At 41.3% G+C, this 72,089-nt stretch overlaps 3 protein-coding genes across 7 annotated transcripts in view; 1 reads left to right on the forward strand and 2 right to left on the reverse strand.

Moving 5' to 3' along the window:
• Positions 1-7,144: 7,144 nt before the first annotated feature.
• Positions 7,145-25,626, forward strand: LOC137287141 (baculoviral IAP repeat-containing protein 7-like). Of its 5 annotated transcripts, none has more exons than XM_067819305.1 (7): positions 7,145-7,223; positions 13,676-14,183; positions 14,903-15,084; positions 19,067-19,106; positions 21,131-21,241; positions 21,817-21,930; positions 22,508-25,626. In XM_067819305.1, exons 2-7 carry the CDS (start codon positions 13,757-13,759, stop codon positions 22,684-22,686), a joined length of 1,053 nt encoding a protein of 350 aa, XP_067675406.1. In that variant the 5' UTR covers positions 7,145-7,223; positions 13,676-13,756; the 3' UTR covers positions 22,687-25,626. The 5 variants fall into 5 exon arrangements, with proteins under 5 accessions (XP_067675406.1, XP_067675404.1, XP_067675403.1 ...); XM_067819303.1 differs by having other exon boundaries at positions 7,149-7,281; XM_067819302.1 differs by lacking the exon at positions 7,145-7,223 and adding an exon at positions 7,761-8,072.
• Positions 25,627-26,337: 711 nt separating this feature from the next.
• On the reverse strand, positions 26,338-48,308 carry LOC137287293 (protein mono-ADP-ribosyltransferase PARP14-like). The gene is made up of 21 exons (XM_067819531.1): positions 48,188-48,308; positions 44,277-45,761; positions 43,745-43,924; positions 43,054-43,290; positions 40,053-41,894; positions 39,149-39,694; positions 38,615-38,697; positions 38,147-38,380; positions 35,567-35,788; positions 33,980-34,196; positions 33,502-33,639; positions 33,076-33,141; positions 32,243-32,422; positions 31,798-31,986; positions 31,331-31,584; positions 30,678-31,067; positions 29,727-29,902; positions 29,524-29,580; positions 29,255-29,376; positions 28,949-29,082; positions 26,338-28,467 (listed from the first exon to the last, which is right to left on the reverse strand). Exons 2-21 carry the CDS (start codon positions 45,601-45,603, stop codon positions 28,333-28,335), a joined length of 6,729 nt encoding a protein of 2,242 aa, XP_067675632.1. The 5' UTR covers positions 45,604-45,761; positions 48,188-48,308; the 3' UTR covers positions 26,338-28,332.
• A 19,344-nt stretch (positions 48,309-67,652) lies between these two features.
• The window catches only part of LOC137287294 (ankyrin repeat domain-containing protein 50-like), a 4,993-nt gene continuing 556 nt past the window's right edge, over positions 67,653-72,089 (reverse strand). The window contains exon 2 of the mRNA XM_067819532.1: positions 67,653-70,535. Coding sequence (XP_067675633.1) covers positions 68,262-70,520 — 2,259 coding nt within the window. The 5' untranslated portion in view covers positions 70,521-70,535 and the 3' untranslated portion in view covers positions 67,653-68,261. The remainder of the gene's footprint in view (positions 70,536-72,089) is intronic.

A 72,089-nucleotide genomic window follows, 5' to 3' on the forward strand; every position in this document is an offset into this window, starting at 1 on the left:
CCGTGTCTGTCTCTCTAGGTGGCTACTTTTCCCTCTGTGTGTGTCTGTCTGTCTTTGTTCTTCTGTGTGTGTCTGAGTGTATCTGGCAGTCTGTGTGTCTGTGAGTGTCTGTCTCTGCGTGCGTTTTCTGTATGTCTGTTTGTGAGTGTTTGTCTTTGTGTGTGTCTATCTCTTTCCGTGTCTGTCCCTGTGTGCCTGTGTCAGTCTCTGTGTCTGCCTCTACGAGTCTGCGTGTGTGTCTGTCTGTGCCTGTCTTTGTATGTCTGTGTATGTGTCTGTCTCTGTGAGTCTGTCACTTTACGTTCGTCTGTCTGCCTGTGTGTCTATGTGTGCTTGTCTCGCCGTGTCTGTGTGTGTGTGTATGTCTCTGTGTTTGTGTGCGTGTCTCTCTGTATTTCTCTGTGTCTGTCTGTGTGAATGTCTTAGTCTCTCTGTCTATGTGAGTGTATGTATGTCTGTGTTGGTGTGTGTCAGTGTCTGTGTGTGTGTCAGTGTCTGTGTGTGTCAGCGCATGTCTGTCTCTCTGTTTGTCTTTGTCTATGTGTATGTTTGTATTCGTGTGTCTACGTCCGTGTCAGTCTCTGTGTGTGTCAATATGTGTGTGTCCATGTCTATCCGTGTGTCTCTGTGTGACTGTTTGCCATTCTCTGTATGTGTCTGTGTCGGTGTGTCTGTCTGAGTGTGTCCCTGTCTGTGTGTGGTGTTGTGTGAGTGTATGACTCTAAATGCGTCTGTCTCTTACTCTCTGTATCTGTCTAGGTATGTGTCCGTATGTTTGTCTGTCTGCGTGTATCTTTGTGTCTGTCTGAGTGTTTCTCTCTTTGTGTATGTTTGTCTATATCTCTGTGTCTGTCTCTGTATGTACATATATGTGCCTGCCTCTCTGTGTGTGTCATTGTATGTCTGTTTATGAGTGTGTCTATGTATGTGTTACCTTGTGTGTGCGTGTGTGTTCTCTCTGTGTGCCTGTATAAGTTTGTGTCCCTCTGTATGTCTGTCTCTGTGTGTGCCTGTCTGTACGCGTGTGCCTGTATAGGTCTGTCTGTGCCCGTCTGTCTATTTGTGTATGTCTGTGCCTTTCTCTGTACGTGTAGGCAACGACGTGTTTGATTCTGTTTGTGTCTGTATGTTTGTGTCTGTTTGTGTCTGTATGTATGTTTCTGTCTATGTATGGGTCTGCCTGTGGGAGTCTCTGTGTTTGTCTGTCTGTGTCTATTTCTTTACGACTGTCTGCCTGTCTTTGTGTCTGTCTCGCTGTGTCTGTATGTGTTCTTCTGTGTGTGTCTCTCTCTGTACTTATCTGTGTTTCTGTCTGTATATGTGTCTATCTTTGTGTGTCTATCTCTCTGTGTCTCGGTGTGTAACGTGTGTCTGTCTGCGTCTGCCTGTCCGTGTGTCTGTCACTGTCTGCGCCTGTCTCTGTGTAAGTCTATGTATGTCTCTGTCTGTGCGTATCTATGTGCGTCTATGTACGTGTGTCTGTTTCTGTGGGTATCGTGTCTTTGTGAGTCTGTCTCTGTATGTGTCAGTTTGTGTGGCTGCCTGTGTCCGTTCCTGTATATGTTTCCGTCTGTGTATGTGTGTGTCTGTTTTTGTGCCTAATTGTTGGTTTGACTGCATGTCAGTGTATGTCTGTGTGTCGGTGCATGTCTGTCTCTGTGTACCTCTCCTTGTGTCTGTCTCTGTGTGTTTGTCTATGTTAGCGTCTCTTCGTGTGTGTCTGTCTCTGTGTGTGTTCTGTATGTGTCTGCATCTCTCTCTCTGTTTTTGTGTCTGTATTTGTCTGTCTCTGTGTGTCCGTCTTTGTGTGTGTCATTCTCTTTATGTGTCTGGCTGTGTGTGTTCTTCTGTTTTCTGTGTGTCCCTCTCCCCGTATGTTTCTCTCTTCGTGTGTCTGTGCGTGTGTTTCCGTGTGTCCTGTGTGTGTCTGTTTCTGTGTGTCTCTGGGTCCCTGTGTGTGTCTGTCCGAGTCTGTATATCTGTGCCTATCTGTGTGTTATGTGCGAGTCTGTGTTTTAACTGTGTGTCTGTTTGTGTCTCTGCGTGTGTCTCTGTGTGTGCATGTCAGTTTGCCTCTGTGTGTCTGCCTTAGTGTGCGTCTGTGTATGTGTCTGTCTCTGTGTGTGTCCGTCTCTGCATGTATGTGGGATTGTCTCTGTGTCCGCTCGTCTTTTTCTGTATATGCCTGTGTGCGGATGTCAGTGTGCATCTGTCTGTGTGTCTGTGTGTGTTTGTCATGAGTGTTGTTCTGTGTATATCTATGTGTCTCGTCCTTTTCTCTGTGTGTTTCGGACTCTTTGTCTGTGTCTGTCTTTGTGTGTACGTGTCCGTCTGTGTGTGGCTTTCTGCGTGTGTCTATGTTTGTGTCTGTGTGTCTGTACATCTGTGTCTCTGTGTGTTGTTCTGTGAGAATCTTTGTTTCTGTCTCTGTGCATCTGCCTGTTTGTTTTTGTCTCTACGCATGCATCTGTTTCTGTCTCTCTGTGTCTGTCTCACACCAACTGCTCCACTCGGCTCCACTCACACCATGCCGTTCAGCTCTGCTCCACTCATACCACCCACTTCTCTCTACTCCACCACCCACTCCTCTCTGCTCCATCACCCACTCCTCTCTACTCCACCACCCACTCCTCTCTGCTCCACCACCCACTCTGCTTTCCTCCACCCACTGATTCTCCAACCAACAAACTCATACACTCATTCACTCCACTCGCACCACCCCCACCTCTCCACTCCACTCTTGTCCACTCCACTCCGCTCTTGTCCACTCTACTCCGCTCTTGTCCACTCCACTCCGCTCTTGTCCACTCCACTCCGCTCTTGTCCACTCCACTCCGCTCTTGTCCAATCCACTCATTTTGCAAACACCATTCCAATTTATTCACAATACATTCCATGGTTTTCATACATGTTGTTGGGCATTTATTGTGAACGGTTTGGGTGAAGTTACTTACTGCAAAGATGGTACATTCATTATGTTTTTCTGTTTGCCTCACAGTGTTTGCCTCACCACCCCACACTTAGTACAAAACAGTGAAAGAAGCATGCTATTTTCTGATTCAGAAATTCAAGAACCTGAATTACATGCATCCCAACAAAGGAAGTTTAGACATGGAGTCCATCCCAAGTGTTTGTGACTGTATTGAGTTTTGATAGAAGAGCAATGGGGCATGAAGGCTTATGTTAATTTCCAACTGTGTGAATGGAGGAAATATTGACAAAAAGACTCTTAAAGTTTCACATATGCCATATCTTATATTTCAAAGTTACCATGTGCGAGATTTCATGTGAAAAACGGACATACACTCAGAATTTCTTTCTATTCTCTGTATATGTGACAATTATATTGTAATTTCAAGATTTCCTCTGGGCTGATAATGCTAATTAACATTTCAAACTATTGTTACTAGTCACATGCCTACACCAGGAGTGGGATAAAGCCTTTAAAACCTACAGTTAATAAATTTTCAAGATTCCCTTTCAACTGATAAAAGTACATAAAAACATTTCATTTTTTAAAGCAAATTCTGAATGTACTGGGTGAATAGTTTTCAGAGACTATTTAACTATTAATATTAATCACTTGCCTTTGACCAGAAGTGGGATAGATCTTATACCATTAAAACATACAGTTTATGGTATTTTAAGATGCTGATGATAGTAAATTGCACTTCAAACATGCAAATGGTAAATGTAACAGATCAACAGATCTAATTTTCTGAGAATTGTAACTATTATTATAAATCACATGTTTTTGGCCTAAAGAGGAATAATGCCTTTAAAATCTACAGTTTATGAAATTTGAAGATATCCTTTCGACTGATGATAGTAAATAACAATTCAGACTATTGAGCAAATTTTGAATGAAATGAGTTAACAGGACCAGTTTATTTTACAATATTCACATTCCCTAAACCACAAGTCTTATTATGGCTTAAAATTCTACATTTGGATGCATAGAATGAGGTAGATTATTAGTATACCATCCATATATCAGTGACTTGCATGAAATAACCTTAAGTAATTTCAGGGAAACAGTGATTGTGCAAAGAGTGATCTGTGTGCAGCGTGTGATGCTCTTGGGAGTTTGAGGACTCCTGCCGAACATGTGCGAGAGTGTAAACTGTTAAGGAATCTCTTGTTATATTTATCTGATAAATTTATTCTTAATCAGTACTTGTGTTGGTCTTACTATAACCAAGACATTTAGAGTTAAAAAGTTTATAAAACATTGATAAATACATAAGGAAAAATTGAAGTCAAGTTAGGTAGGGTCAGTGTACTGGTAAAGTGCATTGACCAAGTAATCAAATTTTATGGATTCACTTTTCTTGGGGGAAATGGTAATTTCTCTGAAGTAACATAAACTAGGACTTTGTAATTCTACATGATTAGGTGGATGGACATTCGGATCCTGGTGGTCAGTTTGTCAATAAAAGGGACACGTAGGATCGGAAATAATTTGTTTAAGTATCTTCTGGCGCCTACCAGTCGGAAATATTATTTGATATTCTGTCAGATATGTCAGTGTTTGGTAGATGGATTCCTAAAAGTTGATTAACGAAGATATTTTATACTGGAAGAATTTGATGGTACCAATAAAGTCTCGGAAAGGGACAAATGAAAGTAACTAATTATTAAGAGTGAGTATGAGTCATTTTTGTATGATGTAGGACATTATTTCGGGGGAGGAGCCTAAATTGTCATGACTTCTATTTTGTTAGTTGTCTTGTGAGTGGTGCGCGATTCTGGGCCCCGCCATTGACTTGAGAGGTTCTCTCTGTATATTGAGAGAATGGCTCAGATGAACTTATAGTATCAGAAGTTGTGCCAGAAACCAACAAGTTCTTCCAGGACATTGTAAACTAATGTTGTGCTTAGACCAGCAATTAGGAAATATTTGAGGACCTTTGGTTGTGAAAAACTATACCAAAAATAAAAGGACTTGAACGCCAAACTGGACTTATCCTTGAGTATATCGTCTAGCTACATCATCCCCAGACAAAGAGTGGAGGAAATACAGATTGCCTAGGGAGAAGGGTATAACACCCCGACACCCTCAGGTAACATTACTCCATGTTGTCACAATACCTGCTTCACTAAAGCTGACTCAAAAATACAATAATGGAATCCTCACTGCTGTTGACAGTAAGTCACATGAGAAACTTCAGAAACTTGCAGAATCTATATGAAACAGGTCAGCATTGCCAATGTGTACAGACTTTTAACTGTGCTACTCTCCAAATTGCCCTTGACTATCCATGGGAAAACAACTTTAAAATCTGATGACAGTGAAATCATACTTCAGATTTGTAGAGAGCAGACTCTGAAAGCAAATATGCAATCAATACTAACTTTAATAGAGTTAACTATACACAATACAGCATGTCTGTGACCAGGAGAGGGTTAAATTCTCTTTAAGTCTAATTCTAACAGAATAATCATTAATTTAAAAATTGTGGGCTGAATCTGAAATGGGACAATGTCGCATATTTTCAGTGTCTTTTTACAATGGTCAACCAGAAGAGGGACTATACCACTATGGTCAATGGATTCTTCATATTTCATTATGGCTGCTCATCGCAAACCACACTTCATATTTAGAGCAGACTGGGCTGATCTATACATTATTAGTCAACACTACTAACCCACCTAGCCCTGTAGTGATTACTGGTACACAGGAATGTCTCTGTCACTTGAAAAAATAAACTTTAACATACTTTCTTGCTTACATATTGTATTACAAACCTTTATACCTGCACATGCTCTGCTCCTATATTTCCATGTAGTTATTTTTAACTCCAAGAAAAATGTATCATGGGCCAAAGGCTCCTTTACTTCAAACAAAATCTGTCTGTCTGATCTTCAGGCCTCCAAGATTAGGCACAAAGTCCCAAACCCTTTTTTTCATTCTGAAGTATATATGCCTTGTATGTCTAGTGTTTGTTTACAAATACTTGCCACATTTACATATCTCATTGTTTATTTCATCATTTGCACAATAATCAGATGGAAAGCAATAAATGGCCTTTACTAGCAACACTTATATGACAATGGCAATAATATTAAGCTAAAATATTGAAAAAATGAAACCACTAAATGCTTAAGTGAAAATGATCTTTAAGGGTGGAGAACGTAAAATGGACCTTTTAACTGTGACAGCATCAGCATGGTATTGTTAGTGACGGTATGTTACTGAAAATACCTTACCATGATTTACAGATCATCACTCTTTTCACAATGTCTGATGAGTGTGTACATTAACCTGTATCTTTTCTTGCCTTTCTGAAGATATATTCTTTGAAAAGTATAAGCAATTAACTCACCAACCTATTTTAAAGAAATTATTTACTGTATTATTACAAAAAGCACTGTGCAGATGTGGCCAGAATTTGGAAACAAGTCACCACTGTGTATATCAGAAGTGGCCAGAATTTGGGAACAAGTCACTACTGTGTACACCAAAATCACACAATTGCATAACTATTAAACTCCACAAAATCCAGTACAATTCACATCAAATATGTTACGGTTCTTTTTGTATACATGCACATATCATGTTAAAAGGAATAATGGTAAATATCATGAGCTATTGTAAGTTGATGAGCAACCATTTCTGAGAACCAATCAATCTGTCAGTCAGTCAGTCTATCATTATGGTTTAAAAAGCATGAACCTGACACCTAAATCCAGCAAATAACAAACAGCGACATTTATTGGGCGTTTCTCACGGTAAGCTGGAACACGCCGTCACCCTATGCCAAGGTATAAAAATTACTGTAATGCGCATGGAAATTAATTCTATTTCGTTTCAGTTTCACGTGTTTTCCTTTTTTGCGCTGCTATATATAGCTATTACGGCAGGCATCGACTACGAAGTGCTGCCGTTGGTATTGTTCGCAAACTGTTTACAAATTAAAGGACATAAGTTGTGCAGCTGCTTTTGGTTGATGAGAGTAAGTTTGGGAAACGCAAGTTTCACCGAGGAAGGCGAGTGGATGGTGTGTGGGTGTTTGGGGGTATCGAGAAAGAAAGTAATAGGATGTTTTTGGAAGTTGTGGAGAAGCGTGATGCAGATACCCTTTTGAGTGTGCTTAGAAAGTGGGTGCGACCGGGATCAGTTATTCATTCCTATTGTTGGAAGGCGTATTCAAGACTGAATGAAATGGGTTATGAGCATGTGACGGTGAATCACAGTAAGGAGTTTGTGAATGCGGAGAATGGTACGTACACTTATAAAATTGAGAGTACATGGAGAGCTGTGAAAGCGTCCCTGCACAGGTATGTAACAGCGAAAGGACTGTATGACAGCTATTTTGTAGAGTACATCGTGAGAAAGAAATATTTACGTTGTTCTGATGATCCTTTTCTTACATTTCTTACGTTTATCCGCCGTGTGTTTGACCCCCAAAAACCCCATGAATATTTCAAAATTATTGAAACTGAGAATAAAGAAAATGACGATGAATTTAATGCAAGCGGAGATTTGTTCTTGTAAGGTAAGTGAAGCGTTTTGATATTAAATGAGATAAACTTACCTTCTTTGTTTAATAGGAATGGAAAATAATTGATAAATAATATGTATCATGATCAAAATAATTTAGGGAGGCAACTGACCCCCTAAAACCCCCCTTTCTAATTATTTTTAGGTAAAACAAGACCAAAAGTAGCGATAGTTATTCAACGAATTGAACAAAAAATGGCGTCAGCGTTAGTGCTCGCTTCGATGTAAATATGGCTTCTGCGCATGTCTGACAAGTACACTTCCGGGGACCCGTAAAGTGCAGTTTTTCTCGGTCAAATGCATAGTTGAAATCACTACGTATAACTCTCCATGGTAGTTATCCCACTTCTGGTCGTTCCCGGATCGTCCGCTTTGTACCGTCGCTTTCCGTGACATACAAGAGGACCATCCGTTTTGCCGGAATGACACGAGTAGTACCGAATGTCTCCAAGTTATGAGACAGGGTCAAGTAAGTCGTTTCCATGTCCCGGAATGATACGACCGATACAGAATGGGTTGCTGGGTGTCAGCACAGGATAGCAATTTAAGGTCGACACATGGTTGTGGTGTAAGTGCACATCATGCTTAGCCAGTTTTGATTTCTGTAAGCTAACGTGAGAGTGGTCCCGAGCAGAGTGCGGTGATATGGTTGGGATTTGTTGGGGAATCCCCTCCCTTGTTACTTCCGGGGAAACTACGAACTACGAAACCAGATAGTACCTCTTGCGCCCAAAACTAAATATGAGTACCACGTGATTACAAATTCTGAAGAGGCCTACCTACCAGCTGATTGCATTCATACACATGGGTGGGCTCCTTGACTAACGCGTAGTCTCTGAACATATGCACAGATTTTGATAGTAAGAAACTAACCCATATAAATTGAAAAGGAGCCCGTGGAAGATAGTAGGGATGGAACTATATACACTATGTCACGATAACAAACATGTCGTGATATATCACATGCCATACAATACGAGCAGTGGTAAACCTACCGCAGTATGGCCCCTTCGACTGCAAATCGGAAGGAAAGCTAGTCTGTTGGAATAAGTGGAAATCACGCCGTAATGTGTTTGTTGGATAATAACATCACCAATGATCGACAGAAAAAGCATTGCTGTTGTCCTTTGGGGGTGATGACTTGAATGACACTGTTGATTCAAATCCTGATGCCAACTTAGAGTCTGGACAAGATGAGACTCACTTTGGTAAACTAGTGAAAGCTATCACAAATCATTTCAATCCAGTGGTCAACCTTGAATTTCAGAGATCTGCTTTTCGTCAGTTAAGGCAGAAAACGGACAATGTAGATGAATTCTATCATGAATTACGTCAGGATGCACACACTTGTGGTTTTGAAGAGAGAGTACAAAGTGAAATTAAATCACAACTGATAGCAGACTGTAAATCAAACAAAGTGAGGGAGAAAGGACTTTCATCATGTTCATCCCCAAATATGGCATTGGTAGACTTGCTCACTCATGGAAGGACACTGGAACTTACCAATAAACATGCAAAAGAAATACAAGCAGCTGCAAGTACTAACAATGAACAGGCACATAGAATTGGAGAGATAAAGCACACAAAAAGCTCAAAACCCTCAATTAAATGTAACAACTGTGGAGAAGATTGGCCTCACCAAGGTGGTCAAAGGAATTGTCCAGCGTGAGGTCAAGCGTGTGATGTGTGCTAAAATGAATCACTTCTCAAAAGTGTGTAAGAGCTCTGGAAATAAACATTTTCAAAGGGAGAAAGTACAGAATGTGGAAATGTGATGCAGGAGAAGACTATGTGTTCTTAGCTAAAGGGAATTTTACACAATTTCCAAAATTTGACTTGAACATTAATCGCAAGAGTGTCAGCATGTTAGCTGATTCTGGAGCAAGTGTAAACACTGTATCTGAAACGGTGTTCAAAATACTGAGTCCAACACCAACCCTAGAGAACTGTCAAACCAAGATAATTCTGTATGGGAAGAAAGATTCAGTTTCAGTATTAGGACGATTTAAAGGAGCTATCAAGTCAAAAATGGCGACAGTGACCACGAACATCTTTGTAGTTCCTGATGACGAAGAGTGTCTCATGAGTTGGAAGGAGTCACAAAAAGTCAGTCTGCTACAGGTTCATGAATCTGTAGGAACTATCAAATCAAGAAATGATGAACTGATTGCTGAATATTCTGACCTATTTACAGGTTTAAGGAAACTGAAAGATGTTCAGGTTAAGCTTCACATTGACAAAGAAGCTCCTCCAGTTGCTCAACAAAACAGACGTGTTCCAGTTCATGTCAGAAAAGACATACAGGAACAAATCAAGAAAGATCTCTAACGTGACGTGATAGAGAAGTCTGTTGGACCAACACCCTGGGTATCACCAGTATCGTTCCAAAGCCAAACAGTCCAGGTAAAGTGAGAGTATGCATTGACATGAGATGTCCAAACACTGCAATCAAACGAGAACAACACAATTCTCCTACATTCAATGAACTTACAACCATGCTAGCTAGATCTACTGTATTTAGCCAAACTGACCTTAACCAAGGTTACAACCAACTTGAACTCAGTGACGAATCTTGGTACATCACAACCTTCGCTGCTCATCTTGGATTCTACTGCTACAAGCATTTGAATTTTGATATCAACAGTGCAGCTGAAGTTTTCCAAGAAGCCATTCGTCAAGCAGTGAATTGATCTACCTGGTGTTACCAATTTCAGCGACAGCATTCTCATTCATGGGCGTGGACCTGATGACCATGACAACAAGCTGAAAGGTTTGTTTCAGCGCCTGAGAGAAAAGGGATTGACATTAAGTCCAGAGAAACGTGTGTTTAATCAAGCATCCATCGAGTTCTTTGGACATGTGATCAGTGGTCGAGGTATCACACCAAGTGAAGCCAAACTGTCTTCAATAGTGGACATGCCATCACCAAAGAGTGCTACGGAAGTAAGGACTCGGCTGGGATTGTCTTCTGTAGGGCAAGACACATTCCCAACTATTCCACACTCACCCATGAGCTGCGTCAACTTATGCACACAGATTCACCCTGATCTTGGACAGCCACTCGTGAAGCTGAAAGAAGAGCTCAAGAAACCTACAACTCTGAGTTACTTCAGTCCGAAAGCTCAGACAGAACTGTATGTGGATGCCAGTCCACTTGGGCTGTGTGCAGTTCTCTGTCAACTAGAAGGGCAAGGAAATCCGAGTCTAGTTCAGTTTGCTAGTAGATCTCTCACACCGACTGAACAACGGTACTCTCAAACAGAAAATGAAGCTCTTGCTGTCACATGGGCATGTGAACATTTTCACATTTATGTATTTGGTTCTTCCTTCACAATATATACAGATCACAAATCATTTACAAGCTTCTTTGAAAACCCGAAAGCAAATATGCCACCAAGAATTGACCATTGGATGCTGAGAATCTGATGAGAATGAGTATCCGAGAAGACAACCCTCTCAGACATCCAAGAACAGCAAACAGGAAAGTGTTGCTGAAGAATACATTCAGTATGTGATATCTACAACAGTACCAAAGTCTATGACTATAGATCATGTTGTGGAAGCCACTGACAATGATCTGACACTACAAGCAGTCATCCAGTCAGTCATAACTGGAAGCTGCAAATTGTCATTGAATGACGTAAGTCCCAAAAGGTATGGCATTTTGAAAAAGTGTCAAAACAAACTAACACTTGAGGTGAATGATAGCATTCTGCTAAAAGAGACAAAACTTGTGTTGCCAGAAAGTTTACACAAGCAAGCTGTGGACCTGGCAGGCACTGGGCATCAAGGTATAGTAAAGGCGCTATCTCTGTTAATAGCCATGAGTTCAAAATCTATGCAGAAAACACTGGATTCAAACATCGGAAAATAACACCTTTGTGGCCTTGTGCAAACGCAGAAACTGAAAGCTTCATGCGCACCATAAAGAAAACCATTAGAGGTTGTTTGGTACAAGGGCATTCCAGTTTGAAACAGGAGATGCACAAGTTCTTGTTATCTTACAGAACTACACCACACTCATTCACTGGTGTACCTCCTGCAACTGCGTTGTTTCAACGTAACATCAGAAACCGATTGCTGTGTGTAGACAATCAGGTTAGTGAAAGCGATTCTCGTATGAGAGTGAAAGATGCCCAAGCAAAGCAAAGGATGAAAACATATGCTGACAGGAGAGTGTATGTAAAACCCTTGGATTATCACAAAGGAGATGCAGTGCTTTTGAAAAACACATCAGTTCATAAGTCAGAAAGGCCTTGTGAAGCCATTCCTTATAACATAACCTCAACCAAAGGTTCCATGATAAGTGCTGAATGTGGAACATGACAAGTGACAAGAAACAGCAGTTTCTTCAAACCTGCTCCATGCCAACCAACAGAATCTCAAATTCAGGAGACAAAGAGCATACTTGACATTGACATGCCAAGTGGTGAAGCATTAAATGACACTGTTCATGAGAACCGGTTGTTAAAATGGATTTGAATGAACAAATCCAAGGACAAAGATATCCAACCTGGGAATGGAGACGTCCGTCCAAATTCAATGACTTTGTTATGTAAAACAATATGTAAAGAAGATTTTTTCATAATAATGTGTTCAGACCAATTCTTTTCAGTGTTTTATGAGAGACTTTAAATAATTGTTACTTTTAAGACTGCAGAAAGTCTAGTATTGGTTAACACATGAACTCTAAAGTTAATTTGAGAATATATGTCATAATTCATGTCTATTATGATAATATTATTTTATTTTACTTTTAAAAGCTAAGTTTTCATTCAAGGAGAAGAGGGATGTAGTGTTATAACATAGACAGCTGTATTATTGTTAGCGGTAGACAAGCAAGTAAAGACAGGAGTTATCCAAACATTCTTAAATATATCTTTTCCCATGAGTGGATTTCACTTTACAGTTGGTTTGAAGAAACCTGTAGCAGTCATAACTGATCACCAAATGTTCTGTTAGTCTGACTCAGTGACTTTGTTGTGTGTGTCGTCATGACACATGAATCACTGCTCTCAGTAGGAATTTCTCGGCTGTATTACTTGAATATCTGCAATACAAATTGCAATGTTTTTTCTGAAAAACAATGATTTTGGTAAAAAAAAGTATATAACTAGTGTGGTCATTATCTGTATGGCTTAAGTTCAAATCTACACAGACTTTGAGTCACCTCTGATGTTTCCTATCATAATTTAGTGACAAAATGGCATGTTTTACATACTGTCAATTGTATTGGAAAAATAGGAATTCAAAAGTATCCAACCATGTTTCTAAGAGACTGGTGACAGAAGCTCTGTGGTTCAAATCCCAGCTGCTTGACCCGGACCTTTTATGACTGATACAGAAACAACTATAAAACATATACTGAACAGCTAAAGAAATGCAACTGAGTTTTTTTGGTCTAGGTTTTATGTAGAAGATGTATAATGTTACAAGAGTGTATTTTCGGTAAATTTTAGTATTGATGAAGTTTTAATTATTATTGGGTCACAATGTTTACAGTTTTGAGTGATAGTTATTATGGGTTGCATTTTGTATCGTAAATGTTCAGTACTATTAGTATTTTAGTGGCAGGCCTTTAAGTTAGTTCTCAAGAGTTACCTACCTTTGAGAATGTTTTGACTGAGACAAACACGAGGCTGGCCGAGAAATTTCTAAGTAAATGGTAGAATTGAGCTTGAATGTTCAAGAATCAGTGACTGTGTGCATAAAGGCTGTTGCTGTGTTGACACACGGACACACACACTACAGTAACTGTAAGAATGAACATAAATCTTTACTTATTTGAGATTTCATTTTTTCGAAGTTTGTGTTTCTTTTGTTGTTCAGTATACAAGAAAAACAGAGCATGTTAGCAAAACAGCTGACACCCATGATTCTCAAATAAGATCAGAACAACTGGGTGGAGAACGCACTACATGATTCATCATGTCAGAGACATGAAGCTGACAAGTTGAATCGCTGAGATGTTCAAAGGACAAGGGCAATTTTATATATGACATGTACAGGAGAGAGTGCTGCCAGTACTCTTCACTCTACTCCCTGAAAAACTTGATTGTGTTGTTAAAATGTGAATGTGGCTAGTTATAGTTACAACCTATATTCATTACAAGGAATTCGATCAAAGATTTATAAATTATTCTCCCTACAGTTTTCTATGTTGTATTGCAGACAAAAGAGCATTTCACACCATGAACAGCTAGCCCAGAGTTCTGGAGGAAATGAGTTCTCTTTCAAAGAAGGTTTGAAAATATGAGCTTTTCAAACATTCATCAACTGAAATCAGAAGAGACTCGACTCCAAACATTCGAACATTGGCCCTTAGCCTCCGCAATCAAGCCGGAACAGCTTGCCAAGACTGGCTTCTATTATATTGGACCAAGCGACAGAGTGAAGTGTGTATTTTGCAATGGGATCCTCAAAAGCTGGCTCCCTAATGATGACCCAGCAACAGAGCACCGATTCCACTTCCCACACTGCCCCTTCCTGCAGGGCAAGGATGTGGGGAATGTTCCCATGGCAACAGAGCAGGTGGCAAGGCCAAGGTCACTTGTCATGGAGAGCGTTCGATTCCCAGCTTATGCAGAGATTGGTTCCCGCTTGAACTCTTTGTCAAGACTGCCTGAAGGTGTACTGCAAAACAGACAGGTGATGGCGGAGGCAGGATTCTTTTATACAGGTGAGTGAGTGAAGGACAGAGTTAGTGAGTGAGTGCATGTTTTGACAGTGTACTGTAAGACAGGTGATTGTGGAGACAGGTTTCTGATACAGGTCAGTGACTGATTGAAAGAGTTGTCTCTGAGGCTGTGAGGACTATATGAGACGCAAGTGGTTGTGGGGGCAGGCATATTTTGCCTTGACTGCCAGAATGTGTTCTGTGTGTCAAACAAGAGATTAAGGTTTCTGTTGAGGTGAGTGAGTGTGTGAGGGCAGGTCAACATCACCCTAGAGTGTGTGGGAGGACGGACCAATGACTGTTGATTGAATGTAATGTTAGAATGTATAGTTCCAAATTTGATAAAAGGAAATTCCTGCCTGCCATGGACACTTTGTGTAGAATATAGACAAGGATGTGTTAGAGCCCAATAATCAGATTCTGATTACACCTTCCGGTGAACAACTAGTCAGATGGCATACTAGGCCCTATATAAGTGAATTGTTATTATTATTATTATTATTATTAGAGCCACTGGTTGTCTACATGCAGACGATGGACACTTTGTATAGAATGTAGACAAGGACTTGTTATAGCCTTCGGTTGCCTACATGCAGGCTATGGACGCTCTGTGTAGAATATAGACAAGGACATGTGAGAGCCACTGGTTGTCTCCAAGCCATGGACACTGTGTGTAGAATATAGACAAGGATATGTTAGAGCCATTGGTTGTCTACATGCAGGCCATGGTGACAGTGTCAAGTGTTACTCATGCGGAGGTGCATTGCGAAACTGGCAGGCAGATGACGACCCTTGGATTGAGCACGCCAGATGGTTTCCCAGGTGCCCCTACCTCCGACATCAGAAGGGGGATGAGTTTGTGGACGACATTGAATCTAATTTCAGGAATGCAGTAAGTGCTATGGTGGGTAATGTTATTTGAAGAAATCATCGTCTGTCTTACTACCCGTTGGTTTAAGTCTGCCTTACTGTCTGTGTTAGTTTAAGCCTCCCTTCCTCTCTGTGTTGGTTTAAGCCCACCTTCCTCTTTGTGCTGGTTTAAGTCTGTCTGTGTTGGTGTAGGTCTGCCTTACTGTCTGTGTTGGTTTAAGCCTACCTTCCTGTCTGTGTTGGTTAAAACCTACCTTCCTGTCTGTGTTGGTTAGAACCTACCTTCCTGTCTGTGTTGGTTTAAGTGTGCCTTACTGTCTGTGTTGGTTAAAGCCTGCCTTACTGTCTGTATTGGTTTAAGCCTACCTTCCTCTCTGTGTTGTTGGTTTAGCCCTACCTTCCCGTCTGTGTTGGCTTAAGTCTGTCTTACTGTCTCTGTTGGTTAAAGCCTGCCTTACTGTCTGTGTTGGTTTAAGCCTACCTTCCTCTCTGTGTTGGTTTAAGTCTGCCTTACTGTCTGTGTTGGTTTAAGTCTGCCTTACTGTCTATGTTGGTTTAAGTCTGCCTTACTGTCTGTGTTGGTTTAAGTCTGCCTTACTGTCTATGTTGGTTTAAGTCTGCCTTACTGTCTATGTTGGTTTAAGTCTGCCTTACCGCCATATAGCTGGAATATTGCTGAGTGCGGCGTAAAACTAAACTCACTCACTCACTTACTCTGCCTTACTGTCTGTATTGGTTAAAGCCTACCTTATTGTCTGTGTTGGTTCAAGCCTACCTTAGTGTCTGTTGGTTTAAGTCTGTCTTACTGTCTGTGTTGGTTACAGCTGGCCTTACTGTCTGTATCAGTTTAAGCCTACCTTCCTGTCTGTGTTGTTGGTTTAGGTCTGCCTTACTGTCTGTGTTGGTTAAAGCCTATTCTACTGTCTGTGTCAGTAAAAGTCTGCCTTACCGTCTGTGTTGGTGTTGGTTAAAGCCTACCTTACTGTCTCTGTTGGTTTAAGTCTGCCTTACAATCTGTGTTGGTGTTGGCTAAAGCCTAGCTTACTGTCTGTGGTGGTTTAAGCCTACCTTCCTGTCTGTGTTGGTTTAGAACTGCCTTACAGTCTGCCTTACTGTCTGTATTGGCTTAGGTCTCCCTTACAAGCTGTGTTGGTTTAAGCCTACCTTCCTGAATTCTGTCTGTGTTGGTTTGTCCCCTCTTACCAACACAGAAAGGAATTTAGGTTTAAACCAACACAGACAGTAAGACAGACTTAAGCCAACACAGACAGGAAGGTAGGTTTTAACCAACACAGACAGGAAGGTAGGCCTTACAGTCTGTGTTGGCTAAAGTCTGCCTTACTGTCTGTGTTGGTTAAAGCCTACCTTCATGTCTGTGGTGGTTTAAGCCTACCTTCCTGTCTGTATTGGTTTAGGTCTGCCTTACTGTCTGTGTTGGTTTAGCCCTACCTTCATGTCTGTGTTGGTTTAAGTCTGTCTTACTGTCTGTGTTGGTTAAAGCCTGCCTTACTGTCTGTGTTGGTTTAAGCCTACTTTCCTGTCTGTGTTGGTTTAGGTCTGCCTTACTGTCTGTGTTGGTTAAAGCCTGCCTTACTGTCTGTGTTGGTTTAAGCCTACCTTCCTGTCTGTGTTGGTTTAGGTCTGCCTTACTGTCTGTGTTGGTGAAAGTCTGCCTTACAATCTGTGTTGGTGTTGGTTAAAGCCTACCTTACCGTCAGTGGTGGATTTAAGCCTACCTTCCTGTCTCTGTTGGTTTAGGTCTGCCTTACAATCTGTGTTGGTTTACGTCTGCCTTCCTGTCTATGTTGGTTTAAGCCTACCTTCCTGAATTCTGTCTGTGTTGGTTTGTCTCTGCCTTACAGTCTGTGTTGGTTGAAGTCTGCCTTACTGTCTGTGTTAGTTAAAGCCTACCTTCCTGTCTGTGTTGGTGTAGGTCTGCCTTACTGTCTGTGTTAGTTAAAGCCTACATTCCTGTCTATGTTGGTGTAGGTCTGCCTTATTGTCTGTGTTGGTTAAAGCCTACCTTCATGTCTGTGTTGGTTTAGGTCTGCCTTCCTGTCTATGTTGGTTTAGGTCTTCCTCACTGTCTGTGATGGTTAAAGCCTCCCTTCCTGTCTGTGTTGTTTGAAGTCAGCCTTACTGTCTGTGTTAGTTAAAGCCTACATTCCTGTCTATGTTGGTGTAGGTCTGCCTTATTGTCTGTGTTGGTTAAAGCCTACCTTCATGTCTGTGTTGGTTTAGGTCTGCCTTCCTGTCTATGTTGGTTTAGGTCTGCCTTACTGTCTGTGGTGGTTAAAGCCTCCCTTCCTGTCTGTGTTGTTTGAAGTCTGCCTTACTGTCTGTGTTAGTTAAAGCCTACCTTACTCTCTTTGTTGGTGTAGGTCTGCCTTACTGTCTGTGTTGGTTAAAGCCTACCTTCCTGTCTGTGTTGGTGTAGGTCTGCCTTATTGTCTGTGGTGGTTAAAGCCTCCCTTCCTGTCTGTGTTGGTTTAAGTCTGCCTTCCTGTTTGTATTGGTTTATTCACAAATACAGTATGGTTCAAAATTATTGAGAATAGCTAAAGCATTTCATATTATTAAACGAGAACAAATCAGATAAAATTGAATGTATTGTGAAAGTGAACTGACCTTTTCATGTTGTGTAGGTAACAATTTAATATTTTATTAAGTCTCCTTGAGCTTCACGGCACAGTCTAAGACGGGTAGGCATACTTCCTATCAGAGAGGTTAGTGTCTTGTGAGTTATGCTGTCCCAGTATCGGACCACTTCTCTCTTCATGTCTTCAATTTTTGTCAACCCCTTTTGATTCACTCATTCCTTCATCCATCCCCCAAATGTTCTCAATGGGATTTAAGTCAGGACTATATGCAGGAAATGGTAATGCACTCACATTTTTCTCCTGAAACCACTGCTTGGCATGTTTTGCGGTGTGTTTAGGATCATTATCTTGCTGCAAAATCCAGTCATTTCCATAAAACACATGTGCACTGGGAAGGAGAAAATTATCTAATATGTTAGTGTAGCGTTGACTTGTCAGATTTCCCTCAAACACACACAGCGGGGTCGTTCCTAATAAGGATATCCCTCCCCATACATGAAACTTTGGGCTGTATTTAGGTTGTCGATACAACGGTGCTGACGCAGACTTTGTCCATATTTTGACATTATTGGGATATACCCATATTGAGCTTTCATCAGTAAAAATCACATTTTCCCAGTCAAAGTTTTCATATGCCAAACACCACTGAACACGCCTGTCTTTATGTTCTTGTTTCGTGAGAGGAGAAGGAATTCCAGTCTTTTTCTCTCATCCAAGAACAATCAAATTTCTTCTAACTGTAAATTTTGATACAACTGTTGATCCCCTTTCTATCATTTCATGCCTGATGTTGGAGATGCTTGCCCTTTGCTTTTTAGACGCTAAAATTCCCAGCCGGACGCGATCTGAGAAGTCCAAATTTCTGGGTCTCCCTGCTCCTTTCTGGTGCCCAAAATCCTTTCCCTCTTTAAAATTCTTCCTAATCCTATACACAGTAGAAAGAGGAGTTCCTGTTCTCTCTGCCAATGTATTTACATCATCAATTCCTTGATTACACAACTCAAAAATCAACCTTCTTTTATCTTCAGCAGACATTGTTGACAGTGCTGAGGAAAATGACATCTGCTACAAATTCAGGGGAGGTAACTCTAATTGTACTATACTCGGTAGGCCAAGATGAGTTACCTCCCTTATACCATTACTTAGTTTTAAGTATCAGTGAATCAGTTGAGGTGTTAGGATAGCTCAAAGTAAGAAGAAAAATTCTCAGTAATTATGAACCAGACTATATATATGACCTGAACACTTTGTTGTAGATTGTTATATTCTTCTGAGTAAATCTCAGGTCCGTCCGGTGTACTGGACTGCCAGATGCTACAGCTACTCCTTTATGTATACTGACCTTTCATATGTTTCCCTGAATTTGGTTGTTGTGTGGCAAATATTAAAAAAAAATGCATATCATTCGTCTTTCAGTCAGTGCCCACAACACCTCACAGAGAAAATCCTCCATCAGGTGAGTGCTGCATGACTGCTGCAAGAATGATGTCTAAAAGCTGCATTTACATATTTTATGGATTAAGCTTCTTAATCTTTCCATGCAACATTTCGGAATCATTACTGTTCCTTTCATGAAGTGAAGTGACAGTTGAGACAATGACTTAGTGTCTTGTGATGAAGGCAAAATATTGATGATCAGAAAATATTGTGTGAATAGAGATGCTTAGATGAATGGTTGATGAATCAATTGCAGAATGAGATGATCTTAACTATGGGACACTGTGGTCTCCAGTAACCTATGTTGGTATACACTGTGGTCCCAAGTAACCTATGTTGACCTACACTGCAGTCCCCAGTGACCTATGTTGGTTACACTGTGGTCCCCAGTAACCTATGTTGACCTACACTGCGGTCCCCGGTAACCTATGTTGGTTTACACTGCAGTCCCCAGTAACATATGTTGACCTACACTGCGGTCCCCGGTAACCTATGTTGGTTTACACTGCAGTCCCCAGTAACATATATTAGTGTACACTGCGGTCCCCAGTAACCTATGTTAGTCTACACTGTGGTCCCCAGTAACCTTTGTTGATGTACACTGCAGTCCCCAGTAACCTTTGTTGATCTACACTGCAGTCCCCAGTAACCTATGTTGGTCTACACTGTGGTCCCCAGTAACCTTTGGTGGTCTACACTGTGGTCCCCAGTAACCTATGTTGGTCTACACTGTAGTCCCCAGTAACCTATGTTGGTCTACACTGTGGTCCCCAGTAACCTTTGGTGGTCTACACTGCAGTCCCCAGTAACATATGTTGGTTTACACTGAGGTCTCCAGTAACCTATGTCAGTTTACACTGTGGTCCCCAGTAACCTGTGTTGGTCTACAGTGCAGTCCCAAGTAACCTATATTGCTTTACACTGCGGTCCCCAGTAACCTTTGTTGGTCTTCACTGCAGTCCCCAGTAACGTATGTTGGCCTACATTGGTCCCTAGTAACCTATGTCGGTTTACACTGTGGTCCCCAGTAACCTATGTTGGTCTACACTGTGGTCCCCAGTAACCTATGAAATGCAACATGGCTGAAGAGATTTACCCAATAAGACAGCAGCTACTGTTTAGGGTTTCGATGGGACTATTCCCTTGTCACTGAACCAGATCTCTCAACAAATGAAAATCCACATAAATCACACATATTTGACCTGCATTATATAAGCTAAGTGCTCTCTGATGACATGGTTACCATTATCTAATATTTCCGCAAGCTGACATCCTTGATTATTGACGAAAACACTATTTTCATTGACTGTTTGTTCACTGTTGTGGTGTGCTCTGTGTACATCACGTGGAAGCTATCATATGGAAAGTAGCATTAGGAATTGTTTGAGGTAAAATTTCAGAAGATATGGGTATGCTGCGATTTTGCGATTTGGTATGCTGTGTTGTGATTGGTCATTTGACAAGGTTAGCTGGCATGACCTTCTACAAGGGTTTGTTAGAGTCAGTATAGCAGTGTAACAAATAATACTGAGTCTAAGTTTACTTAGACTGACCAGTCTTCCTGCATGCAAGTGAAGCCAGCAAAGGTTGGCAAGGGACTTCCGTCACTTTGGTTCGAAAAATATCAATATTGCTCACCATCAAAGGTAGGCACCCGTTTGCTCACAGTGTTGTGCTCTCAGATTTCCAACCTCATCAGTGCCAACCGTTAATGATTACTCACATTGAATATATTTCATTCAACATTTTAAGCACCACTCGTGGCATATCAAATCATTCTTTGGCTCCATTACCCCTGCCAGTGTCCGTTTCAGCTCATAACAACACATCTTAATTTAGACTAAGATAATAACATTTTTCTGCCATCTTGGACACATATTGGTCTGTGACACCAGATATGGTCTCTGGTGACACGGGTAGGCCTGTCAGAGAGTGGGATGGATTAAACCATTAGTTTGTACATGAAAACATAAGTGTTGGTATGAAAGATGTTTCTTTTGAGAATCAGCATGACATTGTGACCTGCAATATGTTATCATACAGCTGAGAGACACCATGAAGAGTTATCACCCATGATCCAGGCTGTGATGGAGAGTGGCGGCTACAGTGAGGATGTCGTACAGAGGGTTCTTCTCAATCTCAAGAGGATACGTGGTGTGTATACTTATACCTCTTGCTGGCTTTTATTTCATTAGTTTCGCGTGTCTAGAGGTTGTAGTGTTCAATTGTCAGTTTCACACAAATATACTGTGTGTCATGAGTGTTAGAAACTGATGTCATGAGTTTAAGAGACTGAGATGTCATGAGTATGAGAAACTGATGCCATGAGAGTAAGAAACTGAGATGTCATGAGTGTGAAAAACTGATGTCAGGAGTGAGAAACTCATGTCACGAGAGTGAGAATCTAATGTCTTGACTGTGAGAAACTGAGATGTCATGAGTAAGAGAACTGATGTCATGTATTAAAAACTAATGTCATGAATGTGAGACACTGAGATATCCTAAGTGAGAAACTGAGATGTCATGAGTGTGAGAATCTGATGTCATAAGCGTGACAAACTGAGATGCCATGAGTGTGACAAACTGATGTCATGAATATGAGAAACAGATATCAAGAGAAACTGAGATGTCATGAGTGCGAAACTGATGTCATTAGTGTGAGAAACTGAGATCTGAGATATCATGAGTGAGACACTGACACTGGACTTGCATGCTGATCTATCTCCCAGGGCCAAGTTTTCAAGTTGATGTGGAAACATTGATGGAGGCTGTAATGAGTGAACAAGAAAAGGCTGCCGTTTCTGAATCAACATCGCCAGCTGGTACTACAGCATCTACATCAGGTAGGTGGTCTACACATTAGGGGACAGAGCGTGATCTACATCAAGTCAGTCATCTACACATTAGGGGGCGGGGCCAGATCTACATCAGGTAGGTGGTCTGCACATTAGGTGGCAGGGCCAGATCTACATCAGGTAGGTGGTCTACACATTAGGGGATGGGGCCACATCTGTATGAAGTTGGTTGTTAATAGATTTACATCAGTTGAGTTGTTTACATATTAGAGAAGCGTATTAGAATGTTTGCACCTGGCTATAGTAGATGGGGTCAATATGCATTTTTGTGATTCTGAATGCTGGACTAAGTGGATAATTCTTCAATATTGAGACTCATGAATTATTCTTCACTAGACTGTAATATATCTAACTGACCCTATGAGGTCATGTGAGCAATAGCCCATCTTCAGTGAACTTTCTCAGTGACATTTGTCATACTTTCTTTCTCTCTTAGAGTCAAAATATGTACTGACCTGCTCAAAACTCTGACTTGTGTTATATGTTAATGTTCTGATTCCCTTACAACTCCAAGTCTCTCCATGTTGTATCTCCAACATATATAAGCATTGTTCTCTGTCTCTAGGATCACATTTACCCTCCGAGGAACGAATCATCTGTAAGATCTGCATGGAACGAGAGGTTGAGGTCACTTTCCAACCTTGTGGCCATCTTGTTTGCTGCGAAGAATGCGCCCATCAACTCCGAGAGTGTCCTGTTTGCCGGACCAGAATCCGATCCACAGTTCGCACATACTTAGCTTAATTTTAAATAAATTATGTGTAGAAAGTCCAGTTAACATTGTAAGGTGATATCTTAATGTGTGAGTTTAGGCTGACTCCACCTCTCTACACTTCATGACTAAGGGTGTCAACTGTAGTGTACATGACATACACATGAAATGATTCCATCATAACCAGCTTATACAGGACACAGACAGCTTATTTTAGCTTCAGTTTAGTCAATGCCATATTGTGTTTTCTCCACCAATAGCTTGCAATAGTCTTTTACACTTGTTGTAACCATTTTCAAAATGGCTGACATTGGTGGTGAAGGTCATGAACTAGCATGACCTAGCGATGCTGTATGAAGGTAACAGGAAGTGTGGACCTCTACACAAGGTCCTTGGTTTGATGCTATGTTTCTAAGTCTGTCAGATTGTTGTCCAGTGCTTGCTCACTTTTACAAAGTGGGAAATGACATTGATAAGCATCACTTTGGGTTACTTCCCACCTCAAACTGAGACGTTGCCATGTTACTTTAGGACATAGAGTTCAGCCCAGCTCATTCACAAGTTCATCAAAGAAAAGGTGTCACATGTAATCAAACAAAAGTTAGCAATGTGTAAATCAGGTCAGTTGTCAGGCTTCCATCTCTGTGGAAGCTGTGGTGACCGAGTGGGCATATCGTTCAATCCATTTAGTATCTCTTTTTGTAGCCACATCGGGCACCAAATGAGATAGTATCTTTCATTATTAAAGAATATTTAAAAGAATTGTTTTGCTTTTTTCCTTGCAAATGTTGGATTCATTTTCAAATACAATTTGTTTTTGAGGGGAATATGCCTGAAGCCATTAAATGTTCTTTATAGATCTTTGTGACACATCAGATGTTATGTAGTGGACAAAGATTGGAACCATGAAGATATATGTTTATAAAGACTGTTTTCCTTCATTATAGGTGATCCATCTCTGCTGGGGTCCCAGCTTAAAGCAGGCTTGTTTTCAATGGCAGCAAAATGAATGGTGCAGTCAAATGACTTGGGGCATTGTATACATTACATTCTTCTGTTCAGAAATTTTGTTTTCTGTTTTGTATGTATGCACAATATTGTACTGTTTTGTATGTACGAACAATATTATACACATTAATTTATTCCATAGTTGCATCCTTGTACAGTAAGCATTTAAAGACTAGAGGGAATCATTTTATGTTGCCATCAGTCATAATCCAATGATAGTTGCACAAGCTTAGGACTTGTCATTGTTATTGATATCTGAGAGGGCAAAAGGACAGAGACTTTGTCCACTATGAGGTCATACCTTGATTTACAGTATATTGTATGTAACAAAGTATGCATGCCACGCCTGTGTGATTGTATCAGGACCAAATGATCTTGAGTTGCAATGCCTCTGCCTGAGTGATTGTGTCAGGACCAAGTGATCTTCAGTCACAGTGCCTGTGTCTGCATGATTATGTCGTCACTAGGTGATCTTCAGTCACAATGCCTCTGCCTGAGTGATTGTGTCAGGACCAAGTGATCTTCAGTCACAGTGCCTGTGTCTGCATGATTATGTCAGGACCAAGTGATCTTTCACTTCAGTCACAGTGCCTGTGTCTGAGTGATTGTGTCAGGACCAAGTGATCTTTCACTTCAATCACAGTGCCTGTGTCTGAGTGATTGTGTCAGGGCCAAGTGATTTTCAGTCACAATGCCTTCGTGGACCAGATGGTCTTCAGTCACCTTTCCTCAACCTTCTCATATGATGTTAGGACTGATTGATCTTCAGTCACCATGCCTTCAGGACCACGAGATCTTTACTCGTGATGCCTCTGCCTCTTTCATCGGTCTAAGTGAACTGAGCCCCAGTATTTTTTGTTACTCTCCTACACTTGTTACTGCTGATTACTGCACATTGTAATCTTCATCAAACTGGAGGAAATATAGATTATCTATCTATCTATCTATCTATCTAACTATCTATCTATCTATCAGTGAGTCAGTCTATGTACATGATAATGGCACATGAGGATGTGAGTCAGTCTATGTACGTGATGATGGCACATGACGATGTGAGTCAGTCTAGGGACATGATGATGGCACGTGATGATGTGGGTCAGTGTGTGTCCAGTGATATAGTTTTAAGGTTCCAGCACACACAGCTGGTGGCAAGACATGTTTGTTTCTGTTAAACAAAGGTATTGTTTCCAACTTGACTGTATTTATGAAAAGCCACTGATTATGTTTCATTACCAAGCTGGTATTACGTTCACATTCTGTGTATCTGTTAAAATAGAAACCCACACACTGAGTTAACTTTTATACCACATTCTGTACCACCTTGTCTAACCACGTCAGTTTTATAATGACTAGAGAAGATTATATGTGACATCTAGCTGTTTCATTTACCTTAAAACATTATGATAAATGATACAGTTTTTATTTCTGAAAATTGAAAGATGGTGACATTATCAACAAGGGCCATAGTGAAGTCGTGTGTATGCTCACAGTAATTATGGGAGTTCACATACATAAAACAGAGATGATATCTGCTTCAAGGTGTGTAGGCAGGACAGCCACTGGTATTCAAACTGGTCCAAACTGAAATGGTAATGATAAACACAGGTTTTAAAATACGTTAGAGACATTTTACAAATTCTTCCCCAAATTGTGAAGTACAATGTGTGAAGTCCATTTCTTGTGTATCCTGCTGTGATATTGCTGGAACAGACAGACGATAGACAGTATTCTGCATGTTTCAGGTGGCTCTAAAGACGCTTTGTAAAATATCTGGAAATATGGTCTCTGTATAGTGTGTTATATTGTCTTTGCCATCTGCATTGTCACGTAGATACTTTTTCGTTTGTCATATACTCTTAAGAAACGGTGGTATAGCGTCTGCGTCTGTAAGAGATTGATACCAGCACTGTACAGAATGTGACGTATAATGTTTTGTTTTGCAATAAACACGTGTCATGTGTTCAGTCTGTGTGTTTGTTTTTTTCAGTTTGATACAAGGTGGTGACTACTGCTTGGGTTCATTTACTTGACCATTCATCGCCACAAGCATTGTTAACAATGGCCCACCCTTCGCATAATTACGATTGTGGCGAAACCTAGAGTATACAAACGTGTGACGGGGATTAGTGATGATGACAATCTGATGGTGGTTGGTTTGAATCCTTGATGTATGTCAATGAATGTGTTCCCCCTGAGTGCCTGTCTGTGTATCATATGTGTATGGTATGTGTATGTGTGTGCGTGTCTGGTCTCGTCGCAATGTGGATGAAACAATGACGTTGCAGCCTAACAGTTTCACTCACTCACTCACTCACATTGACCAGAACCTCAAATCACTGCAGAGTTCTCTCCTTTTAGCAACAAGTTGCAACCAGGGCCCTTTTCACAAATTTCTCGTAAGCATAAGATCTCGTGACCTTTCTCGTAGCTCTACGAGAGCTTTGTGAAAAGGGATCTTGTTGTTGGCTATCATTGTAGCGACGCAGATCTCTTCACAATCTGTTGCCCATTGCAGGTGTTACAAATCTGGTGTTATCTAGGGAAATGGCATTAAGTCCTGACACCTGAACATTGTTGAACACTTGTGTGGTGACACTTGCTGGAAGAGAAACTTGGATGATCTGTGTTTCACATTACATAAAAGTCATTGAACAAGTCAGTAAATGCTACAGAACTCTGACCTTCCGAACGTTTATTGCATTCATTAGATACAAACAGTATGATGTGATCTCTTCCTCTGATACAAACGCCAAACGCCAAATACAAATTATCTTGGGAAAGAGTTCCTTCCGTTCCCCAATATTCTTCTTCGGCAGATTAACAAAGGTAACACTCAGTGGTTCAACCTTATATGCTGTACTTAATTTTTGGGCTTTTGGTTATTTTCTGAGTCTTATAGTAATTGTTGTGTTAAGTGTTGTTAATAATATATGTCAATATATAAATATTGTTTGGGATGGAGGAACGGGAGGGACTCTTACCCTACCGTGTTTGTCTATGATCGACCTAGCCCACTAAGTGAATCATTCCCTTTAGTTACACATGACATTTGAAGCGGACACTGAAAAGAACAATATACCATGTGGGACAAAATGCTAAGTGGCCGAACAACTATTAAAAGATGTGTACATATTGAAGAAACCGAAGCAGACACTAGTGATGACTCGACACACCGATGATGCATGGATGTGACCACTGATGCCTTAAGTGGACCTCTGTTGTGTCCGGATCATGACGACAGTGAGGTATGTGGAAGGGGGTCAGCCAGTTATTGGTCTTGTCCTGGTGTGGGACAGATGGCATGTGTCACCAGGGAAACTGTAAGGTTGTAGATTATCCCTGGTGTATCTAATGGGGACACAACACTTACGTGCATCTTGCATCCTCGGTTCTGATTTACCACGCCTACTTTTCCTCATTATTTATTATATAAGATGGTGTAGAGACAACCATTAACGTTACCTCCAGGGCTGACAGTGAAGATGATCGTGACCTGTAACTCAGAGGACAGTCACGACTGCACTAACTTAACCATAAATGTCCCTTACACCCATTTCACATCCTAACTGTAAATTAGGTGATAGGTGTGAGGATTTAACATCAAAGTCGACATTAAACTGTATACGTTGGCTAATATGACTAACAGTGACATCATGGACAGAAGGTAAAATAACCATTTAGCCCTGTCATGTAACAGTAGCAGAATTGTGGTAATATTTTAGCCTATACCACACGTGTAATACATGCCTATTTATCAAAATCATGCCACTATCAAGTTCAGACGGCCCATGTTTGACAAGGGAATGTGTGACTGACCACAGTGTTCCAGTCTGTCAGTGTCCGATGTTAGCCCACATTCGTCACACCAACATGTGAAGGGACGGTCAAACGCCAGAGCTATGACAACACAGTCGGAAGAACAAACAGTCTACAGACATTTTGGCAAAGTATATACCATAGAGCAAGGCAATGACAACTTGGACACGGAACCAATCACTGTGAGTGTTGTCTACACAATGTTGTGTAGTAATGACCACTTTACGCTAACCATCGCTCGGCCAGTGGTCAGCCTTTGGGTAATCTCAGTTCATTTGAGGAATCACAGTTAGGAAGAGGCTAGTAGTATGATGATCTTTCTTGACACATTATTCAAAGAGACACGTGACCTAAGTAGCATATGTCAAGTGTCGATATTTAAATGAAAACACAACCAGAAGATATTTGCACGGTTTCAAATTCTCACGACCCTTGTGCGCACATGACATAATGCTACAATATAGAAATGATGGCAACTAAATCTCACGACCTTTATGTGCACATGACGTTAATCAAAGCTAGAATTGATGGTCACAAAGTCTCAGGACCTGTGGGAGCACATGACGTAATAATCAAAGCTAGAATTGATGGCCACAAAGTCTCAGGACCTGTGGGAGCACATGACGTAATAATCAAAGCTAGAATTGATGGTCACAAAGTCTCAGGACCTGTGGGAGCACATGACGTAATAATCAAAGCTAGAATTGATGGCCACAAAGTCTCAGGACCTGTGGGAGCACATGACGTAACAATTACAGCTAGAAATTATTCCCATAATCCCTCTGGGAACATGACGTCAATATAATACCATAAATAATAGCAATCTAGAAAGTTGAAATGAAGTTAGACTGGTTCTACTTGTAGTGTACGATGTATGACGGCAGTATCCGGGACGTGTCGAAGATGACGAGCTCCTTGCCGCATGCTGAAGTGTGGGAGTCGTAGCCTGGATGTACACTGCCCTGCGTGAAGCTTGAGATCGTGTACGTCTGGAAACAACAAATGATCATATGACGTTTCAGTTGGGGAATGGTTAATGATGTCATGAATATTTCACGACACTCTAGTGACTGTCAACACCCGCAGCGATCTACGCCATCAGGCATGAAGACACGCGGCCAGAATTCCAGAATATCCCTTGCAGCAAAATGATTGTTAATTTCAAGATATCTGGCGACAAGATGTGAAAATACGCGTTCCAAATGAATCGGAAGATCTATGTGTGCAAGCTGTATGGAACTGCCCAAGCTCGTCACACTCATTCCTCTGTACAGAGATTCGATTTTTCCGTAAAACATCTCAGATTCTGTCAGTGTGGTAAACACCAATATGATAGTCTATACACAGTATAATGTGCCTCAATATGAAGACCTTACAGCAATCGAAGTCCTCAGCACATTCCCCTTTTCTCCATCAGTCAAGGTATAGTTGAGTGTTGTGATTGTAAACTACCACTGGTGATCTTGTTACCTTTCCCAGCAGGACTTTGCACAACAGCAGCTTTGTGGCGCCCCGGATGTAGCGCATTGAGTAGTCTGGATATTCGCTGAAGTATACGCCATTGCCGTACTTGTTGCCGGACTTCATCTGGAACCCAGCGTCGCCTGGCAACACAAAGTCAACATGGCAGCATGGATCTCTTGTTCTGTTCATCACTTATATCTCCTTACGATGTATAAAACCCTGAGACAAGAAGTATCCGTTTACTTTTAAGAGGCCCGGTGCGTGTGTGTGAGGGAAGGTATACATGTGCCTGAAGGCTGGAGGTCTACCTACCGTGCTTAAGGAATCCCTTCTCACAGATCTTGGTGATATTTCCCTCATCGGTTCCATGAAAAGCCAGGATGGGCTGGGCGTTCATCTCGCCACGAGACTTCTTCAGGGATTCCTGGGCAGAACTAGAAGTACAGTAGAAAGACCATAAACGTCAAAACAAATAATTAGTCACCACTTTTTAGCACACTGCTTGACATACTGACATACCGAACCGCCGCACCAAATCTGGAGTCACCACTTTCAGCACACTGCTTGACATACTGACATACCTGAACCGCCGCACCAAATCTGGGGTCACCACGTATTCAACTTTTACAACCTTGTATCTGAAACAAACAGATCATTCATTTTGTACTTTATTTAGACAACCAACGTCAATCACGTCTACGTTTAAGGGTTATTCTAGAGGTCATTTCTGTTCACAATAAATGATCAAGCAATAGTTGCTAGGACAGAGGTGACTGTTACTTACCTCCCTCCCTGGTCACTCAGCAGCCTGTAGAACTGGGACTCAGCAGTCCTGAAGTGGAGGTCCTCTGCTGTCCCCTTGAAGTTCCTCTCAGGCATGATGGGGAAGTAGACAGTGGTGGAGCCAGCCAGAGCCTCCTTCTCGCCATCCACGTACCGACCAAGACCCGACGGCGCCCCCTACCGAGCACAAGCCGAATTACACAGAACACTGGCAACTAAATCATTGCTCACAGACAGGCTTTGCACATTCAGGAATATAAGTGTAGCAGTCACTTTAAGTCCTGGTACAGACAGAAGTGTAGCTGTATCACCAGTCATATTAAGCTTTCCAATACACCGCCATATCTCGAAATCATACTTAAATTCATGTTACACCACAGTTTACTTCAGTGTTTACAAATTTGCCTCATTAGCTAACGTTGACGAAAATATTTGCATAAGTCCTAAAATAGCTTTACAACGTCCAAGAACTCCAGTACTGCACAATTATATATGATAAATACACATCCCGTGCCAGGTGCATTGTGGTACACATATGTTGAGTACATGCTTCACACCTGAAGACGACAGGCGACGATAGGGAGATGGGTGAGCTACATGACAGTCCCTGGGGTGTCTATCTTCTGAAGTCGATAGCTGTACTGGACTTCCAGTCCACAGGTTCAAAGTACAGACCGCTCTGCACAGCAAGTGCCAAGTCTTGCACTTAAATATCCACTCTCGCATAGTAACATACCGTTGTGAACGGGTGATATCATGGGCTCTACAGTTCATAACCTTGTCATTCTCTCCACGTGAAATAACCTTCAAATACCCACCCCCACCCCCCCACTTACACACACACACACACACACACACACACACACACACACACACACACACACACACACACACACACACACATTTCCCTCCAGTCGTAAGGAACTCTATTGGGGTCAGACGATTCACTTACCTTTTCCATTCGATGGATAGTCAATGGTTTGCCTCCCCCTGCAGGATATTCCACCTTGGCTTCCAGGTCGACCTTGTACTGCCGTCCCTTGTAGTCTTCTATCTCGAGCGTCTTTACTTTATCGTTTCGGGCCTTCTCAAGTTGACAGTTGAGGCCTGGTGAGAAGGGTGTGCTGCGTCCCTTCTCGTCCACATACACCCACTGCACCAGCTGGGCTAACGTCCTCGCCTCCCTCTGCATCAGGAACTTCTTCTGCAACGTCTGCAGCTTCTCCACAATGATATCATGGGTTGCCGACACTAACCGGACTGGGCCAGTCAAAGTCAAGCCACCTGCCGTCTTGGAGAGCGCAACACCGTTGTCGTCTGCAACTCGGTATAGAGTGGACACCTGGCGGGAAGATATGGAACTAATCACAGTGCATTTAGGTCTTACGTACTGATATGGTTATGTGAGGAAAGGGACATATTTTATGTCAAACCCTGTACTCTTATCAACGTAACAATTAACTATGCGTTGTATATAAAAAGTGAAGTGGGCCAAAGCATGCCATATTTGAATGAAAACAGTTAAGAAGCAAACTTGCCCAGCAACATGAGAAAGAAGCTAGATCAACGTCATCCATTGTACAATGCTACGTGATAAACAATCACCTCTTTGGCTTTCAGACTGCCTATGAATTCGTTCCATGACTTGGACAGTGGCTTGTGATCAAACTCCTCCTTGCACAAGTTCGTAATCCTTTTCTTAGCTGCTTCAGCATGCTTATTCTCGTCGGTGAAGATGCAGAGGATCACGCTGTCGTCGATGTGTTTGTTGCTAGTGTCAATGATTCCAACATCCGGGGATTCGTGACGTGATGGTTTCGATCTTCGATGTGTCATTTTACGTCTTCTTCCCTGATCACCTACAAACAAATTCCCTTGGCATCAATGTCATCTCCCTTGAAAACTGCCTTGAGTATCGTGGCTAATACTTAGGTGTTTAATACCCCTTCAGCAGATCTAAGGACATGACCTCGCGTCCGTGTACACATACCACTAAAAATATCCGATCCCTCCACATGTCGAGCATCTTGTTTCGGCCAACACCATACTATTCCAATATTTAAACAACATACCCCTTTTCCTCTGTGTGGAGTGAGGAGGACGGCCACCAGCAAACACTGTCATGAAACTGTTCACCATCTCCTCTTGGAAGATGACCACTCGTACCTGGCTTAGGCTTGGAGTTGGGTGGCTGGATCCGTACTTGTTGATGGCATCATAGATGGCGCTTGCCATCTTCACAGGTGACTGCTTCAACCCGCCTGCAAAGAAACCAATTGAGAGTTAGAATGACCTCACATATCATCACATCTGATCAAATCCACCTGACGTAATACATACATTGACTCTTATTCATCCAGTCCATGCATTGACTCACCTGTGCCCAGAGCAGGTAATGACATGGTCGACACGCCCTTCTTGTTCACCCAGTCCATGCATTGACTCACCTGTGCCCAGAGCAGGTAATGACATGGTCGACACGCCCTTCTTGTTCATCCAGTCCATGCATTGACTCACCTGTGCCCAGAGCAGGTAATGACATGGTCGACACGCCCTTCTTGTTGACCCAGTCCATGCATTGACTCAGGACCTTTGTCCAGCCATAGCTAGAGTGCTGTGCTCTAACGTGAGCTACCATCTTACATCTCAGATTTCCACCGGAAGTCAAAATGTATCCATACTTCGCCATAGAATGTTCTGAAACAAGAAGAATGAAGAATCATTCCGGGTGCTGTACGACTCACACAAGGAATGGAGTGGGAAGACGTTACCCAACACAGGAACGTCCTGTCCGATGACTGTCCTTCGGTGTGCAGTTAGTTCGCCAGCACCCGAGCCCTTGTCTATCAATTAGTAGTATTATATTATAGTCCTGTTCTACCCCGGGTATCTCGCCCGACCCAGGCTTAAACCATTCCTCCCTCTCCTCCTGTGTCATGTGTTCCTTAAGTATATGACTGATTAAGTGACTTTAATTCTAGACCGATTTTAGCAATACTCACGGCGGGGAACACCAGGAAAGGGCTTCATACATTGTACCCAAGTGCGAAATCGAATCAAACTCGGGTCTTCGGTGTGACAAGCCAGCGCTTTAACCACTAGGCCACCACACAGCCCCTTTAACGTATCAGAAACCTTTCATTGTTGGTTCGAGTACCAATTCCTCCTGATGATGTTTCCAGGTTGATCAGCACCATACCCCTCACTACCGGCCTTCATCAAACAAAGAGCCATCACACTGACAGATAACACATATACCTCACCGCTACAAGATAGTTATACCCTGCTTTAATACACATCAGTCACAGGCCACGTTCAATCTGTCTCAAATATATGTTGGCCCAACTCACTCTTCTCGAAGCATTCCCGTTGTATGTCCGGTCCCGCTGCTCGCAATATGGCCTTGGAGACCGCACCTACACAACACAACACACCATATTGTCAACAGCTTTGAAGGCAGACGTGAAAGGTGCATTTATCTAGCTGTGTGATATCGGGATATGTCAGGATATGGATATCGGGGAATATTTTAGTCTTGTTGCCAGAGAGATATTTTACATTGCCTTTGGTTGTTAGGTGTCAATGTTATGTGAGTCACTGTCGAGTCACATGACTGTCAGATGATCGGATTTACTGTGACGTCACACGTCACACGTCCCTTACGGAAAGGGACGAGTATTTAAGAATGCAAGTTGATCCGACATTGATGTCATGAGTACTAACCGTTGTGTTACAATGCGATCGGATTGTCTGGTCACAAGACTGCAAGGACTTACTGTAATTTAGGTCACATGATTCCTTGCAGCAGTTGACGATGCAGTCAGTGGTTTCCATGGTTACATCACCTTGCGTGATGACAACTGTAACTGTACCGAGTTTGTAAGTGGAGCCAGTCGGGGAGCCCCAGTTGAGCCCTGTGGAACAAATAACGCTGTACTAGATACAAACATGTACACCAGTGGCCAGCGTGCTCCAGGAAGTGTTTGCCATGTAACTACAAGCCTGCCAACATTCTCTGTATTGAAGTTACAATGCGGCACAGCGTCTGTAATATTCCACAACAATTTCCTGGTCATACGTCTTCGTTTGTTGTTGGACACGGCAAGAGATACTGTCGACAAAACACAATGGAACTAATGATTCACTGATGCCATTCACTTTACAAAGGCATCTGAATGAAACACTTCGGCGATGGGCATGTCGGGATATGGTCAGATGCTGAAGCCAAATACTAATGATACTGCAGTTATTTACCCGTCATCATGCTAAGAAGTTTACCAAATCCAGAGACTCCCGCTGGGGCTGCTGACTCCTGTCTGGGAGCATCTGGTACGTGACCCCTCCCGAAAGTGCGGTGCCTCCTGGAAGATCCCGCTCGTCCCCTAGATGTAGTACCCCCGGGATGCGGTCTAGCAGGGGAAGTCATCCAGTCTGTGTCGCCATAGGGCCTCTGAAGCTCGGCCTTGAACGCCTGCCAAGATGTAAAATATAAGTTTGATATTTACGATACGGACCTATAGATTCTTATGTCATAGTTTGTGCTTCAGTTAAGGCTCTCATACAGGTGGTATGGGAAAACATTGCCTGTGAGATGTTTGGCATTTGTTTGAAACTTGTTCTTGGAACATGTGTCCTATTTCGTTAAATTTTCTGGAATGACATATACTGAGTCCAAAAAGAAACTTCACGTTTTTTCTTCGGGACACTATAAATGAACAAGAGATGGTAAGATGGTTAAATTGTTTCATTTCATTGCTGAGATCTGTGTGATGTACTCGATACACTGACAGTGCCACAATCAGTTCCATTAGGCTACATCGCCGTTCCAAAACATGGGTATATAGAATGTCAAGTCATAAGAATAAAAATTGGAATGGAGACTGGCAGCCCGCAGCCGATTTCGAATGGTCTGTGAGGACAGTCAAAATCTAAACATCTCAGCCCTGGTTCGTGGAGCCGGCAGAAATCTGTCAGGTAGGTGACGTAGGACGATTTGACGGTCTTCTGCTCGTGACGTCACACGTGGCGACCCGACCTTGGGCGATCAGAAGTGGTGCCAGTTTGTTGTACACGACCTCGCAAGTCATACACAGTGCGACTGTTGCATCCCGTTGCTCTTGCGACGTCAATAACTGATCTTCCCGCTTGCAGCATACCAATGGCACGTTCACGTTGCACATTTGACAATCGTGGCATTTAAAACACCGTTACAACTGCGGTTTAAAAGTGTTTTCTCAATTCTTAAGGCCAATGCAAACACATGCAAATAATGAAAACTTCGATGCGAAGATCACGTGATCGACTGCACGTGTAAAAACTGATTCGACACTAACGTCATTTGCACTACGAATGGATGGATTTGAGTGGGTTTTGCTAACGTTTTTCTAGAGTCGAAAGATAGGGATCCCAATTCTGGATAAACAGATGTATCATCAGAGAAAAATTACTCATTATTTTTAAAAATTACATTTTATGAAGTTTCTTTTTCGGCTCAGTATATATTCAAATGTGTTTTTTAAAGTCTTTTAATCCTTACATGACAACGTTTAAGCTGCCTTTCACACGATCACCTTTAACCCTCTTTTAAGCTGGTGGTCGAGACAGTCGTACAAGGCTGTCCAGAGTTGTGTCCCCTGGGCATGTATCGACTCCAAGTTTAGGCCTGATTATGTCTCCAGGTGAACATTAACCTGTATTCATCTAAGAGGGTATCTAACATCTGTCACATACATCAGTAAGTTCTTTCTTCTGGCATCCGCATATACCAGAAACATCAACAGTTGTTATGGAAGAAACATTAAACTCCCCTCCCCCAAAATCCACTATCGACCGACAGATTACCTTAAACACTGCGCGATCACTAGGGTGCACCACAAAGTACACAGATTGCAGAGGAGATGCTGCGTTAGTGTCCAGGAATGTCCTGACAGAGCTGAACATGAGGTCGGCTGCAATGTCGGCCGGGAAGCCCTGTCGGCCAGTGCCAAGTGCAGGGAAGGCGATAGAGGTATACCCTCTGGAGTCAGCCTCCGTCAGACACTCTGTCACAAGGGTCCGCAATACCTGGCAACATAACATTTCAAGGCAAACGATAATATACCACCCTCTGTGACCCAGGCTAGTATCCCCTCTTTAACCAGCGGACGTATCTGCCTGTTGGTAATTCGACCTGGTCACATGTGTAAATGAGAAACAACAATATGTAGACGAAACACTTTACATTCTGTCCATTTGAGTGTGTTTGTGAATGAGTCACGATTGGAATAAATTCAAATTCTGATTGACTGAACATATTTTTAAAGACCACGTATACTCCAGGGGGTGCAAATGCATAAATCACTAATTGACATCGTTATAGATGAAACCCCGCCATTAAAACTGCTAATTTCAATCTTTAATTACCTTAAATCGACCTTTTTGACAACAGTGCACAATTCTCAACCGCAAACGAAATTTCAACCAATCAGAGCGGCGCGTCTCCGTGACGTAACAGTAGGTATATAGATATGAGGGTCCACGCAGAATTCATCTACATTTCAGGGGGTAAACTATTTCGTCTACAGGTTTGTACAAACCTGACATCGCGACATCTGTTGTGAAAACTGAAAGCTCCATGTTCTCATAATCATTTAGTTTTGTCTCCTGCTTTGCCTAGTTTCCGAGTTACAACCCTTGTTTTCATAGACGATTTTGTCAAAATCACTCGGTATCCCTAGGGTGTGATTCGTGTTAGGTGGTATAAACCTACACGTTATTTGTCATCATTCACTTGATGTGGTAACGTCACTTAGATTGCCCGAAGAAGGTCCCCATTTGGCATTTCTTGTGTCAGGATCGATCAAAGGATTAACCGATAACACGCTGATTGATTAATTACTTTTTTACGGATTTCAGTGGGGATTTGTCATAAGGTAGTGTTTATGCATGTTCATTTACAAATCTATACTGAATACACTCTGTCGTGTATGTATCTATGTAAAAACGCCCTTCTTTCAAAGGATTAACCGCCAATACATTGATTGATTGCTCATTATTGACTAGCTAAATTACTTTTGTAAAAGAATGACGCCCATTATGCAATTAGTTGAGAGGTGTGTTATCTTGGCTGTCCAATGAGACTATACAGCAATGTGAAAAACCTGAAACGATACATTTCGTATATTAGATTGTTGAAAGACACATCACTTGAGAAATCTGCAGATGAATTATACATCACTCGTTTTGTGGATATTGATGGATACATTCCTCGAACAAGGTAAGAGCCTGACATTGTTCCTATAACTTTAATTTGTTTTAATTTTAATGTTTGCATTTTGTTTTTATTAAGTTGTCATAGCTTTCAACATAATCATTGTTTTCGTCGTGAAGTGTAATGATACAGACCACATTCACTGTTGCGTCGTGCGAATTATGATTCATATAGGCAAACTATAAATCTCTAGTTATTAAATTCCTGTTATACATTAGCAGATCGCTTCTTTTTGTTAAGTTTCAAAATGCATCCAAGTATGATTATAAAGTAATTAGGATTATGAGACCAAGTATAAAGACGTATATTGACAAGTGTCTACATACTGGTGAGTGAATGTTTACAAACCAAGTAAATTTAGCAAGTGTAAAAATTGATCGTGCAGTATTTTCACTTCGACCCCGACCTTGCTAATGTTACGTTACAAGCTGTGTTATGCAAACTCCTATTGGCCATGATTCAAATACATACTTAACTACTAGTACAAAGTAATTTGGATTTTCTAACTTTTGTAAATGGCGACGCCCTGTCTGAGAATGAATGCTATTTAAGTTTGTTTTCACCGACTTTTGGTCAGCAATGTGTAGTAAGCAGTCTTTATTTTATAAACTTGATGAAACGTGAACTCTATTTTGCTATCCTGGAAGCGTGGTAGTGGGCGAACCATCCGATTTAGTATATACCACAGGCTTCCACAACGCTCGCTTCGCACACACAAACAACCAATGTAAGCACAGACTACGGGGTCCGGTGGAAATCTGTGCATAGTGACACCATCACCCGACCCCAAGGAGCAATGGACGGCGACACAACAATTCGGCATGTCTTTGGTGACGTCGAGAAATCAGCAAAATGACGAGCTTCCAACACATTTTCTACGCAACTAACTGAAAATTGTTCCTTCTATGACGTCACTGCAGGGCTTTGGCGACTGAGTTACGTAACCTGTCTGTGGTTTCGTTTGCGGGCGAGAGAGAAGCACACGGGTTTCAGCAACTTTTAAGCGTTGGTATTAATTAACCACAAGTTATTTTTTTAAAAAAAGAATGGTGTTCCGTTTATGATTAACCAAAATCTTTCATATGCAGTGGTAAAAAAGTACCAACAAATTGAGTTTAGTTGTTCTTTAAGCATGGATGTCAATAGCAAAAATATCTTAGTTTGCCATTTACCTTCTCTGCCTTCCCTTTGCCATTGTTCCATTTCAACAGCAAGCCATGGAAGACCACCTTGCATTGCAGATTACCTCCCTTGGTTACCGCGACCTCACCAAAGTTGATACCTTCCTCATACTTCCGGTTACACTCTTCTTGTAGCTGGGGACCAGCTGCTTGGAGCAGCGACATCGACACGGCGCCGGAGGTAAGGTCAAGGTCACAATGAGCTGGATTCACCAGAACATCCGCCTGCATCAATGATGGTGACAATGACTTGGAGATGGAAAACAAAAACACGTTGTTCACAGGTAGTGCAGGCAATACCACACCATGGTTTCTATAATAATTCATGTTTGTTTTCAGAAACTCTCTTTATACAAGTATAAGTAGATACCAATGCGTAAACCATCGTACCGGAGTCACAGCCTGATGAATGTTGTATTCGCTAGATATATCTAAATGTGTGACTTGACTTTATCTTACCTTCACAGACGCAAGTTCCCTGCTGACAACTCTGATACCGGAAAAGTTTGCACCATCCTCATCGCTAGCTATGGATGTTGATTCTGCAAGTGTCAAGGTGGTCTTTGTATAATGTAGTTTAAGGACCATAAGACGCATTTCAGACATATTACCTTGCTGTGCCGATTAACACTGCAGCCAGAACATATGTAAGGAATCGAATCTCGACTAGACAAACCAGCGATTGATACTGTAAGCAATCACACGCCGTCAACTATGTCACTGAGTGTGATCACCTGCTCTAATCTCATGTCACAGGATTACAATACGCCACGAGTCACCATACTGAATCCCCGTATCCATACACTGTAGACAGCATAGGTGTATGTGAACCAGTTCATACCTTGAATGACCTCGGTGTAGACCAAACGTAGGTTACTGGGGATTAATGCTAACCTGGGATGCGCTCAGTGAAGACTTTCCTTACATGTGTTCTTCACCTTGAGCCTCTATGTAGGAACTAGCCAAGGTTATATCGTGCTTATCTATATTTACCCTTGGTTGAATCTGCATCTGAGGCGTCTTCTGAGTCCGATCCACTGTTACTATATTGAACAGGTTCTTCACCCACAACACTTTCCTCACTGCTGTCAACGTCACTGTCAGGATGATGGCCCCCGTCTTTCTCAAACAGGTTGTTGCCGATCTTCACAAACATGTCAACTGTGTCGGACTTGATGTCGCAGAGGTACACGTGTTGAGGGCCATCGTAGTCCACTGGGTCAGGTTGCCACATGTTGAGAAGGGCCTCCATGATCGCAGTGACAGCTTCCTGAACAGGGTATCCAAATATGCCTGTGCTGATGGCAGGCAAGGCGATGGATTTGATTTTGTTAGACTCAGCAACCTTGAGGATGTTCCCCACAGTCTCTTTCAGGACCTCCTGTTCTCCCTCATCGCCCCCTGCCCAGACTGGCCCCACTGCGTGTATCACCACCTTACAGGGGAGGGACCCTGCCGGGGAACACACAGCCTCCCCATCCACCAGTTGACCGTTTTCCTGGATGTACCGGTCACAGAACTTCACTATAGCGTTTCCACCTGAAGTACAATGATCAACACCATTTACTGAAGTTATCAGTGCTGCTGTTGTGTTGGGTATAAGTAAACCTTGTTCAATATTTTCAGTCTGATATCAGTTCAACAAAATCTGACAAGAAGGTTCTGTTTCATTTCATAAGCAAAAAGATATCGATGTGTGCCGTGTTACCATTCTGTAGCACGGCAACAGATTCTGATCATGTATGTAACCTGCAATAGTATATTTACACTAAATCAGTTGTCTTTTCATTTATCTATCAATATTCACGCATTGATTATGTGAGATCATTCATGTTAGCTTCATTCTAACAAACAATGTCGTGACTAGTCCTTGTTGAGAGATGAACAGCGGTCCTACCCTTATCAACAATGGCCTTAGCCACACCGCCTCCATGCTGCAGGTCCTTATTGGCAGCGTTCACTATAGCGTCTACTCCCAGGTCTCGCATGTCTCCAAGTATGACAGACAACACCCCTCCTGAGGGGACGTCCCATCTTTTCATCTCTCGCATTTTCTTCTCCTTCTTGTCTGGAGACTTGTCCTTCACTTCAATGATGCATTTCTCATTTTGTTCAACGGCCGACAAGAGCTCCCTACCTTTGCCCTTTACAAAGAACTCTTCGATACCGGGAAGGCAGATTTTATGTCTTTTGCTAAATATTTCAGAAATCATTTGATTAAGGCGCTTTTCAGCTTCAACAAAACCTTGCTGATATCCTGAAATCCTCAACTCACAACACACGCTACCTTCTTCAACAATCACCTTCACACGATGTTTCTCAAGCTTCCCTTCCACTGATCGGATTTCGTTTGATTTGAACATATTTAAGAATTTTGCAGTGGAAGGTTCAAGGGAGAGTGATTTGGACCTTAATACATTCCTTCTGAAGAACTGCTCCACTTCCTCCTTGACGAGATCCCCTATATCACTGGTGCTCACGATCAGGAGCGCCTCTTTCTGGTGAACCAGCGCCAGCTTCCCCGGATGGGCCTCCAGCAACTCTCCCCTCTTTTCCCTCCACTCTGCCGTACTCAACAGTGTCGATGCCGAGGTGTCTATAGCAACCGCTGTTTCAATTAAACTCGTCTCAACAACCTTTCTACCGTTTTTGGCATCAGCCTCTGTTCCCGCATAGACCCGAACCTCCTTCTCTCCCAACCCCCATACACAATGGGCATGACTTAATTTAGGTTGTATGAAGTCAGTAGTGTTACGAGATCCCAGAACTTTCATGGCTTCCTCCGACTTGAAAGTAACACCTTCAAGTACTAGATTCTGAGCAACTCTCAGACATTCTAATTTTGCAGTAATTACATCAGCATTAGGACCTTCAAATGTAATAATGTCTGTCTCGGTGTCGATTCTTGTAGTCACCTTAGGAAACTTGTCCTCAAAGTTGGAAAAAGCTAAGTATCTTGCCTGAAATTGTTTTAAGTGGCAACTTTCAATCCTTGGTGGTGAAACAGGTTTTGCTGATTGTTTCACTTTCGAAATTTGAAAGGTTACATCGTCCACTTTTCCTCTGAAGCCGCAAATGATGAGATCTGTGTTCTTCATTCCGTGGTACAATCGCACTAAATTTGGGTTGCTACTCAGGATGGGGTTGACTGCTCTGAGAATATCATCAAGTAAACAATCAGGCACAGATGTTCGTAAACATTCGACTTTCAGATATGTACAGACATATTCTGACACTTCTTTTTGAATGCTTGCTTTCCATGCACGTAATTCATGTACAGGACCACTGTGTTCAACTATTAGCATCACTGTGTTTTTGGACTGAAGGATAAATCTGACTCTGCCATGTAAGGTTTCCTTCATATACTTCACAAATTCTTTCTGACAGGGAGTAGACTTCCACAGGAAATGCAACAAGCAGGCGTCCAGTGTTTTTATGATCACTGATTGACTTGCTCCTGGAAACTCAGCTGCTCTGCCTTGCTGAGCTTTCCCAGCAACTCTCGTTGTAGATCTGATGGTGGCTGCCGGTTCCTCCGTCTCACTGCGGAGATTTCCTCGTCCAGATGTCCCGGAAGATCGGCTGGGTCTAGGCCCCTGTTGTGTACCTGTGTTCGCTTGTGATGTACCATGGGAGGACTCATCCTTGCCTACCCAAGTTTCCAGCAGCTCATGGTGGTATGTCACAACCACATCCTTCGCGTGTAACTTGTGGGTTCTTGCACAAACTCTCCTTGCAACTGTGAACGAAAAACATTAGATAGTAAAATATATTCTACATGTAATTTATCATCATTACTTTGTCGCCATAAGCAATATTCCAGTTGTACTATCCAAAAGAGAAACGCATAGACGAGAAATCTGTTGCAAAAGTGTTGTATTTTCAAACATGTGTAACTCGTCCACAAACAGACTTAGTGCACGTGATATTACACCAGTTTATAAGACGGCAATGTCTATACAGCCAAGTGGATACTTTTAAATACAGGAGACGTTGACCGCGGTAGTGATGATGCAGCACGACCCCGACGTCGAGTTTTCTGGCTCTCAGGCCAGTCTATTTCAACCTGTTCAGCACAGTTTGACGGGATATCCTCTGAAGTCCAGGCACCCTGACCGTTGTGCTCTCACCCGTGGCAGTACGATCAGGCAACTGTAGTATCCAGATGTACCGATCTTGGGATGCAGTGGTAACTCGAGGTCTGCCTGTACGGGGACGGTCATTTGTTATACCTGTTTGACTGCAACGAACGGCAGGCCATAATATCTTGCTCAGACTAACATTCTGACGCCTGGCAACAGAAGCTGGTAATCTTGAGCATTCTTTCAATGGCGATGTTCTGTGTCGCAGTCAAAATGTGACATAGTGATTTGACCTTGAAACTCCTTCAAAACAAATGCCACTTTTGTTGAAGTTATCTGGACTTTTATTGCCATACAGTGAATGTTCTTTGCAGCACAATTTCAACTGGAAGGAGATTTCTGTTGCTTTGCGGCGATGCGTTTCTAATCCTTGTAAAAACATCTTACCAAAATCAACATTTTCAGGTAAAATCGATTTCCCACTTGTGCAACTGTATAAAATCATGTTATCAACACTTTTGCTACATATTTTGACGATTTTTTAAACTCAATAGGTAATTAATAGATTTCTTTAAATAGAAACCTCCTATACGTTTCTTTTTTGGGATCCCGGGGTGCGATAACAAGAGCAGCACATGGTATGTTTAGGATTAAACTCAGTAGAATATGGGTTCATTTCATTCATATCATTTCAGCACTTTCTAAAAGACATAGTTTATTTATTGAATGCATCAGTTGTGTACATCAATTGTGTGTATTCACAAGTACGGTGGATGAGGAGAGGGGAATACATTGGTAGCAAAGAATCAAATGTACCTTCAGGGTCATAGAAGTGTACAATTGCCCCGGTGCTGTCTGGTGAACGAGTCACAGTCTTGACGTCACCTCCATCACTCTTGCGTTTGTTCATGAAGTAGAACTTGATGCCGTCGTCTGTAATGTCCGGCGTCAGGGACGTCACCTTCACACAGGCTGACTGCAACACGTGGGACACTTTCAGCCAGGAATCCTCAATCCGTCTCTTCATGAAACAAGACTTAAGCTGCCCAATATCTGAAAGGACGGCGTTGCTGACGTTACTCATTACTGATTCCACCAGTTCCGAGACGTGATGACATTCAAGGTGTTACAGACACGAAGACCTTACCGTATTTGTTGACAAGTACCTTGTCTTATGTTTAATGTTACCAGGAAAATTATATTTTCATAGATCTAATAAAACTGTGGTTTGGTATTCTAGACACATACATGTATCACAAGTGACTGATGTTTACACTACAAAAGAGTATTGGTCCAGTGCGTGCGTCTTTCTAAGGTAATATAATGTCTTGATACAAAAAGGTACAAAGAAATGGAAAATGTATGGCATATAATACAGAAAATAAGCAGGGCAGCATGTCAATTCGAATTCGTATTATATGTCTGATGACAAAATTTAGCTGAACAAATCTTTAGAGTGTCTACCCTTTCAGTACGTAACTACGACAACTAAATGAGACTCATAAACCTGGTTTTTCTTTGAAAGTCACCAGGAACGTTCCAGGACGTCCTCCCGGTAGTACAGCATCAACTGCCAACTCGGTTTTGGCCTCCAGGAAGTTCTGTATGCAGTCCGCTTGTGTTGAACTACTGGCGTTCTCAACAAGAACCCGGAACGAGTCCTCAATACACACCTCCTCAACTTCATCTGTCGGTCACAAATTACTGCATTATTATTCACCAATATAATATTGTGTGTATTATCTTCAATATATAATCATGATTTCCCTTAAAAGTAATATCAGTAAAATGTATAAGACGTATATTCTACAGAAGCAAATTTATTTCACATCATGACATAATGTAAACAAAACATTCAGAGGCTGAAAATTTGATTGGATTGAAGGAAAAAGCAAATTCTATAGAAACATATCTACTGAGTACCGAAGTGAAATGACAGTAGTTATTTAGAGGTACAAAAACGGTAACACAATAATGAAAACTGATATCGTGTTGCAGAGCGACAATAGTATTCAATGAAGCAGGAATACTGAACTCACTATCAGATGAAGGTTTTGATGACGTTTTCGGACAGCCAGTTTGATGAGGCAGAGGTTTGCTCAGAAGGGGGCCTTCGGGAGATTGTGTTCCATAGCTTGATGACCTCCGTGACAATACTGACCCTTGGTGTGGGGTGAATGTCTGTGAGGGTGGGGGCACGTGTGACGTTACACTATTTGAAGGAGCAGATGAATAATAGGGTTTATGGGCACTGTGGGTAGGGAAATGACACATTTGTCGTTGTTGTTCCGTGTGAGTCACAACAGATCCTGATAGAACGTGGTGCCCGCCATATTCCGGTCCAGATGGTGGCTGGTGCAAGTAATATAGTGGTCCAGACGGTGGGTGAAACTTGTCATATCCCGGTCCAGATCTTGGATGCTGACAGTCATTGTACAGCCCTGATTGTGGGTGGTACCTCTCATATATCAGTCCAGATAGTGGGTTGCGTTCGTCATATCCTGGTGGATGGTGCCCTTCACATCTTGTTCCTGACGGTGGAGGACGTCCTTCATTCATTGGTCCAGATTGTGGATGGTGGCAATGAGATCCTGGTACAGATGGTGGATGGTACCCGTCATATCTTGGTCCAGATTGTTGATGGTGTCCGTCATATCTTGGTCCAGATTGTTGATGGTGTCCGTCATATCTTGGTCCAAATTGTGGATGGTGTCCATCCCATCCTGGTCCAGATGGTGGATAGTGCCCATCATATCTTGGTCCAGATGGTGGATAGTGCCCATCATATCTTGGTCCAGATGGTGGGTTGTGCCCATCGTATCTTGGACCAAATTTTGATGGCACTACACCGCCTGCAAGATGAAGGTGTGGGTAAACTACCTGGTGAATCTTTACATCCGTGTTTCCATGAGTACCGATGGGCACAGGAACACCTGAAAGGCTGGGTGGGAAACTACCTTGAACAGGTCCCTTGTCAGTCGTGGGATCTTTGTGTGATACGGAAGGATTTGCCTCTAAAGATATTTTTACATGAGTTAGGTCTGCCTCCTTCTTACTACCACCTTCTGTTCCTATCCCTTCCCTATCTCCTCGCACGTCACCATCTCCTACACCTCCGTCACCATCTCTTACTCCACTTTTTCCTTCTCCTCCCAAAGCTCCATTTTCACTGCCTCCACCATCTCCTCCAGCTCCACTGTCTCCTCCACTATCTCCTGCTCTATTCGTGTCAGTAGATGTTTCTGTGGTCAAGGAGCCTGTGGCTGCATTTGTGTTCCCTAACAACTGAGTTCTATTGGCTTCACTCCCCACACCTTCCGTGTCTTGTCGGGGTACATGAGAGGTGGTTTGCTCCCCCTCAGACATCGTGATGAGTGTACCATCTGCGTGACATACACAGGCACGGTGCTAGGGTGCTAGACAAAGAGATGCAGCGTTTTCGGGTTCGTGTAGAAGTTCTGTACAGTCTGTACAGGAAGCGTCTCTGCTTACAAACACGGTGGCTGCGGATGTTTCCAATGCTCCTGAAATATACTTTTCACAATTAGCATTTTCTAGAGTAAGTAACAAATGTTATGTTATGTTGACGGTAAAGCAGTCTGTGTTTGTGTTAAGACATTCAACTGATTTCCAACAAAACAATTCAGACATGTTTAAAAAAGGATCATTTGTATTCGTTTTAATTTAACGTCTTAATTTTGGAACAAAGATTCGTGAAAAGACTACATTCTTCACTAAAACGTGCGTTCTCCGGTTTGACTAGTTATAAAGATGATGAGTAAAGTGAGAACGGTACACGACTATTTGATAGTCAATAGCACTAGACAGTTTGTGAGTATATACCCAAGAGGACAGATGATTGGCGGGACGCACGTTCACACAACCATGTAACTACAGCAATAACCTTGAAATACAAATAGCCCATGTATAATCAACACCTACAGCTAGACATGTTCCCGGCATGGGCGGCAACCTCGTTTTACCGACACAAAACCTTTCTTGGGCCAGAAAGAAAGCATCCGTAAATTCCGTGCAACAGCCTAAGTGTGTGTGCGCGTGTGTGTGTGTGCAGATCACACCAGGAAGCTAGGCTGTCAAGCAAAACGCTGTACGCGTAGTTGATTAGGCTTGGGAGTAAATGTCACTGGCATAACATGTTAAAGTTAAATATGACAGCATTTCTTAAACTTAGAGTCCGAACCGCTGACATGTGTCAGCCAAGTCAGCAAGCTTGCCCAGCCCATCCGTTAGTCGCCTCTTATGACAACCATTACTGCAAATCAATTCTAATCTGGATGTTCGCGGGTTAACCGGGTCTCCTAGTGCCGAATATATACTCACAGGAAATAGTATAAGATGTTCTGTAATATACACATCAACATTTTGCCTTTTAACTCCCACATGAGGTTTTCATATGAAGAGAAGATTATTTTTGACATCTTACAGACAGTGTTTGTTTCGCATATTTGTTATGTAAGCTCCAGTTAGGTAAGAATATACATTTTTAATTCCATGTCGTCGCTGTCATCATACATCTCTAAGTGCAATGGCTGAATACTACAGGACGACGAAGAACACAAATATAATTATTATCCTAAGAATGAACAGGATATGTCCATAAACATCGATTCGATTAGGTAAAACACAGGTTTATATTAATTATTGTGTTTTAAGGTCCTAAGCTATGTATAGTTGATTATCCCATGTGAACTCACTGGAAGCCCCAGAGTCTAGCGAGGAAGACAGACATAAAGAACGACATCTGAGTTGAAAAAGGTTGTTTATTGTAAGTGGTACAATGTAAGAATATATGTGGTGAGGGCCAGTCTCTAGGGACGGGAGGGTCATGAAAAATCTGATTTGTTTGAAAAATATAGCATAACCATTTCCTGCTTTGCACGACAGTTACATTTATTAATGACATATGTGACTAGTCCATCTAGGCATCTGTTTAATGAATACAGAAATGTTTTGAGTAGAAATAGTCCATTAGCCTTTAATTTCTTGGTTTGAACTAAAGTCATAATCATACAAATAATATTGACATATGCATGTGCTTCGTTTGATGGGCATTCTGGAAGACGAGGAGTCAATAATAAAACATACAACTTTATTGATAACAACGTTTCCTTCATTATATACAGTGATGCTTCATAACATGTCATAGTTAATGTTTGTCATAACATATTAGTTTTCCCGTCACTTGGCTGTAGTCACTTTTTAGCTTGAAAACCGTGTAAGAATCTATGCCGAAACGTCCCGCTGTGCAATAAACGATCGAGAGCTTGTCATCCATAGAGTGTACGCTTCATTAATGGCAGTTTGCGGGTTTCGTATCATATCGCGTACTTCTGTGACATATTCGATGAGAGTTGATGCATCATAAAGTATTACGAAATACTGATGTAATAATGTGTTACTTGTTAGGATGTGGTTCACTTCAGGCAAATTGTTTAGATCATATATCGGTTTTGTTCACACCACTCAACGCGCTCCTATCACAATACATCATCCACGGGCAGTTACCTCCCTTGCACAGAAGCGTATATGTAGCGAGGAGCGTTATTTCCTGCTTTGTCCAATTTGTGTTTATTCTGTCCTGGGTGTCTACAGCTCTTACCTAAGAGATTGTCTGTGACACTCTTTTCAAAACAGCTTATTTCATTCCGTCTGTACGACGCCGATTTCTAACTGTCGTATTGCTTACGCCACAAATACCCTGCATGTCAATGTTATATATTATACCATACGCAGTTTCACAGTATGTCATAACCCTCATAGCAGTGTTGATATCTAACCTAACTGCGGCGACTGTCGGCAGGGTATACAGGCAATCTCGCACCTGTACGGGCACAGTACATATGTACGGTGAACTCCGCTGTTAAACAAAACAATACGCTCTCAGGCAAACAGTAGAAGTTGTACACCTCCCTATTGAGTCGGAACTCACCTGTCTAACTGCCCGATGGCTGGATGAGGACGACTCGGATGTCCTCAAAAACACCAATAATGTCTAATGTCCTTCCTCTTGCTAGGACGTCTGGATTGACGGCTCTGATTCTGGGAAATATACATTTGGGGGATGACGTCACAAAAAGTCCAACTTTCGGTTTCACTTATACTTGTTCAGACACTGACAGGGAAAGCAACACTTTGTCCATGCGTACAGAACATTCTGTCAGCTCTAGATTACTATTAATATTACTATCATGCTATCATTTGTATAGCGCCAATATCAGGCTCATGATAACATTTGTATAGCGTCAATATCAGGCTCATGATAACATTTCTATAGCTCCAATATCAGGCTCATGATAACATTTGTATAGCGCCAATATCAGGCTCATGGAAACATTTGTATAGCGTCAATATCAGGCTCATGATAACATTTTTATAGCGCCAATATCAGGCTATGGTAACATTTGTATAGCGCCAATATCAGGCTCATGGTAACGTTTGTATAGCGTCAATATCAGGCTCATGATAACATTTGTATAGCGTCAATATCAGGCTCATGAAAACATTTGTATAGCGTCAATATCAGGCTCATGATAACATTTGTATAGCGTCAATATCAGGCTCATGGTAACATTTGTATAGCGCCAATATCAGGCTATGGTAACATTTGTATAGCTCCAATATCAGGCTCATGGTAACATTTGTATAGCGTCAATATCAGGCTCATGGTAACATTTGTATAGCGCCAATATCAGGCTCATGGTAACATTTGTATAGCGTCAATATCAGGCTCATGGTAACATTTGTATAGCGTCAATATCAGGCTCATGACAACATTTTTATAGCGCCAATATCAGGCTATGGTAACATTTGTATAGCGCCAATATCAGGCTCATGGTAACGTTTGTATAGCGTCAATATCAGGCTCATGATAACATTTGTATAGCGTCAATATCAGGCTCATGAAAACATTTGTATAGCGTCAATATCAGGCTCATGATAACATTTGTATAGCGTCAATATCAGGCTCATGGTAACATTTGTATAGCGCCAATATCAGGCTATGGTAACATTTGTATAGCTCCAATATCAGGCTCATGGTAACATTTGTATAGCGTCAATATCAGGCTCATGGTAACATTTGTATAGCGCCAATATCAGGCTCATGGTAACATTTGTATAGCGTCAATATCAGGCTCATGGTAACATTTGTATAGCGCCAATATCAGGCTCATGGTAACATTTCTATAGCGCCAATATCAGGCTCATGATAACATTTGTATAGCGTCAATATCAGGCTCATGATAACATTTCTATAGCTCCAATATCAGGCTCATGGTGACATTTGTATAGCGCCAATATCAGGCTCATGGTAACATTTGTATAGCGTCAATATCAGGCTCATGGCAACATTTTTATAGCGCCAATATCAGGCTATGGTAACATTTGTATAGCGCGAATATCAGGCTCATGGTAACATTTGTGTAGCGTCAATATCAGGCTCATGATAACATTTGTATAGCTCCAATATCAGGCTCATGATAACATTTGTATAGCGTCAATATCAGGCTCATGGTAACATTTTTATAGCGCCAATATCAGGCTATGGTAACATTTGTATAGCGCCAATATCAGGCTCATGATAACATTTGTATAGCGTCAATATCAGGCTCATGATAACATTTCTATAGCTCCAATATCAGGCTCATGGTGACATTTGTATAGCGCCAATATCAGGCTCATGGTAACATTTGTATAGCGTCAATATCAGGCTCATGGTAACATTTTTATAGCACCAATATCAGGCTATGGTAACATTTGTATAGCGCGAATATCAGGCTCATGGTAACATTTCTATAGCTCCAATATCAGGCTCATGGTGACATTTGTATAGCGCCAATATCAGGCTCATGGAAACATTTGTATAGCGTCAATATCAGGCTCATGGTAACATTTTTATAGCGCCAATATCAGGCTATGGTAACATTTGTATAGCGCCAATATCAGACTCATGATAAAATTTGTATAGCGTCAATATCAGGCTCATGATAACATTTGTATAGCGTCAATATCAGGCTCATGGTAACATTTGTATAGCGCCAATATCAGGCTATGGTAACATTTGTATAGCGCCAATATCAGGCTCATGGTAACATTTGTATAGCTCCAATATCAGGCTCATGGCAACTTTTGTATAGCGTCAATATCAGGCTCATGATAACATTTGTATAGCTCCAATATCAGGCTCATGGCAACTTTTGTATAGCGTCAATATCAGGCTCATGATAACATTTGTATAGCGTCAATATCAGGCTCATGAAAACATTTGTATAGCTCCAATATCAGGCTCATGGCAACTTTTGTATAGCGTCAATATCAGGCTCATGACAACATTTGTATAGCGTCAATATCAGGCTCATGGTAACATTTGTATAGCGCCAATATCAGGCTATGGTAACATTTGTATAGCGCCAATATCAGGCTCATGGTAACATTTGTATAGCTCCAATATCAGGCTCATGGCAACTTTTGTATAGCGTCAATATCAGGCTCATGATAACATTTGTATAGCTCCAATATCAGGCTCATGGCAACTTTTGTATAGCGTCAATATCAGGCTCATGATAACATTTGTATAGCGTCAATATCAGGCTCATGAAAACATTTGTATAGCGTCAATATCAGGCTCATGGTAACATTTGTATAGCGCCAATATCAGGCTATGGTAACATTTGTATAGCGCCAATATCAGGCTCATGGTAACATTTGTATAGCGCCAATATCAGCCTCATGATAAAATTTGTATAGCGTCAATATCAGCCTCATCATAACATTTGTATAGCGTCAAAATCAGGCTCATGGTAACATTTGTATAGCGCCAATATCAGGCTATGGTAACATTTGTATAGCGCCAATATCAGGCTCATGGTAACATCTGTATAGCTCCAATATCAGGCTCATGGCAACTTTTGTATAGCGTCAATATCAGGCTCATGAAAACATTTGTATAGCGTCAATATCAGGCTCATGAAAACATTTGTATAGCTCCAATATCAGGCTCATGATAACATTTGTATAGCGCCAATATCAGGCTCATGATATGATTTGTATAGCTCCAATATCAGGCTCATGATAACATTTGTATAGCTCCAATATCAGGCTCATGATAACATTTGTATAGCTCCAATATCAGGCTCATGGTAACATTTGTATAGCTCCAAAATCAGACTCATGGTAACATTTGTATAGCGCCAATATCAGGCTCATGGTAACATTTGTATAGCTCCAATATCAGGCTATGGTAACATTTGTATAGCGTCAATATCAGGCTCATGATAACACTTGTATAGCGTCAATATCAGGCTCATGATAACATTTGTATAGCTCCAATATCAGGCTCATGATAACATTTGTATAGCTCCAATATCAGGCTCATGGTAACATTTCTATAGCTCCAATATCAGGCTCATGATAACATTTCTATAGCTCCAACATCAGGCTCATGGTAACATTTGTATAGCTCCAATATCAGGCTATGGTAACATTTGTATAGCGTCAATATCAGGCTCATGATAACACTTGTATAGCGTCAATATCAGGCTCATGACAACATTTGTATAGCTCCAATATCAGGCTCATGGTAACATTTGTATAGCTCCAATATCAGGCTCATGATAACATTTGTGTAGCGTCAATATCAGGCTCATGACAACATGTGTATAGCTCCAATATCAGGCTCATGGAAACATTTGTATAGCGCCAATATCAGGCTCGTGGTAACATTTGTATAGCGCCAATATCAGGCTATGGCAACATTTGTATAGCGCCAATATCAGGCTCATGATAACATTTGTATAGCGTCAATATCAGGCTCATGATAACATTTGTATAGCTCCAACATCAGGCTCATGGTATCTTTTGTATAGCGTCAATATCAGGCTCATGATGACATTTGTATAGCGTCAATATCAGGCTCATGGAAACATTTGTATAGCGCCAAAATCAGGCTCATGATAACATTTGTATAGCGCCAATATCAGGCTCATGATAACATTTGTATAGCTCCAATATCAGGCTCATGATAACATTTGTATAGCTCCAATATCAGGCTCATGATAACATTTGTATAGCTCCAATATCAGGCTCATGGTAACATTTGTATAGCGCCAATATCAGGCTCATGACAACATTTGTATAGCTCCAATATCAGGCTCATGATAACATTTGTATAGCTCCAATATCAGGCTATAGTAACATTTGTATAGCGTCAATATCAGGCTCATGATAACACTTGTATAGCGTCAATATCAGGCTCATGATAACATTTGTATAGCTCCAATATCAGGCTCATTATAACATTTGTATAGCGCCAATATCAGGCTCATGGCAACATTTGTATAGCTCCAATATCAGGCTCATGAGAACATTTGTATAGCTCCAATATCAGGCTCATGGTAACATTTGTATAGCTCCAATATCAGGCTATGGTAGCATTTGTATAGCGTCAATATCAGGCTCATGATAACACTTGTATAGCGTCAATATCAGGCTCATGATAACATTTGTATAGCGCCAATATCAGGCTCATGATATCTTTTGTATAGCTCCAATATCAGGCTCATGAAAACATTTGTATAGCGTCAATATCAGGCTCATGATAACATTTGTATAGCGTCAATATCAGGCTCATGGTAACATTTGTATAGCTCCAATATCAGGCTCATGATAACATTTGTATAGCGTCAATATCAGGCTCATGATAACATTTGTATAGCTCCAATATCAGGCTATGGAAACATTTGTATAGCGCCAATATCAGGCTCATGGTAACATTTGTATAGCTCCAATATCAGGCTCATGGCAACTTTTGTATAGCGTCAATATCAGGCTCATGATAACATTTGTATAGCTCCAATATCAGGCTCATGGCAACTTTTGTGTAGCGTCAATATCAGGCTCATGATAACATTTGTATAGCGTCAATATCAGGCTCATGAAAACATTTGTATAGCGTCAATATCAGGCTCATGGCAACTTTTGTATAGCGTCAATATCAGGCTCATGATAACATTTGTATAGCGTCAATATCAGGCTCATGGTAACATTTGTATAGCTCCAATATCAGGCTATGGCAACATTTGTATAGCGCCAATATCAGGCTCATGGTAACATTTGTATAGCTCCAATATCAGGCTCATGGCAACTTTTGTATAGCGTCAATATCAGGCTCATGAAAACATTTGTATAGCTCCAATATCAGGCTCATGGCAACTTTTGTATAGCGTCAATATCAGGCTCATGAAAACATTTGTATAGCGTCAATATCAGGCTCATGAAAACATTTGTATAGCGTCAATATCAGGCTCATGGAAACATTTGTATAGCGCCAATATCAGGCTATGGTAACATTTGTATAGCGCCAATATCAGGCTCATGGTAACATTTGTATAGCGCCAATATCAGGCTCATGATAAAATTTGTATAGCGTCAATATCAGGCTCATGATAACATTTGTATAGCGTCAATATCAGGCTCATGGTAACATTTGTATAGCGCCAATATCAGGCTATGGTAACATTTGTATAGCGCCAATATCAGGCTCATGGTAACATTTGTATAGCTCCAATATCAGGCTCATGGCAACTTTTGTATAGCGTCAGTATCAGGCTCATGATAACATTTGTATAGCTCCAATATCAGGCTCATGGCAACTTTTGTATAGCGTCAATATCAGGCTCATGATAACATTTGTATAGCTCCAACATCAGGCTCATGAAAACATTTGTATAGCTCCAATATCAGGCTCATGATAACATTTGTATAGCGCCAATATCAGGCTCATGATAACATTTGTATAGTTCCAATATCAGGCTCATGATAACATTTCTATAGCTCCAATATCAGGCTCATGATAACATTTGTATAGCTCCAATATCAGGCTCATGGTAACATTTGTATAGCTCCAATATCAGGCTCATGATAACATTTGTATAGCTCCAATATCAGGCTCATGGTAACATTTGTATAGCTCCAATATCAGGCTATGGTAACATTTGTATAGCGTCAATATCAGGCTTATGATAACACTTGTATAACGTCAATATCAGGCTCATGATAACATTTGTATAGCTCCAATATCAGTCTCATGATAACATTTGTATAGCTCCAATATCAGGCTCATGGTAACATTTCTATAGCTCCAATATCAGGCTCATGGTAACATTTCTATAGCTCCAACATCAGGCTCATGGTAACATTTGTATAGCGTCAATATCAGGCTCATGATAACACTTGTATAGCGTCAATGTCAGGCTCATGATAACATTTGTATAGCTCCAATATCAGGCTCATGATAACATTTGTATAGCTCCAATATCAGGCTCATGATAACATTTGTATAGCGTCAATATCAGGCTCATGATAACATTTGTGTAGCGTCAATATCAGGCTCATGACAACATTTGTATAGCTCCAATATCAGGCTCATGGAAACATTTGTATAGCGCCAATATCAGGCTCGTGGTAACATTTGTATAGCGCCAATATCAGGCTATGGTAACATTTGTATAGCGCCAATATCAGGCTCATGGTAACATTTGTATAGCGTCAATATCAGGCTCATGATAACATTTGTATAGCTCCAATATCAGGCTCATGATAACATTTGTATAGCTCCAATATCAGGCTCATGGTAACATTTGTATAGCTCCAATATCAGGCTCATGATGACATTTCTATAGCTCCAACATCAGGCTCATGGTAACATTTGTATAGCTCCAATATCAGGCTATGGTAACATTTGTATAGCGTCAATATCAGGCTCATGATAACACTTGTATAGCGTCAATATCAGGCTCATGACAACATTTGTATAGCTCCAATATCAGGCTCATGGTAACATTTGTATAGCTCCAATATCAGGCTCATGATAACATTTGTGTAGCGTCAATATCAGGCTCATGACAACATTTGTATAGCTCCAATATCAGGCTCATGGAAACATTTGTATAGCGCCAATATCAGGCTCGTGGTAACATTTGTATAGCGCTAATATCAGGCTATGGCAACATTTGTATAGCGCCAATATCAGGCTCATGATAACATTTGTATAGCGTCAATATCAGGCTCATGATAACATTTGTATAGCTCCAACATCAGGCTCATGGTATCTTTTGTATAGCGTCAATATCAGGCTCATGATAACATTTGTATAGCGTCAATATCAGGCTCATGGAAACATTTGTATAGCGCCAATATCAGGCTCATGATAACATTTGTATAGCGCCAATATCAGGCTCATGATAACATTTGTATAGCTCCAATATCAGGCTCATGATAACATTTGTATAGCTCCAATATCAGGCTCATGATAACATTTGTATAGCTCCAATATCAGGCTCATGGTAACATTTGTATAGCTCCAATATCAGGCTCATGATAACATTTGTATAGCTCCAATATCAGGCTCATGATAACATTTGTATAGCGCCAATATCAGGCTATAGTAACATTTGTATAGCGTCAATATCAGGCTCATGATAACACTTGTATAGCGTCAATATCAGGCTCATGATAACATTTGTATAGCTCCAATATCAGGCTCATGATAACATTTGTATAGCGCCAATATCAGGCTCATGGCAACATTTGTATAGCTCCAATATCAGGCTCATGAGAACATTTGTATAGCTCCAATATCAGGCTCATGGTAACATTTGTATAGCTCCAATATCAGGCTATGGTAACATTTGTATAGCGTCAATATCAGGCTCATGATAACACTTGTATAGCGTCAATATCAGGCTCATGATAACATTTGTATAGCGCCAATATCAGGCTCATGATATCTTTTGTATAGCTCCAATATCAGGCTCATGAAAACATTTGTATAGCGTCAATATCAGGCTCATGATAACATTTGTATAGCGTCAATATCAGGCTCATGAAAACATTTGTATAGCGTCAATATCAGGCTCATGGCAACTTTTGTATAGCGTCAATATCAGGCTCATGATAACATTTCTATAGCGTCAATATCAGGCTCATGGTAACATTTGTATAGCGCCAATATCAGGCTATGGCAACATTTGTATAGCGCCAATATCAGGCTCATGGTAACATTTGTATAGCTCCAATATCAGGCTCATGGCAACTTTTGTATAGCGTCAATATCAGGCTCATGATAACATTTGTATAGCTCCAATATCAGGCTCATGGCAACTTTTGTATAGCGTCAATATCAGGCTCATGAAAACATTTGTATAGCGTCAATATCAGGCTCATGAAAACATTTGTATAGGTCAATATCAGGCTCATGGAAACATTTGTATAGCGCCAATATCAGGCTATGGTAACATTTGTATAGCGCCAATATCAGGCTCATGATAACATTTGTATAGCGCCAATATCAGGCTCATGATAAAATTTGTATAGCGTCAATATCAGGCTCATGATAACATTTGTATAGCGTCAATATCAGGCTCATGGTAACATTTGTATAGCGCCAATATCAGGCTATGGTAACATTTGTATAGCGCCAATATCAGGCTCATGGTAACATTTGTATAGCTCCAATATCAGGCTCATGGCAACTTTTGTATAGCGTCAGTATCAGGCTCATGATAACATTTGTATAGCTCCAATATCAGGCTCATGGCAACTTTTGTATAGCGTCAATATCAGGCTCATGATAACATTTGTATAGCTCCAACATCAGGCTCATGAAAACATTTGTATAGCTCCAATATCAGGCTCATGATAACATTTGTATAGCGCCAATATCAGGCTCATGATATCATTTGTATAGTTCCAATATCAGGCTCATGATAACATTTCTATAGCTCCAATATCAGGCTCATGATAACATTTGTATAGCTCCAATATCAGGCTCATGGTAACATTTGTATAGCTCCAATATCAGGCTCATGATAACATTTGTATAGCTCCAATATCAGGCTCATGGTAACATTTGTATAGCTCCAATATCAGGCTATGGTAACATTTGTATAGCGTCAATATCAGGCTTATGATAACACTTGTATAACGTCAATATCAGGCTCATGATAACATTTGTATAGCTCCAATATCAGTCTCATGATAACATTTGTATAGCTCCAATATCAGGCTCATGGTAACATTTCTATAGCTCCAATATCAGGCTCATGGTAACATTTCTATAGCTCCAACATCAGGCTCATGGTAACATTTGTATAGCGTCAATATCAGGCTCATGATAACACTTGTATAGCGTCAATGTCAGGCTCATGATAACATTTGTATAGCTCCAATATCAGGCTCATGATAACATTTGTATAGCTCCAATATCAGGCTCATGATAACATTTGTATAGCTCCAATATCAGGCTCATGATAACATTTGTATAGCTCCAATATCAGGCTCATGATATCATTTGTATAGCTCCAATATCAGGCTCATGATAACATTTGTATAGCTCCAATATCAGGCTCATGATAACATTTGTATAGCTCCAATATCAGGCTATGGTAACATTTGTATAGCGTCAATATCAGGCTCATGGTAACATTTGTATAGCTCCAATATCAGGCTCATGATAACATTTGTATAGCGTCAATATCAGTCTCATGATAACATTTGTATAGCGTCAATATCAGGCTCAGGATAACATTTGTATAGCGTCAATATCAGGCTCATGAAAACATTTGTATAGCGTCAATATCAGGCTCATGGCAACTTTTGTATAGCGTCAATATCAGGCTCATGAAAACATTTGTATAGCGTCAATATCAGGCTCATGGTAACATTTGTATAGCGCCAATATCAGGCTATGGCAACATTTGTATAGCGCCAATATCAGGCTCATGGTAACATTTGTATAGCTCCAATATCAGGCTCATGGCAACTTTTGTATAGCGTCAATATCAGGCTCATGAAAACATTTGTATAGCTCCAATATCAGGCTCATGGCAACTTTTGTATAGCGTCAATATCAGGCTCATGAAAACATTTGTATAGCGTCAATATCAGGCTCATGAAAACATTTGTATAGCGTCAATATCAGGCTCATGGAAACATTTGTATAGCGCCAATATCAGGCTATGGTAACATTTGTATAGCGCCAATATCAGGCTCATGGTAACATTTGTATAGCGCCAATATCAGGCTCATGATAAAATTTGTATAGCGTCAATATCAGGCTCATGATAACATTTGTATAGCGTCAATATCAGGCTCATGGTAACATTTGTATAGCGCCAATATCAGGCTATGGTAACATTTGTATAGCGCCAATATCAGGCTCATGGTAACATTTGTATAGCTCCAATATCAGGCTCATGGCAACTTTTGTATAGCGTCAGTATCAGGCTCATGATAACATTTGTATAGCTCCAATATCAGGCTCATGGCAACTTTTGTATAGCGTCAATATCAGGCTCATGATAACATTTGTATAGCTCCAACATCAGGCTCATGAAAACATTTGTATAGCTCCAATATCAGGCTCATGATAACATTTGTATAGCGCCAATATCAGGCTCATGATAACATTTGTATAGTTCCAATATCAGGCTCATGATAACATTTCTATAGCTCCAATATCAGGCTCATGATAACATTTGTATAGCTCCAATATCAGGCTCATGGTAACATTTGTATAGCTCCAATATCAGGCTCATGATAACATTTGTATAGCTCCAATATCAGGCTCATGGTAACATTTGTATAGCTCCAATATCAGGCTATGGTAACATTTGTATAGCGTCAATATCAGGCTTATGATAACACTTGTATAACGTCAATATCAGGCTCATGATAACATTTGTATAGCTCCAATATCAGTCTCATGATAACATTTGTATAGCTCCAATATCAGGCTCATGGTAACATTTCTATAGCTCCAATATCAGGCTCATGGTAACATTTCTATAGCTCCAACATCAGGCTCATGGTAACATTTGTATAGCGTCAATATCAGGCTCATGATAACACTTGTATAGCGTCAATGTCAGGCTCATGATAACATTTGTATAGCTCCAATATCAGGCTCATGATAACATTTGTATAGCTCCAATATCAGGCTCATGATAACATTTGTATAGCGTCAATATCAGGCTCATGATAACATTTGTGTAGCGTCAATATCAGGCTCATGACAACATTTGTATAGCTCCAATATCAGGCTCATGGAAACATTTGTATAGCGCCAATATCAGGCTCGTGGTAACATTTGTATAGCGCCAATATCAGGCTATGGTAACATTTGTATAGCGCCAATATCAGGCTCATGGTAACATTTGTATAGCGTCAATATCAGGCTCATGATAACATTTGTATAGCTCCAATATCAGGCTCATGATAACATTTGTATAGCTCCAATATCAGGCTCATGGTAACATTTGTATAGCTCCAATATCAGGCTCATGATGACATTTCTATAGCTCCAACATCAGGCTCATGGTAACATTTGTATAGCTCCAATATCAGGCTATGGTAACATTTGTATAGCGTCAATATCAGGCTCATGATAACACTTGTATAGCGTCAATATCAGGCTCATGACAACATTTGTATAGCTCCAATATCAGGCTCATGGTAACATTTGTATAGCTCCAATATCAGGCTCATGATAACATTTGTGTAGCGTCAATATCAGGCTCATGACAACATTTGTATAGCTCCAATATCAGGCTCATGGAAACATTTGTATAGCGCCAATATCAGGCTCGTGGTAACATTTGTATAGCGCTAATATCAGGCTATGGCAACATTTGTATAGCGCCAATATCAGGCTCATGATAACATTTGTATAGCGTCAATATCAGGCTCATGATAACATTTGTATAGCTCCAACATCAGGCTCATGGTATCTTTTGTATAGCGTCAATATCAGGCTCATGATAACATTTGTATAGCGTCAATATCAGGCTCATGGAAACATTTGTATAGCGCCAATATCAGGCTCATGATAACATTTGTAAAGCGCCAATATCAGGCTCATGATAACATTTGTATAGCTCCAATATCAGGCTCATGATAACATTTGTATAGCTCCAATATCAGGCTCATGATAACATTTGTATAGCTCCAATATCAGGCTCATGGTAACATTTGTATAGCTCCAATATCAGGCTCATGATAACATTTGTATAGCTCCAATATCAGGCTCATGATAACATTTGTATAGCGCCAATATCAGGCTATAGTAACATTTGTATAGCGTCAATATCAGGCTCATGATAACACTTGTATAGCGTCAATATCAGGCTCATGATAACATTTGTATAGCTCCAATATCAGGCTCATGATAACATTTGTATAGCGCCAATATCAGGCTCATGGCAACATTTGTATAGCTCCAATATCAGGCTCATGAGAACATTTGTATAGCTCCAATATCAGGCTCATGGTAACATTTGTATAGCTCCAATATCAGGCTATGGTAACATTTGTATAGCGTCAATATCAGGCTCATGATAACACTTGTATAGCGTCAATATCAGGCTCATGATAACATTTGTATAGCGCCAATATCAGGCTCATGATATCTTTTGTATAGCTCCAATATCAGGCTCATGAAAACATTTGTATAGCGTCAATATCAGGCTCATGATAACATTTGTATAGCGTCAATATCAGGCTCATGAAAACATTTGTATAGCGTCAATATCAGGCTCATGGCAACTTTTGTATAGCGTCAATATCAGGCTCATGATAACATTTCTATAGCGTCAATATCAGGCTCATGGTAACATTTGTATAGCGCCAATATCAGGCTATGGCAACATTTGTATAGCGCCAATATCAGGCTCATGGTAACATTTGTATAGCTCCAATATCAGGCTCATGGCAACTTTTGTATAGCGTCAATATCAGGCTCATGATAACATTTGTATAGCTCCAATATCAGGCTCATGGCAACTTTTGTATAGCGTCAATATCAGGCTCATGAAAACATTTGTATAGCGTCAATATCAGGCTCATGAAAACATTTGTATAGGTCAATATCAGGCTCATGGAAACATTTGTATAGCGCCAATATCAGGCTATGGTAACATTTGTATAGCGCCAATATCAGGCTCATGATAACATTTGTATAGCGCCAATATCAGGCTCATGATAAAATTTGTATAGCGTCAATATCAGGCTCATGATAACATTTGTATAGCGTCAATATCAGGCTCATGGTAACATTTGTATAGCGCCAATATCAGGCTATGGTAACATTTGTATAGCGCCAATATCAGGCTCATGGTAACATTTGTATAGCTCCAATATCAGGCTCATGGCAACTTTTGTATAGCGTCAGTATCAGGCTCATGATAACATTTGTATAGCTCCAATATCAGGCTCATGGCAACTTTTGTATAGCGTCAATATCAGGCTCATGATAACATTTGTATAGCTCCAACATCAGGCTCATGAAAACATTTGTATAGCTCCAATATCAGGCTCATGATAACATTTGTATAGCGCCAATATCAGGCTCATGATATCATTTGTATAGTTCCAATATCAGGCTCATGATAACATTTGTATAGCTCCAATATCAGGCTCATGATAACATTTGTATAGCTCCAATATCAGGCTCATGGTAACATTTGTATAGCTCCAATATCAGGCTCATGATAACATTTGTATAGCTCCAATATCAGGCTCATGGTAACATTTGTATAGCTCCAATATCAGGCTATGGTAACATTTGTATAGCGTCAATATCAGGCTTATGATAACACTTGTATAACGTCAATATCAGGCTCATGATAACATTTGTATAGCTCCAATATCAGTCTCATGATAACATTTGTATAGCTCCAATATCAGGCTCATGGTAACATTTCTATAGCTCCAATATCAGGCTCATGGTAACATTTCTATAGCTCCAACATCAGGCTCATGGTAACATTTGTATAGCGTCAATATCAGGCTCATGATAACACTTGTATAGCGTCAATGTCAGGCTCATGATAACATTTGTATAGCTCCAATATCAGGCTCATGATAACATTTGTATAGCTCCAATATCAGGCTCATGATAACATTTGTATAGCTCCAATATCAGGCTCATGATAACATTTGTATAGCTCCAATATCAGGCTCATGATATCATTTGTATAGCTCCAATATCAGGCTCATGATAACATTTGTATAGCTCCAATATCAGGCTCATGATAACATTTGTATAGCTCCAATATCAGGCTATGGTAACATTTGTATAGCGTCAATATCAGGCTCATGATAACACTTGTATAGCGTCAATATCAGGCTCATGATAACATTTGTATAGCTCCAATATCAGGCTCATGATAACATTTGTAGAGCGCCAATATCAGGCTCATGGTAACATTTGTATAGCTCCAATATCAGGCTCATGATAACATTTGTATAGCTCCAATATCAGGCTCATGGTAACATTTGTATAGCTCCAATATCAGGCTATGGTAGCATTTGTATAGCGTCAATATCAGGCTCATGATAACACTTGTATAGCGTCAATATCAGGCTCATGATAACATTTGTATAGCGCCAATATCAGGCTCATGATATCATTTGTATAGCGCCAATATCAGGCTCATGAAAACATTTGTATAGCGTCAATATCAGGCTCATGATAACATTTGTATAGCGTCAATATCAGGCTCATGATAACATTTGTAAAGCTCCAATATCAGGCTCATGGTAACATTTGTATAGCTCCAATATCAGGCTCATGATAACATTTGTATAGCGTCAATATCAGTCTCATGATAACATTTGTATAGCGTCAATATCAGGCTCAGGATAACATTTGTATAGCGTCAATATCAGGCTCATGGTAACATTTGTATAGCTCCAATATCAGGCTCATGATAACATTTGTAGAGCGCCAATATCAGGCTCATGATAACATTTGTATAGCGCCAATATCAGGCTCATGGTAACATTTGTATAGCTCCAATATCAGGCTCATGATAACATTTGTATAGCTCCAATATCAGGCTCATGATAACATTTGTATAGCTCCAATATCAGGCTCATGATAACATTTGTATAGCGTCAATATCAGGCTCATGATAACATTTGTATAGCGCCAATATCAGGCTCATGATAACATTTATATAGCGCCAATATCAGGCTCATGATAACATTTGTATAGCTCCAATATCAGGCTCATGATAACATTTGTATAGCGCCAATATCAGGCTCATGACAACATTTGTATAGCGCCAATATCCAATATCTGCGCTTTTATTTCCCCATGATCTTTGCATATATGTGAAACTCAAACGGCACAGCATACTATCATTCACAACTCCCTGGGAAAATTTACAACACAAATAGATGTGAAATATATATGAAATATTTATTTATACAGCTGTACAAAATGTACTGATTTATTCAGTTATAAAATTTGTAAGTTGAGTATTATGTGCCTTAGTTAATTGGTTCGTTTCAAGTTACATGAAATAGATAAAGTTGGTGTGCACACTGATAGCTGATGAAGTAACACAATCTAGTGCAACAAAACACCATTAAAAATATCTGTGAACGATTTCATACAAACTGCACTGATTTTATTATCATTTATAGAAACTGAATTGCTAAATTTAGTCGTCGTCTCCCAGCTGATCGCGGAAGTCCGTTTCATTGGTTTCCCTTCGGTGTCTCGTGGGAGTCCATGGCGGCAACTAGGACGGTCCCGGTTCTTGAACATTCATTCAGGTAATTTGTTTGAGTGGCATTCTAGAAGTTGCTGGTATAAACATGACACAACTTTATGGATGATCAACTTCTTTATTTTAACAATTGTGATGTTTCGGTATAGGTTCTTATACTGTTTTTCAGCATATGGGAGAATGGTGGGTACACCAGAATATATACAAGGAATGGTAACAACACCAAATGTGGGACTTCAAGGCATCAAAGGAAGTTACATGATGGGCTGCAAGGACATGATGGTGATCTTACAATAACAAAATGAGATGAGTGGGATTACGATGACAATAGGTTAAAGGAAGTTAATGAGGGAGAAGCCAAGTTGGTTGGGGGATTAATTAGTGGGAAGCCAGTAGTGAGGGATGTGTGTTTGATAGGAAGCCAGGGTGGGTAGAGTGGATAATTATTTGTAGATAAGGTGGTTGTAAGTTGAGGGGATATAACAGCCTTGATCTCTGTTAAGAGAGCGATTAAAACGGCGTATTTGTAACGCTTCGGCCAGTATTCGCCGAGCGTAATCTTTTTTGTTATTTGTAAGTGTTTTGACAGTGTCCCAGTTGATGTTGAGGAAATTTGATGATGTGTTCCTAAATGGCTGATTTGGTGTCTGCTTTGTGGATGTTTTATGTTATTTGATGCGTATGTTGAATGGTCTGGATGTTTCACCAATGTAGTTGCTGCCACAGTCGCAACTGATGTAGACCACACCTTTAGTCTGATTAGTTGTAGTGTGTTTCAGGTGGATAATGATAATGAACAAACAATTCATCGGCTGATCCTTTGAGCAAGGTATGTAGTTAACACAAGGGCGTTTAAAGTACTGTCGGAGATAGAATAAAGCTGTCTTTTCGCGTTTATCTCTACAGCTTATGTAGTCGATATGCGAAAGTGTGAAATGTCTGTTGAAATACGTTCGGACTAACTCCAGTGGTAGGGAGATAGGAAACGTGAAAAAGGGAATAAATTTGCTGAGGAGAGATTACTTTAAATTGCCACTTAGATATAAATAGTACACGCGTTTATCATTTACTAATATCCAACAGCTTTCTTATATTTGAACACTTTCCGGACGCCACCAAAAAAGTTGTTTAAGAAACTAGCACCACTGAAAACGCAAAAGTTGTTTTCTTAATCTGTCGCGGCGGGGTGAAACCGCAGAAACGGAACAGTCAGTCATGGCGGGGGGACATCTCAAAATCTATTCCGGTCGGTTCCTCGTCTGTCGTAGGATGCAGTCCATTCGTAACTACTCGTCTCTTTCCGTGACCTACAAGAAGGCTTGCCGGAATGACACGAGTAGTTACGAATGGGATGCTGTCCTCGTAATTGTTGACTTCGACCACAAAGGTAAGGGTCGAGATTTTCGGTTTGTTTGGTTTGTATGTTTGGTTCTTGGTTGGTTTGGGATTTTTTCTAACATAATTGTACACAATGTATTGCGTTATGAACCTGCGTAAAAATAAGAAATTGATAAATTACTATAAAACACAATCATACATAGTACATAACACACATAACTCTATACAATGTTTAACATTATTACTATAAAACAATCACAATCATACATCATCAATGTCCACAATGATGTTTCATGCACATTTGACTTTAAACTCCCAGCAAGATGAGAAACAGCATCTTCATACTCTACCAAGGGTCTTCCCTCCTACTTGGAGATGGTCTGTTTTCTCTCTGTAGTCTATCGGTTGTCTGCATTTTCAACAATTTGCCTGACTAGCAAAAGAGGAACACCCCCGTGCGACCTGTACCCCGAGGTACACAATGGTACGTATACGCTCACACACGTACCATTTAGGTTATTGTCAGCTACGAGTATCACACTTCCCCATGAATCAGTACCAACAAAGTCCTCTTTTGTTGACTCCATTCTGGTAGCCTGATGCTGGTGATAATTGAAACGTTGCTGGTAGACGATTGGGACAGGAAGTGTTGTCTCCATTGAAATGAGAGTTCGAACAGTGGAACTCACAGCCATTTCTTCCTATGACGAGGAGGTAGACCTATATGCACATATTTGACTTGTTCACATCCGATGCAGTATATGTAAGGTACACATTCAAGTGGCTTCCTGGTTGACTTCCATCCGTGATTCAAAGCCCAAGTGAGAGTCAGGCACCTTATCACAGGTAACCCACTAAACCACTGAAGATGATTTCTGGCGTTGTTAAATCTCTCTTTAACTGTTGACGGGTTAGTGGCGTAATCTGCACAGTTGGACACCTGGCATCGTGACACGCCCTTGGAGAGATGTGTCAAATGTCAGTTCACAAAGTCAATACTGTGTGAACCCACCATTGGCGTTGATGCAGGCTTGCCAAATATGATCTATACACGCCACAGCGCGATTCAAGTAAGGTTGGGGAATGTTGTTCAGTGGCTGAACCAACGGTTGTCCCAATTCAGCTAATGACTGTGGCTGATCCGGATGAGTGTCCGTCAGCAAACTGTTCACCCGTCAGTGAATAGAATACCGATCTTGTCACCTGTAACGTAGATGTTCTCTGCACATGGCGAGACGTGCCTGTCGCTGATGTTAGAGCAAACTTGGACGTATTGCAGACCGCAGGGGACGCATGTTGTGCTCCCACAGTCGGTTACATACACCCCAAGGCGTGATTGGACATATGTGTTTACTACCAACAGTACTAGAAGCTTTACTTTCCTGAAATAATGTAATCCAAAATATGACATACCGTATTTACTCCAATAAGGGCTCGTGAACTCTTTTTTCAAAGGACTTCCAGACCCGGCGCTTATTAGAGGCCCGGTGCTTATTGTTAGTGAGCTGCTTTACCCCCGGTGCTAGTTAGAGACCCGGCGCTTATTGGAGGAAAGTCTATACGTTAACTCGAACTACTTTCCATTATGACATTGTGTATGGAATAACCTCACCATTAATAATTAAATCAGTATTATCAGCCTCACGTATTTGAGTGTGTGTTTGCAGTTTATAACTTGTTGTAGTAGCTCAGTACTTTTGTTCGTCTCAGTGATTACCTAAATCCTGTGTTTTCAGAGTTTATATACATCTACTAACACTCACAACATTTGAGATTAGGTTTTCCTATAGCTATCGCCAGAAATACTATCACCAATGACGAAGATGACTGCATGGTTGATAATATCTTTTCACTGGTCACAATCCACTCAACGTCGTTGAGCTTTAATGGCGTGGTTGCCATCTGTGTCCTGGCACTAACAGCAGCCTCAGTAAGCCGAATGGCGTGGTTGCCATCTGTGTCCTGGCACTAACAGCAGGCTCAGTAAACCGAATGGCGTGGTTGCCATCTGTGTCCTGGCACTAACAGCAGGCTCAGTAAGCCGAATGGCGTGGTTGCCATCTGTGTCCTGGCACTAACAGCAGCCTCAGTAAGCCGAATGGCGGGGTTGCCATCTGTGTCCTGGCACTAACAGCAGCCTCAGTAAGCCGAATCAACACGAAGTGGAAGTTGAACATACTATTTACAGGACGTTTGGCCGAGGTCATTGCTGACTAGGATAAGGTCTAAGGTAACCAGGGTTCGATCTCTTAAACACTGATTGTAGTAGTATATGATCTGTGGTGGTATATGGTTCGCAGCGCTACATGTTTTGTAGTAGTACATCTTCTGTAGTGGTACACGTTGTGTAGTGTTACATATATTCTGCAGTGGTACATATTCTGCACTGGTGATGTTCTGTGGTGGCACATGTTCTGTAGTCACACATATTCTGTATTGGAATATGTTGCTTCGATGTCATCTGTTGTAAAACAGTTACTAATGTAATAAGTTTTGTTATTAATTTTATAACTGATTGGTATGGAATCAAACGCTCTCAGTGAATGCTCAGTGAGATGATCTCAAATGTCAAAACACAATTGTATCCCCGCACTGCCATTTCTATAGCGGTAGTCCAGTGGTTAAACAGTTGACCCGTCAAGCGGGTGACCCAGGTTTGATTCCCCACATGAGTATAGTGTGTAAAGACGTGATATTGCTCGAACGTTGTTAAAACTACACACACTAATTCACCCCCGCATTCATCGCTTTAAGTACAAACGTCTGCGATGTAAGGCCATTTTGAAACGTGGACACAGGTCATGAAAATTGCAACAGACAATGGTCCAGTTCACGTTCAATTGCTTAGATTCTTGTAAAATAACCCCCCAAAGATTTTATTTCAGTGTGACTTGCTCCATATTTGAATTGCAAGGTCAGGCCGTGCCTCGGAAATGAACATCTTTCATCGTACGATCCCGGGCATCGCTGAACGAATTCATTCAAATTTACAACGGCGATTCTTCCGCATTAGTTTTGGTAAGAAATAATTCTGCTAACAGCATTACAATTCTAATCAAAAACCTTTCATCTTGGACAAGTATAGATGACCTCGCCCTAACCCACCATTCCAAAAGTTTCCCTGATTGAACCAGCAAATGACGAAGAACGGATCATCGACCCCCTTAGTTCCGATATAAGCTGTTGCCTCACTAATGGAACATCCTTCACTGTCTCCCTTATCCAGTGTTTAGCATAGTGTGTGAAATTGGCTCCACTCTCGTCCACCACTGCCAGATCTCCTCCATGGGCCAAGAGAAGCTGGAACACATCCACGTGTCCCCCATGTGCCGCCAGCAGCAGTGCCGTGCATCCCCGTCTACCTCTGCCATTCACGTCCATCGACGTCAGCGCCAGGAGTCGTTTAACGATGTCCACGTGACCCTCTGCTGAGGCCAGAATCAAACAGCTATTGTTAGTGTTGTCAATCAAAGACACATCTGCCCCTGCTTTAACCAAAATATCAAATATTTCTGTCTGACCATAGAAGGTTGCAAACATTACCGGCGTCCAGCCCTTGCCACCCCGTCCGTTGATTTCAAATGTGTTCATTTGGAGGAGTTCCTGAACGATTGCCGCACTTCCCCCTATACAAGCTAGCATCAAGCAGTTGTCGTGATCTGCATCCTTGACGGTAACATCTGCCCCAGCGTCGACCAGGATGTGGAATACCTCCGGGTGGCCCACTGCTGCAGCAGCCAACAGAGGGGTCCAGCCGTCCTTCCCCCGATCTTCCACGTCAAACATATTCATGTCCAGCAGATGCTGCACTATTAAGGCATTCCCGCCGATACAAGCCAGAACGAGGCAGTTGCTGTTGTAAACATCAACAATAAGGAGATCTGCACTTCTCTTTAGCATTACATTGAATGCGTCATAATTTCCTTCGTTGGCAGCAGCCATGATTGCGGACATCCCATCCTGACCTTGTTTGTTAATGTCAAACACGTTGTCAATAGAAAGAAGGTGCTGAATCATAATAACTTGACCATACACGCTAGCCAGCATAAGACAGTTGTTACCGTCGTCATCGGTGAGTGTCAAGTCTGCACCTTCAGAAACAAGGATCTGTAAGACATCTACATAACCTTTCAATGCAGCCATCATTACTGCCGTCCACCCATGTCGCCCTCTGTGGTTGATGTCCTGTGACTTCACTGATATCAGCGTTTTCACGATGTGACAGTTTCCTGTCTCACAGGCCTTTATCAAACAAGTGTCACCCATGCTGGTCAAGGCAACGTTAGCTCCTTCAGCTACTAGCAGATCAAACACCTTTTGGTGGTTTTGACAAACCGCAGCAAAAATAGGAGTCGATTGGTGTTCCTGTTGTCTGTTGATGTTGAAAGCCTTCAGTGAAATGAGATGTCGAACTATTTTCTCACTGCCTCCAGTCGCTGCAAGTAATAAACAATCGTTGCCGAAATCATCCAACAGCTTTACGTCAGAGTGGCTCGACACTAAAGCATCGTATTCCTGATACCTCCCCAGCAAAGCAGCAACCATGACTGCTGTGCGTCCATATTGTCCCCTTCTGTTGATGTCAAACATCTCCAAGTCCAGCAACGTGAGCAACATGGAAATGTGGCCAGCTACAACTGCCGCTGTCAGACAGTCCAGCAGGTTGTCAGTTCTGATAGTCACATCCGCTCCCATGGACCCCAGGTAGTCCACCACCTCAAGATGGTTGTTTAGAACTGCTATCACCAAAGCAGTTCTGCTGTGGGCCCCAACAACGTTTATATCCAGTGGACGTTTACCCAGTATGTCCCTGACAATAGCTATGTGCCCTAACTCTGCCGCAACATGCAAGCAGTTGTTCCCTTCAACATCAGCCACGGATACATCAGCGCCGGCAGCTACCAAGACGTCGTATACTTTTTTATGATTGTTCCTTGTGGCTATGTTAGCGGCAGTTCGACCAAGCTTGTCCTTCGCGTTGACGTCATGGATTCCCCACGACAGCAGATTGCTCACTATGTATTCAGACCCTCCTTTGACAGCGAGATGAACACAGTTACTGCCATCCTCGTCAGTCAAGGACAGCTCGGCACCTTCCGACATTAACAGTTGATATATTGTGTGTTCGCCTCTCACCGCTGCCACCATGACTGCAGTTTGTTGTCTGTGTACGCGTCTGTTGATGTCGTACAGCTCGGTGTCCAGGCAGTCCCTCACCAAGGGTGTGTTACCTGCCATGCTGGCCCAGAACAGCAGGTCCTCAGTTCGATCTAGTGCAAACTCTTCGGGAAGACCTGGCGGTTCAGAGGACAGCTGGTCGTGCAGAATCTTCATTGCCGCATGCGCTGCCGCCATTTTGTCTCTGTTAACCTGAATATCATTAATAAGGAATGGTGTTAGCTCAAAGGTGCTCACCGGATGTACTTACACATATGCAAAATTCAATATTAGTTCTAAATTATAAATTTCCTGGCGAACGTACATCATGTGCTCAATTTTACATAATGCCTCTTTATGTTTCCAGTGTGAGAAATAGCTGCCATTGCGCTGTTTGTTCTAAACTTACCTTGTTCAGAAGTCTGACTGTTTAACTAAAATGCGCCTGTTCTATGACAGGCGTCTATGTATGATATGTCGTCTTAGTTTGGTGTTTGGTGTCTTGTCGGCACAGGGTGTTTCTGCTGGCTGTGCATTATGGTTACATCGTTTATTTGTGCTTTTACAAGACATCAGATTCGGCCTAATCGATAGCTAAACCACTAAGTTACCACCCTTAAGTTACCATAGGGGTTAGATTTCTTCAGTGTTTCCAGGTCAGGTGTTTCCAGTAAAATCGTCTTTGTGTCCATCAACGCGTGCAACATCATGTGGGAGCGCGGAGAAGGAAGTGGAAGTGTGTTGTAGGATGGGGATAATGTTGTAAGGATGGGGGATAATGTTGTAAGGATGGGGATAATGTTGTAAGGATGGGGGATAATGTTGCAAGGATGGGGGATAGTGTTGTAAGGATGGGGATAATGTTGTAAGGATAGGGATAATGTGTGGATGGGGATAATGTTATAGGATGAGGGATAATGTTGTGTGGATGGTGAATAATGTTGTAAGGATGGGGATAATGTTGTAAGGATGGGGATAATGTTGTAAGGATGGGGAATATGTTGTAAGTATATGATAAAGCATGATCCGTGGGCATTACCAATAAAGTAAGGATGTTTTCCCAGAGGAAGCAATCCTTACTTTTTCGTAATGCCGACAGGTGATGCTGTATCCAACTTGTAATGGGACCGAAGATATACTTCAGTTATAATTTCAAAATTTGCTGTTCACTGATGAAAATGAACTGGGATGAGACTGACAGCTGATGTCTCGTCTTGTTCCGCATGCGCTACCCGTGCCCTGCCCACACTACCCGTCTTGCAAAGAACACATCCCGTGGCACGGTTCATAAAGAGAAACAATCTCATTCTTCACAGCGTTCCTTCATAGCCTAACGGATAAAAGGGATGCGGATTCCAAACCGAGTGTCGGCACTATACATGTTGGAAATTGTCATTAATCACATATTTTACTATCATGTTCAGATATGGAAAGACGAGATAATATCAATCTTCGAAACAAGTAAAAATTCAAAGTTCGGGGGCAGGGTGACGATACTAAGGTAATATCATGGGGGCAGAGGGGCGATACTGAAGTAATATCCCGGGGCAGAGGGATGATACTAAAGTAATATCATGGGGGCAGAGGGATGATACTGAAGTAATATCCCGGGGCAGAGGGATGATATTGAAGTTATATCCCGGGGCAAAGGGACGATATTGAAGTAATATCCCGGGGCAGAGGGATGATACTGAAGTAATATCCCGGGGCAGAGGGATGATACTGAAGTAATATCCCGGGGCAAAGGGACGATATTGAAGTAATATC

The sequence above is a fragment of the Haliotis asinina genome, chromosome 6, assembly GCF_037392515.1.
Source record: "Haliotis asinina isolate JCU_RB_2024 chromosome 6, JCU_Hal_asi_v2, whole genome shotgun sequence".
Taxonomy (NCBI): Eukaryota; Metazoa; Mollusca; class Gastropoda; order Lepetellida; family Haliotidae; genus Haliotis; species Haliotis asinina.

Coding starts and splice junctions, on each gene's coding strand:
- LOC137287141 (XM_067819305.1), top strand. CDS start 13,757: ATGAGCTTTTCAAACATTCATCAACTGAAATCAGAAGAGACTCGACTC. Junction 21,242..21,816: donor CAATCTCAAGAGGATACGTG/GTGTGTATACTT, acceptor TCTATCTCCCAG/GGCCAAGTTTTCAAGTTGAT. Junction 21,931..22,507: donor TACTACAGCATCTACATCAG/GTAGGTGGTCTA, acceptor CTCTGTCTCTAG/GATCACATTTACCCTCCGAG.
- LOC137287293 (XM_067819531.1), bottom strand. CDS start 45,603: ATGTCTGAGGGGGAGCAAACCACCTCTCATGTACCCCGACAAGACACG. Junction 33,142..33,501: donor ATCATGTGACCTAAATTACA/GTAAGTCCTTGC, acceptor TGTGTTGTGTAG/GTGCGGTCTCCAAGGCCATA. Junction 29,581..29,726: donor CTGAGTGACCAGGGAGGGAG/GTAAGTAACAGT, acceptor TGTTTGTTTCAG/ATACAAGGTTGTAAAAGTTG.